Source organism: Lycium ferocissimum, chromosome 1 (assembly GCF_029784015.1).
Source record: "Lycium ferocissimum isolate CSIRO_LF1 chromosome 1, AGI_CSIRO_Lferr_CH_V1, whole genome shotgun sequence".
NCBI classification, from domain to species: domain Eukaryota; kingdom Viridiplantae; phylum Streptophyta; class Magnoliopsida; order Solanales; family Solanaceae; genus Lycium; species Lycium ferocissimum.
The window spans coordinates 11257405-11323422 of NC_081342.1; the positions used below are offsets into that span (position 1 = coordinate 11257405).

At 34.0% G+C, this 66018-nt stretch overlaps 4 protein-coding genes across 10 annotated transcripts; 2 read left to right on the forward strand and 2 right to left on the reverse strand.

The window, feature by feature from the left end:
• The first annotated feature begins 11421 nt into the window (after positions 1-11421).
• LOC132047624 (fumarate hydratase 1, mitochondrial-like) lies at positions 11422-21344 on the forward strand. 3 transcript variants are annotated; one of them, XM_059438644.1, is made up of 18 exons: positions 11422-11574; positions 11729-11879; positions 14052-14169; positions 14332-14481; positions 16973-17083; positions 17184-17267; positions 18173-18271; positions 18347-18397; positions 18472-18521; positions 18730-18811; positions 18939-19033; positions 19176-19242; positions 19346-19396; positions 19563-19658; positions 20394-20492; positions 20593-20622; positions 20774-20839; positions 20922-21344. In XM_059438644.1, the coding sequence occupies exons 2-18, from the start codon at positions 11743-11745 to the stop codon at positions 21006-21008; spliced, it is 1473 nt and encodes a 490-aa protein (XP_059294627.1). In that variant the 5' UTR covers positions 11422-11574; positions 11729-11742; the 3' UTR covers positions 21009-21344. The 3 variants fall into 3 exon arrangements, with proteins under 3 accessions (XP_059294627.1, XP_059294633.1, XP_059294639.1); XM_059438650.1 differs by having other exon boundaries at positions 11424-11574; positions 11739-11879; XM_059438656.1 differs by having other exon boundaries at positions 11440-11574; positions 11732-11879.
• A 10492-nt stretch (positions 21345-31836) lies between these two features.
• LOC132047644 (probable ethylene response sensor 1) lies at positions 31837-38814 on the forward strand. Of its 5 annotated transcripts, none has more exons than XM_059438669.1 (6): positions 31837-32056; positions 33900-34828; positions 36888-37256; positions 37367-37633; positions 38065-38192; positions 38379-38814. In XM_059438669.1, exons 2-6 carry the CDS (start codon positions 33920-33922, stop codon positions 38617-38619), a joined length of 1914 nt encoding a protein of 637 aa, XP_059294652.1. In that variant the 5' UTR covers positions 31837-32056; positions 33900-33919; the 3' UTR covers positions 38620-38814. The 5 variants fall into 5 exon arrangements, with proteins under 5 accessions (XP_059294652.1, XP_059294662.1, XP_059294667.1 ...); XM_059438679.1 differs by having other exon boundaries at positions 31837-32005; XM_059438684.1 differs by lacking the exon at positions 31837-32056 and adding an exon at positions 32132-32138.
• Positions 38815-40587: 1773 nt separating this feature from the next.
• LOC132047679 (large ribosomal subunit protein eL19y) lies at positions 40588-42761 on the reverse strand. Its single transcript, XM_059438691.1, has 5 exons — positions 42637-42761; positions 41650-41772; positions 41035-41348; positions 40856-40926; positions 40588-40778 (listed from the first exon to the last, which is right to left on the reverse strand). The coding sequence occupies exons 1-5, from the start codon at positions 42746-42748 to the stop codon at positions 40751-40753; spliced, it is 648 nt and encodes a 215-aa protein (XP_059294674.1). The 5' UTR covers positions 42749-42761; the 3' UTR covers positions 40588-40750.
• Positions 42762-63529: 20768 nt separating this feature from the next.
• On the reverse strand, positions 63530-64888 carry LOC132047689 (ethylene-responsive transcription factor ERF071-like). The gene is made up of 2 exons (XM_059438700.1): positions 64545-64888; positions 63530-64202 (listed from the first exon to the last, which is right to left on the reverse strand). The coding sequence occupies exons 1-2, from the start codon at positions 64711-64713 to the stop codon at positions 63634-63636; spliced, it is 738 nt and encodes a 245-aa protein (XP_059294683.1). The 5' UTR covers positions 64714-64888; the 3' UTR covers positions 63530-63633.
• Positions 64889-66018: the final 1130 nt, after the last annotated feature.

Below are 66018 nucleotides of genomic sequence, written 5' to 3' on the forward strand. Positions count from 1 at the left end.
TATGAATTTTAGATATTATAAACTTAAATTTTGAGTTAGCTTGATTCTAGTTAAATGGTATAACTTCATGTTCAAGATTTTTTAAGACATAAGTTTTCCATATTTTTAACAAATCTTTTTCCATATTTTAAAAAAAAATCATTTTTCGGCTTTTCATGTCTCATTTTTCTTTTTTTAATGAAAATTCAGTTTTTTATTTTTATTTAAAAAAAAATTGACACGTTAAAAAAATTTAAAAAAAGAAGAAACGTTACAACAATTAATCAGTACTAATAATAAATATTAAATTAAGACAAGCAAACTATTCTACCATAGAAAAAGAAACGGATAAACTGTTCGTCATCCTTTCAGTTAAACAATTACTGACTTGTCAATAGAATAAAACAAGATTTTATTACTGAATGCGTGAAATATTTTTTGGAAAAAAAAAAATTACCGTACCAGAAATCATTATGACTTGTTTATGATGGCTATCGGAAAAGGCTAAACAAGAGAGGCACACAACATGTTACACTTTAGTTGAGCATAGTTTCTTTTTGCACAAAAACTATATTTCGAAACCCTAAAAAGGGTTCCTCGGAGAAACTTAGGTGACCACATTGTACCATAGATGTTAAAAAGTGCTCGGGAACAAATATTAATATTGTAAAGAATGAGTTCTAAAATATATACCATATAATTTTTAGAGAGTTATATGATGAGGAAGAGGAACACAATATGACTTATTTTAAAATACAAGTTTAAAAAATTAATCATTTTTTTGTTTCATGTCCAATTATACGTCATTATATAATGGGACTCAAGAAGTATAAAAGATCAACCTTGAATCGTATATCGTTGAGTCTGCATTAAAGAAGAAGGCATTGAAGAAAAAGAGGTTAATTTCATCTATGATCACTAAACTTACTCTTTATAACATGTTAATTTCATATATGATCACTAAACTTACTCTTTATAACATGTTACAATTACATTTTGCAATAAAAAAATAACTAAATAAAACTAACTATTTGTGACACTTAACTAACTATTTGTGACACTAAAGTCACAATTTTTTTTTTATAACAGTAAACACTACACTTTGTGCTCGTAACCCATAAATTATAAATCACTGAAAAGTTAAATTTCTAGCATCGAAAAATGATATGTCATCGCCACATCATCATTTGCAGATGTGTACATGCCACGTGAGATTTTTTTTATCCAAGCAACCAACATTTTCATAACCTATATTTAAACATAAACAAATTAAAACATAAAAATTAAAAGAAACGAAAAGGAAAAACGAGTTCTTGGAAATCATATGTATAAAGGGGAACTTTTGTTTTTTCAACTTTACGTGAGAATCAAAACTGTCGAGGTCTTTGATTCGCAGGATACTATTAAATCCCCTACTAGAATCTGACGCCATTGCCGAAAAATTCTCAACGAAATATCTTTAAATACTTATGAAATTAAACTTATATATCTTAGTACAACCTTATAGATCCTTAGGCTTTGACATTTTGGAAAGGCGGTGAGACGAGGTTGGAAATCGCACATACGCCTCTGATTATGCAATGAATAGCATAAAAGAGTTGTCAAAGCTCTCGTTATCGTTGATGCATAGAAGAGTTTAGTGACTTTGTTGTTATAGAAACTAGTTTTGTAACTTTAATGTTATAATTAAATAGTTAGTTTGGTGACTTTACTGTTATAAAAAGTAGTTTTGTCATATAATTTTAATATTACAGAAAATAAGTGTAATGATCATCGATTAAATTAAACAATACTTCTTTTGCAGACTCTAAACGAGGTTGTAGTTTTTTTTTCCTTTCATCACATGTTAATTATCAGAATTCATTACATGCCTAAGTTGATCAACGTTGTCCCCTTGTCTTGGTAGAAAATATATCTTAGGGACTTAGTTGTCGAACATGATAATTAAGATAAAAGGGTTTTCTAATTGCTTCCCTATTGGCTGTCAATTCGTGAGAACAACATGAAATTTTACATGCCGAATCAAGGGACGATCTTTCTTTGTTTCTCCTAATTAAATAAGTTTAAGCACAAAATAATAATATAAAACGGGATTAAGCATTTCGTGATTTAGATGATGAAATTTAAACAACTCAACATTGCACCAGAGCAAGTAAAATCATAAGTTCGATTCTCTCCTTTACCTGTTGGGCCTCGTCTCATAAGAGTCAAATTACAGATTTGAAAATAAGTTAATGGAAACCGATATTCTAATGTATATTAGGAGTAACATTCGAATGTGTTAATTCTCAATGTATTTTCATTCTAAAAGGTAAATACACAAAGAAGTCAAAGGGGTTTAACATTTACTATATATACATAACAAAACAATTTTAACACTCGAATTTTTTTTTTTGCTGTGTTAATTACTCACCATCATACTATAACTTCTTTGTTTGTTTGTTTTTGGTTGGAAAAATCCAAATTTGTCCCTGTACTATCTGAAATTGTTAAATTTTTCCCTCTATTACACTTTTGGTCGAATCAACTCATGGCATTAGCAAATTGCCTTATATTTGTCCTAACTTCTAAACATTAACGGAGTTTTTTCGAGAAATGGGTGAACTACAATGTCCAAATGATTTCCGAATTCACTCAATTTCTTTTATTATGGTTTAAACTTACCTTTGGATTGGAATCAGTCATGAAGTCGGGAATCGGGATTTTCACTAAGGTGGTTCAAAATGATTTTTTAAAAAAAGAAAAGAAATTAAACACGAAGAATCCAATGCAACATATACTATATGTACGTAAAAATAATTTGACCTTGTATATACAATTAATTTTCCGTCAAAGGTGATTCGAATGATCCTCTTACACCCCTAGTTTCGATCATAATTGAAACTTCTTTATAAGAAGTCTACGATAAAAACTAGATCTTTTTCTAAATGTGAAGTAATAATAGATCAAAAGTGTAAAGAAATGGATCATGGGTCTAACTCAACCCTAAATGAAGGAGGATTGCCGACGTTTCCAAGCATAAGGAGACCACCCATCTCATTAACCACCGATGAGAGACTTTTTCATTCTTCAACACCCCATCTCACGCCTAGGACTGGGCTCTGGTGCGTGGGCAATTTAATTTGGGGGCCCACATCGGGTGAGATGGGTCCTGCTCGATACTCACGTAAAGAAATAGATCATGGAAGCCTAACTCAACCCCAAAAGCTACGACATGAGGAGGATTGTCCAAGTTCATATAAGGAGACTACCATCTCATTAACCACCGATGAAGGACTTTTTTCATTCTCCGACAAAAAGTCTAAATGTGTTGACCATCATCGTAGAAAGTAGAAATTTATATTTTGGTTTTTGGCTTGACAGTGTCTTTACGATTGAATTATGGCCTGCATTTGCGCCATATGCAGAGAGTATAGTAGGAGAGTTTTACCTACCACATATATTATCCACATGCATGTACCTCTCTTTTCCACATGATTTAATTCATTCCACAAATTCTATTCTCATTTTTCTTCTGTCCGTTGTGAGCTCGTGGTAGGTCACCGAAACTTGGAATGTGTGATAATGCTTGCTTTAAAATGATCATATGCCAAATTTAAGATTTTCTTTTTTAACCGAATAGTCCCATGTCATTTTTCATGCTACCATGCATGTTACTGATCAATTAAATGTTTGCTTTAATTAATGATGTGACTAAAATTGTTCGGTGATCATTTGATCATTGAAACTTAACGCTCAATAATAGTAGTTGTTGAGCCACAATCAAGCAAGGGATCCAAACAAATCTCATTCCTTGGAAATTTGCACGTATTGCGCCAATAAACTTTGAATTGATCCCTTATAGTAGTAAAATAGTGGGGGAAAAAAATTAATCGTAAGTTCAATTTTTTTAAATCTTCTTGTTAAAATTTCCGACTTTGACTGTTCAATTTTCACCAAGCTTTGAGATAGATAATAAAACCTTTCTCTAATTATAGCATTTTTTTCTTTTTTGATAAGATGAATATATTTAAAGATAGAAATTGAGAGATCAATGACATATACAATGAAGAAGATACAGATAATGGAAATAATGTGAAGGAATGATTGAACATGTACTGTACCAATGCACCAAATTCTTGTTAGGCGATCTTTTACCTAGACATGATGACATCTTATTTCTCAAAATGTACAAGTATACAGCCAAAAGCTATAGTTGCTGGAAAATGAAAGGTTAATGAATTTAAAATCGTGACAAAAATAATGAGACAAGGACGATGTTCAGAGTACTGTTATGGGAAAAAAAAATTGTATAAATTGAATGTAGAAAAAATAAAACTTCACAAATACTTAAAAAGTTAAGGAAAAAAACTCGAACAAGTACTAACGAAACAGAACTGGATGGGCAGATTGGCATGCTAGAAGATTAAAATGGAATTTTGAATGGGAGGGGAAAAAAGTAGAAACTCCATAGATAACTGAGTTAACTAAATGGCCCTGAAATGTAGTTCTTTGGTTCTTCTCATAGCCAATGGGCCTTGCAGCAGTATCCCAACTTCCAACCCAATATCCAATCCACTTTTTCTAGCATTAGTATGTAATCCTGGTCCTTTTATCAATGTCATTCTATAACTCTACAAGCATATATGATTATGAATAAAATAATAGGATTATGACGAAATTCAATAGCTAGATTTAGATTGTTGCACATATAAATGAAATTGTAATTCGATGACCACAGATCAAATCGTTGATTTGTTACAAAATTATAAAATTACACCCCTCCTCCCAAACACACATTCTCTCCGGACGGTGGAGTGCAATGATGTATGCATTTTAGACATCTTAATAGATCGATAGCTCTGAATCTTATTCCTACATGAATCAATTAGATCGTACACTCGTCATTTATGTTATTTTGCAAATTTTCTATTAACATGAAAACTCACTGTTTAACTCTATGCCCATATGAAAAATCAAAAGTTTTGTCCTCATCTCTTTATCTATCAAAGGGGATGGAATGGCAAACGCCTTTGGTATCCCTATTGGTATTTATTAAAAGTGATTCAAAATTCAAATAAATATTTTGGGCAAGACACAATATTGTATAAATAGTATTACTCATTCTTTAAATGATATTCCTACTAGCTGTGAAAATATGTCATCAATCTTTAAAGAGTACGACTATTCTTGAAAGAATATGTTAATCACTTGTGAATCTCTACAAATCCCTTTCCCATACTCAAAAAATTATCACTTGAATTCTTGCATTCTTTGTCTCTTTATCATTTCACTTTTTTCAAAAGTCTCGTTTACAACAACAACAACAACCCAGTGAAATCCCACAACGTAGGGTCTCGTTTAGTTATTCTAAATTCCGACAAAAGCAATTGAGAGTAAGAGTTCTACGGAATTTCTATCTAAGTGCACATTTTAAGATTTCTTTTAGTGGTTTGTTGTATTGTGAGAGGAGGACGTCACTTTGTGTCACACCCCAACCTTGGTAAGGCGTGACTGGTTCTCGGCACCCTACGGGAACTGAGCGAACCAACTGTAACTCACGTTTTCTGTATCTCGAAAGGCAACATAAGACCAAGGTACTATAAGCCATAGGGGCACAAGCCCAAAAGATAACATACTTACGTCTTCAAATTAATCTCGAGTGCATGTGCGTAAGGCTATCCATAATAATGATACAACATAGTACAAGTCAAGATAATTATAAGATATCTAACTCGCGCATATCCGTCTACGAGCCTCCCACAACTAAAGGAGTACATGTCATAAAGTGGTCGGTAAAGACTGCGGGCATGAAACGGCCCCGCCATACCCATGCAAATGCATATACAGAGATGATGCCGACTCATTGAACCACCGGCAACTCCGGCTTTACGAGCGCCACGACTCGCCCGCCGAGCTAGTATCCTTACTTGAAAGATTCGTCAAGTCGTATGTCAAGACACAAGGGCGTGAAACGCGCCGCCCGACTGAAAGCGGACGTTAGTACAAGAATGCATACGAGTATGCAAGGCGGAAAGTGCAACAAAATAGCCATATACTAAAGATGAGATGAATAAGAATCAACCTGGCATTTTTGAACCACCGATGGAAATATAGCATATGTATACATACCCCTTCACCTTCTTGTAATCTTTACTAGGTCTGTATACCCTACTATAGTCCTGGTTACCTTATCGTCAAACGTTATCTGAACATGTGTCAATATGCGGATCAACCCGATCCATATATGATACATGTTTCTCTATACTCTCGCATGATTAACCATATCATATCTATGTACATTATTAGGCTCACCATCGTGCCTTTATCTTACTAATCATCCTATACATAATATTTAAAAACCGCCCAACCTATAATTAACGCTGGTAACCTCGCCGAGGACGACTAAAGGAGGAGAATGTCAACTCGCAACCGTGCTACTTGTATTAAAACAAGAAAGAATGAGTTAAGAAGGTTAGAATCGAGTTACGTCCGATTATCGGTAACCGGATTTGAAATCGCGTTATGAGTATGTATATGAGGTAATGTGAGACCGATTTGAGATTATTAGGATATAGAAGATGGACGAAAAGATAGAATCGCCCGATTGGAGTTTCGTAAGCTTTGTGAGACTTATGGTTATTGTGATTCTACGGACCGCCCGACCATGTATATGAATTGTTATGGAGGTAAATGACTGTGTATATGTATGTGTAAATATATACATACATATCGGAACAATTTCGGTAAAATCTCAACCCGATTTTAGCCTATATTGTAGGAGGCATATATCGTAAAGACGGTGTTCAAAAGCCTAAAAAATTAAGTTCATCGCCCAACAGCAGCTCGTCAAAATGATATCGGGGTAATGGTAAATACATCTAAGATACGCCTTCCGAATCTGGTCGTAAACTGCTGGTAACTATGATCAACATCATAATCAAACTTCTACAAGTAATCTACTATGGGAGACACTTCTCATGGTCTTACACTTAACCCAAATTGAAAGAAAGAGGTAGCGTCTACATAATCATATAAGCCTTATAAGACATCTCTTTACGGCCATTAGTACTTCTTCCACATTAAATATTGACTAGTCTATAACCAAATCCTAATACAACATTGAAAAGAAAAGAAGAAAAAGGAGAAACGAACCTCTCTTAGAACATTAAATACCTCATAAGTGGAGCATGTGATCCTTCACTAGTACTCTATTCATGTCCCACAAAACATTCCTTAAGACACCTTCCTAAGAGAGAGCTTCGTTGGATTATTAGTATTATGGAACCCTTTAGAGGTCCTAAAACATGTCATCGCTATATCTCACAAGTTGTCAAGGAACAAGTATCAAGGGTGATGTAGAGGTCAATCACATGATGGTAGTTAATAATTCCAAAGGTCATGAATAAGCTCAATAATATCATAAGGTGATCATGAGATTCATAGTTTCTAGCATTTGTGGAAGGTTAAAGATATTATGGATATAGTACAAAGGTTTACAACAAGGAATCATGCCTCTAGAAAGAAAGGGTTTGCCTTACATACCCGGAATCTTGCTCCTATGAATGACCTTCCCACTTATCTGGTCGACTTGTAATCTACATATAAAATCGTTCATACTATTATTAGGCTCACCATCATACACTTGTCTTAAGCCTTTAATTAAAATCCCTTTAGAATTTGCCGAAATAAGTTGTTACATGCAAAGATCTCCCCCGTTTATATGCTTAACCCGAAATCTCAATTCAAAGAACCAACAACAACAACAACAATACCAACATCAACAACAATATTATCAACACCAAAATATTCCATAAACATCTCACACGATGTTTTATCCAATTTCTCAACCCATAAATTCATTATACGCTCATTTAGTAACTTTTCCTCCGTAGATAAGCTTAAATCAATACTAATAAGGAAAGATTCATACCTTTCACCCGCTAGAATTGCAATATCTTCGATTATCACCTTGAATCCAAGCCAAGTTTCGCCGCAATTCAATATTATAATCGCAACTATGTGTTGTCCGAACTTAAATTCGGGGTTTTCACTTAATTTGCGTTAAAATCTAGTGGACGGAAGTTGGGAGAATTTTCTAGAAGATTTGAAAAATATTTGGAAAATTTTTGGCTGAAAAATGAGGTTTGGGATCTGATTTGATCCTTAAATAGTGGGTCAAATTCGGGTGGGGTCACTGTAGCAAGTCGGTTCTCCCCGTGTAGCAGCCCCGGGAGTGGAGTGTGAGAATTCATTTACATAGCACGACATTTCATCTTTTCAGTCATTCTTGTAACGTTCATAATTCTCCACTTTGATGTTGTATCGACGAGCGGTTTGTTGCAAGACTTTCTTAAAACTGACATGACGAACTTTATTTTAGGCTTTTACTTTGCTTCAAAACTCCTCATCTACTAAAATATATTCTTTCTCCAAGTTGGGCGAAAATTGCCCCTCGTATTTTCTTCCAAATTCCAACAAATTTAATTTCCTTAATTCACTTGCCCTTCAATCCTTTCATAGCTTACTATATGAACTTAAATCCTTATAACCATAAGTTAAACACATATAAGCTCACATACCTCACCAAAGGTAGCTTGAATCTCAACATACGAAACTACGGGGTGTAACACTTTGATATTTATACTTGCACAGTGACGAAAATATACTTGGACGACAACGTCTTCAATAATAGCGTGGCCAACCCTATTTTTCACATCAAAACTCGGTTATAGTTAACTATTGTGTTTTTTATTGAAATATTCTTCTTAATATTACTACCTCTAACAGTTCCCACCAATCCAATCAAAATCGGACTACACAATTACTATTCAATATGTTTTTCTCATGCTTATGGGAGTGAGATGGTTCCTGGAGCGCTACACAAATGATCTCATGCCAAAAAGAGAGAGATGATGAGCGAGTCTCTGCTGTTATTTTAAGTGGGGGTATGCTTCTTCAAATATTAGTCCGCATGAAAAAATGATTAAGATTTGATTATTTTTGAAGTTGTGGCTAATTTTAAACAAGCAAAGGCGATTTGCACACAAGAAATACTTTTATGCTGATGTTTAATGTCTCCAATTTTAATGAAAAAATTTCAAAGTAAATTACCCTTGGTTGGCAACATAGATGGTAAAGTGACATTGATAATTGCGACATGTAAGTCATAACAAATCAGTATGACTTCATGATATATTCAACGCGTCCTGCTGAATTACTCACAAACCATATCAGATAATCATGATTTCAAAGCTACAATACAAATTAAAGAAAAGGAAAAAATACATTTAAAAACTGTGACATGCAAGTCATGATAAATCGGTATGACTTCATATTATATTCAACATAGTCAGCATGTTGGATTAGTCACAAACTATACTGGATCGTCACGATTTCGGAGGTAAAAACAAAAAAGTATGTGGCATGCAAGCCATGCCAAATCGGTATGACTTCATTCTATGTTCAGCATAGATGCCTGATGGATTACTCACATAATATACAGATCGTCATGATTTCGAAGCTACAAGCTAAGAAGTATGTGACATGCAAGTTACACCAAACACATGTCACACCAAACATGTATGGATTGCCCTGCTAGATTATATGCAAATTATATCGAATCGCCATGGTCTCAGAGTTACACACAAAGAAGACGAAAAAATGTATTTCCAATTATTCACGAGTGAAATAGATTTGTTTATAAAAAGTTTTTTTCTTAGATATCACGAGTGAATATATTTATTTAAATAATTATTTTATGAGGTACCAATAGTGAAATTCTAGTAAAAGAATAGGAAAAAATACATTTCAGAAATGCGTGTAAATCATGACTAACCGATATGATTTAGTGCTATATGCAACCTAGTTATCTTGTTACTCATCATAAATCATGTTAGATTATAGTGATTTCAACTACAAACGAAGAAGAGGAAAACAGTACAAGTCATGATATATGCAACCTAGCAGTCATGTTAGATCACACACAAATCATACTAGATCATCACAACAAATCTGCAGAGTCGTGCAAGCCACCACCTTATATTGCAAGGGCATATATGTCATTTGCCTTACCTACAAACTCAAACATAGAGTAATTTTTACAACATAAGCAAAAATGTAAATAAAAAATGAATAACAATCCAACGGAACTCTCAAGTAATTTCCAGTTTGAATTTTCACCAATATTATTGTAAGTGACCAAGAATTTTCACCAAATATTATTCATCCATCTATTTTCTGGAAAATCCTCGTCTAGGGCACCAACGCTCAAATATGACTAACTGTATCACTGAATTAACAAAAAAAAATAAAAAAAATCCATGTTTCATTTTATTACCAGTCCAATTTGAAACTATTCCAATCTCTTTTCTTACTGGACTTTTTTCGGAAAAAGAATCAAAAAATAATGCCCAATTTTGAATCTACTTCTTCTTGTAACTCACTGAATTAAAAAAAAATAAAAAAACATCCTATGCCTAAGTATCATTTTTATTAAACATGAATTGAATACAATCAACCTAGTATGAAACTCTGATTCCAGAGAATTTGAGATAAAGAAATACCAAGATTTACTGAAAGGTGTATCTTACATAAACTAAAGTTTGACCAAAGACTAAACTAGCAGTAAAACATAAATCTCAAAATGAAAAAACTAAACTTTCATTTTCATAGTGCAATTTTACGACATCTCTAGTTGATATATATATCCCCTGGAATCCTAAACTTTTCCGGACGGGCGATGGATAGTGTAATAACGGACGGCTTTGTTGGTTTCTCAACAAACACAATCAGAAAACTGTTCATCTTTTCAAAAAGAACAAAGAAGAAGAGGTAGAGCAAAAATTGCCAAAAATGATTTTCTTGGCGAGGTTTATGTTTTCCAGGTAGTTTAGTGTTTGGATCGGGTAAGTCAGCAAAATTGGGTGGGTGAATTTATTTAATTAGGGTCAGAGTTTAAAATTGGACCAGTCATGTGAAATTTAAATAAACTTTTTTTTATTCATTGTTTTGTGTTAGTCGTAAGGTGATAAATGAGCCAAATAGATAAATAAAGGTGTATTTTCAGTAAAATAGGTGGAATGAAGGGTATATTTAGACCTTTTCATTAGTTTCAAGGGATTTTTTGTCCCTTTTCTTCGTTTATATGCGTGAATACTCTTTTCGTATCATTTTTCATTTACACGCTCTTTAAAAAATGTGAGCTATTGCAGATTTTAAATATTTTACGCTCTTAACATATTTCATGTAATCTTTTCTTAATAAATATTTACTTCATCAATGGTGAGAATCTTTTAAATGTTGCTAATTAATACAAGAGTAATATGAAGGAAAAGTTATTTAATTTTGTTTTGATTAAATAAAATGATAAATATTATGAGATAAGTAATTTTAGTAAAGACATAAATATTTTGAGTGGGAATATTAAAACCGATATTATTGAAAGGCGTGCCGTTGCTAAAAGTAGCCCATAAAATGGTCTTTTTGACATTTGGGATTCGATTAGTTGCACTTGTATTCATTCAACTTCCCAACTTGTTGTAGGCTACAAAAAGTAATATATCAGCGCTGCAGACTCAACATCAACATTTCCATCAGGCGCCTCATTGACTGCTGGTTTGTTTTCTCTACACTTTCTTTTTTTTGCGGGTCAAATTTAATACTGTATGATAAGACTTATTTGAATCTCGAAATCTGAAAGTAGAGTAACTTAACATTTATTGGAAGTTCTGTCTATCTGTATTGATCTCATTTTTTTTTCTGTAATCAGAAGTGTATAGAGATATGGCGATGTTTATAGCGGCCCGTCGATTATCAGGTGGATCAGCTTTATCAGATTCATTGCGTTGTTGGAGATTTTTCTCAACATCTTTCAGGGAAGAAAGAGATACATTTGGTCCTATTCTCGTTCCTCAGGACAAGTTCGTGTTTTGCCTTCTCTCTTTTATTTTCCTTTATTCACTCATTTGTTTTATTGGCTTTACCCTTTTCACATGTTTAATATTTTGCCTGAACTATTTTTCCATGTACTTGTCTTGTTAAAAGTGAAACTTTGGAAAGTATGAAACTGAATATAGGAGGAGGATTATACTAGGTTGACGTCTTTTATCTTATATTACTCCATTTGTTCCGATTTATGTGATACAGTTCGGATTTCGAGAGTCAAACCAAAAAACCTTTGACCAGGATTTATTCATATGCCCTTTAAATATTTTAAATTGTTAATTATTGTAACTTATAGTACTTTTTATGCAGTTTCTGAATATGTAAATTATTTTTCAAAAAATTTAAAGATTGTATGTCCGAATTCACGGTAAAAAATTTGACTCTCGAAATTCGAACTGGATCACGTAAATTGGGACAGAGGGAGTAGTATGTTGATGTTAGCAGAGGCGGATATAGGATTTGAAGTTTATGGGTTCCTACAACAACCTAAAATTAATAGACAACTTAATAACTGGGTTCACAATCAAATATTTGACTGATATTTAATGAATTTTTTAATATATATATATAGAGAGAGGGTATGGGCAAAAGCTAATGGTTTAATGTGCACCCGTAGTTTTCATGCTTACATCCGCCCCTGAATGTTAGTATAATAGATAATCAGATCATGAAGAATCTTGTAATGAACCACAAATGATTCATATAGCCGTGCCAATTAATTTAGGATTGAGCCATTGAGGTACAAGTGATCGAATGATTGGTTGTGCTTTAAAGTCCTCCAGGATTTTATGCTATTGTAAGGTTTTGTGCGTGTTTAGAAAAAGAAAGTAGGTTGTGGAAGAGATGAGCCATAGCTATTTCTCTCTCTCTCTCTCTCTCTCTCTCTCTCTCTCTCTCTCTCTCTTGTGATAATGGTGGTGTGCGGTCAGCTTGGACACACCTTGACTAATATACTGTACTTGCTACATCCACTAGCACAGACACCGGGTAATTTTGTCTTACAAGACTTAGACAAATGGGAAAGAAATCACCTAACTTTTGTTTGTTCTGTTGGCACTTAAACTCTGGTAGGCAACAAGCCATAACTATTTCGTCTAACAAGAAGATTTATGTGCTAATGGATTTGACTGCACATTGCATTTTCTTTTGCCTTATGGACGTGTTTCGCTTTTGTTCTCTGCTTTATCTGTCTTAGACAATCAGCTGGCTTTGTCATAGATATGATCAGAAGTGTTCTGATTCTCTCCTTAACTAACTAAATGCCAGTCAAGCGAGCATCAGAATGCTTCAGTACAGAACAATGAGAGATTTCTGAACTGACAATTCAACAACTATGCTAGGGTATAAGCTAAGCATAGCTTTTCCTTTGATCAACAAGGGCGTATATGATAGCTAATCCAAAATTGTCATACTAAATTCACTATTGAAAGGTAGATCTTTAATTTTTCTTGGGTAGCTCAATATAACTCGGATTCATCCGTGGTGATTAGAGTTTGCAGCTCCCTTTCATCCATAGTGACCTTTAATCAGTTAAGTATAACATTCGTGTTCTTGCAATCCATCCATCTAACTTGTTGTCTCTAGAATTTTGTGCTACCTCACTAATCAAGAATGTTAACAGAAAGGGACATATTTAATTTGTGTATCCTCATTTTGGCATAACAATGTTTCAAGTCATTGCTTCAATGGCTTGTGCAATTATTCTTCTTGTTTTGGGGTGACAGCGGCACCCAATATCTTTATGATTTCTCTATTAGGCAAACGTGGAGTACAATGACCTATTAAAAGTTGTTGAGTTTGTTTCTTTCTTTGGAAATTTGATACTGAAGGCAGCAATTTCCTTTTTGTTGAGTAGACTTGTTTTGCAATGGATGCCATTAAATTTTGTATCTTACATAATGGAGTTCATTGTTTTTTTGGGGGGGGGGGGAGTGGGAAGTACCTAGGGTGCAGCACGTGTCTCTTTTAGTTCAAAGGGTTCTTTTCTCTGCTCAATCTGTGCATTTGACATTGATGAGCTAGAGACTTAGTAGTAGGAGTGAAATTTCACTTGGGTCTTGAAATGCTTTTCAAAGTTACCATATCTGAGTTTCCTTCTAATTGTACCTTTTTCGCCTTATTTTCTGTCTTTTTTGTATCTCCTTCAGATTATGGGGGGCACAAACTCAAAGATCATTACAGAATTTTGAAATTGGGGGTGATCGTGAAAGAATGCCTGAGCCAATCATACGTGCATTTGGTATTCTTAAAAAATGTGCTGCCAAGGTTGGTTAATCTGTAATGTTGTTCCCGTCTTAGTCTGTTGACAACTTCTTCTTTATCTTTTACATTTTATCAATTTTTTGGTATAGTTAGCTTTAAGCAGGTGGTAATGCTTGACAGCAGTTGTTTTGGTCTTATTTTAAATGTGTAGTTATGATATTGCAGGTGAACATGGACTATGGCCTTGACCAATCTATCGGAAAAGCGATAATGCAAGCTGCTGAAGAGGTTGCAGAAGGAAAATTGAATGACCATTTTCCTTTGGTGGTTTGGCAGACTGGTAGTGGTACCCAAAGTAACATGAATGCTAACGAGGTAATCAGAAGTTTATGAACTTCAGGTCCTTTGAGGGCCTGTTCTAGGCTTGAGCCTTATTAACTGCTTCAAGCAGGTCGAGGAATAATCTTAATGCTTAAAGTCCATTCAAAGGAATAGTGAATCTTTGTTTTATGAAAAAATCCTGATGCTCTCATTTAAATCCTCATGCTCTAATTTAAGTTATTGCTTTCTCTGTGATTGAGCATGTCTTCTCCTCCTCTAGAACTTCTCGTCTTGATGTTTTTTTCTTTTTTTACGGTGGTGCTCAGCGAGCTTACGCACACCTCGACCATTCCACCGGGTACCTGTTACCTCCCACCAACACAAGTACCGGTCAGTCTACCCCCAAGATTAGGCAAATGGGAAAAGATCTCCTAGTGTATTTTGCCTCTACTTGAATTTGAACCTGAGATCTAATGGTTCTAATGGTTTCCTGCCACTTCATTGACCACTAAGCGACATCCGTGGGTGCTACTTCTCATCTTGCTGTTGCTGACTTATTCTTCTTAAAGAAAAATTATTATCACTTCGATATGGCCAAACTACAAACAATCTCTTGTACTATGACTCATTTGCAAATATTTCCACGATAAACTTGTCCCCTAACTCCTATAACAAAAAACTTGTGGCCTTACACTTCTAATTGAGCATAAACAGTCATCTGGGAAAAAAAATTCACATATGTTCTTTATTGCTCTACAAGAGGCAAGAAAATCTAAACTAAATTGATATTGGCGAAAGGGTAAGGAATGTTGTAATGTTGTCTGCCCTCACTTTGATTGTTTTGTTCCATCCTCTATGGAGTTCTCTGCATTTGAAACCAATCACAATGTTCTTATTTTCGATGTTATTTGGTTTCAATAGTTCCAAATTTGACTGTGAAGCTTGAGAGATAGAGCAGATAGGAATTGGGCTTTATTAAGGGAAGGAAGGTTGCACATTGAGATGGGTACAGAGACTCGGGTGGTTTTTGCTCAGATTTTTTGTATATGCAATTTCCTTGGGTGACTTCTATATATTGCTTCTCTTATCAAAAAGGTCATTTTATTTGTGGGTATTACATTATGCCAATCTTCTTTCTTGGTTAAGTATGCTACGTAATTAAACAATGAATTGGGTAATGCCAGGGATACTATTGGTGTTGGTTACAAAACAATGTGGGTTGCATACCTAAACCTAAGATTTCAACCCGTATTTCCAAATTTAATACTGTGAATCAAATGTCTGAGCTCATTCCAAAGAATACATGATGTATTGGCATACACCAGATTATTGAATTTGAAAAGTGTTCCTGGATCTACTGGGAAGAATAGTGTTCCTCGATCTTGATTTAAATGACATGTTGTTAAGTGTTCCGTATTGGTTGAGGGAATAGATTGTTGCTTCCTTGTATGATCTCGGTCAATTCTTAAGCTAGCTTTTGGGGTTACGCTCAAAGTCCATTTTTCTTTCCATGGTATCGGTGCTAGACCCATCCCTATTCTTTTTCTTGGTTACTCAGTATAAGCTCCCATAGTCCCATATTATATTGTCCACGCACCACATGTGTAGACTTGGGCATGCGGAGTGCCGGGTGTCCCACATTAGTTGAATGGACGAACTATTATCTCCTTGTATGGTATTGCGCAATCCTCATCTCATGAATTAACTTTTGGGGTTGAGTTCCCAAGGTCCAGTTTCTTATCAGTATCAAGTGCCAGTAATTTGCATGCTAGAAACGTGAGTATTTTGTCTTCCACAATATTGGAATTATTGGTGCCTTTATCTCCAGTTAATATATTTCGATTATTTCCTACTTCCTAGTTCCTACCGTCATCAATCTGTTGGACCTTGACTGTTCTTGTTGCCTTTTTCATTTCACTAAATCCCTATCCAATGACCCAATATATGTCGATTTTGAATATTTGGGTATGTGCCATTGGGAATGGGGATCTACCTTCCTATTTTTGATGGGCTTTGTTACCTGCAACGGAGAAAGTTAATCACATTCAAGAGTGTTCTGATGCTTAATGCTTTGCGAATGGGATTTTGAGAGATATACCTACTTTGATGGTGCTCAGACAGTTATGTAATTTTACATGAACGTGCATTCTGCCTCTTAAAACTTTCAGTGCATTTACTGGTTAGCTTCTGGTGGTTTAGGGAAGATTTTAATGGTTTACTTCCTTTTTTCGGGTTTCTTTGTGGTTGCACCAGAAAGTACTGCTTTTTTTTAAAAGTTGGCTATCTGCAAGATAATACAACTACAGTGCTTCATCATTGGATTATTTGCAATATATGTTCTCTTTGTTTCTATGGTAGCTAAACTATTTTCGATTATAAATGGCTTGCAAAATTATGTCTTCTGAACATTTCGAGGAAGTTTTGCAACAATTTCATTTTCTTCTTGTCATCATCCTTTTACTGATTGGATAATGGTAAACTATTGATTTGTAATGGACTCATGTATTTTTTCCCCTTGTAATGGTATATTATCTAATATCTTTAGGTTATTGCAAACCGAGCAGCTGAAATACTTGGCCATAAGCGCGGAGACAAACATGTGCATCCAAATGACCATGTAAATAGATCGCAATCTTCAAATGATACATTTCCTACGGTAAGGCTCCTTTTAATGTTACTTTTGTTGCAAGATATGATTCTATTCGTTTTACCAAATTATGCTGACTTCTTAGTGATGGGTATTTTTTCATGTGTAGGTGATGCACATTGCTGCAGCAATGGAGCTAAATAAAAGATTAGTACCAAACTTGAAGCAGTTGCATACTTCACTAGATTCAAAGGTTGACTTTTAAGTTACCTTTCACTCAAATATAGATAATATATGTACGCTATATTTATCCACCCCCTGCCCCCAAAAACTTCTGAAGCACTTTATATAACGTGATGTGGTTTTTGCTTTATGCAATTGTGCTTTCTTGTTGATCTAGATTCTTTGTATTGACTGTATTTAAGGTGAGTGGTTAGCAGCCAATGCAACAATCTTAAGTTGCCATGTTCTCTGTGACTCTCTTGTAGAACATGGTTAATCAAATTACGCTTTACAGGATATATTGGAGTATTGATGCACAATATTGCGATTCTTGCCTATCCGGTCATTAGTGCTCGAAACATAGCAACTTGCCCTTTTCAAAATTGTAGGTGCAAATTGGTGAATTTGGTTGAGCATTATGATGAAGAAGAATAAGAAAAGTCAAAGACGCTAAAAAAAGTGCATTAGATAGGAGCATTATGCTATATCCATTGTCAGTTCCTCTGGAATATTTTATGTTTTTAATTAGATTCTGCTACAATACTATATAACCAAATCAAAAGTGCGGCTCAATCGTTTGGAATACTTTTACAGGACAACAAAGATAAAACAGCAACTTCTTTCTCTTTGTTTAGCACATTAATTATCGTCAAGTCAATGTTTTTTGCCCCAAACTTCAACAAATTCTATGCTTTAGGATCTAACTGTGTCATCGTAGCCTGTTTATCTCAGTTGGCAAACTAATTTGATCTTCAAGACTAATGCTAATATGGCTCATACATTGTTTGACGTAATTTGCTATTTTCATTCAAACCTTGCCTTGGCATCTAGTACAATATATGCTCACACAAAATCTTCTCAGTTTTCATACTTGGTAATATCACTACCAATTCCTTTAGTAACTAGGCCGCTTCACTGTCCAATTACTTTTACCAGTCGGTCGAATTCAAGGACATTATCAAGATTGGGCGAACCCACACACAAGATGCAACGCCTTTGACTCTTGGACAGGAGTTTAGTGGCTATGCAACTCAAGTAAGCTCTATTGACATTCAGCATTTAAATGCTAAAGTTGTAACTATTCCCTTAAAGGGTTCTTTGCTGTTGTAGGTGAAATATGGAATCGATAGAGTATTATGTACCCTTCCACGCATGTATCAGGTTCTTTCATAACCCTTTAATTTCCTTATTCCTCCTTTTGCGCTGTTTTAACTGATAACAGCTTCATTGAGCAGCTCGCGCAAGGAGGCACAGCAGTGGGGACAGGATTGAATACAAAGAAAGGGTAAGTGTTCCATTAAGGTTGGATTAATGGTCAATTTCAGCCATGAGCCAACCAATCCTCCACTATTGGTGTGTGAAAGTAGGGGGAACATTGTAGCTGCCCAATCCCTTGATTTTGTTTTTCTCTTGCTGTTTCACCCTTTCACATGTCCTATTTCAGCCATGCCGTATGTTTTGAATTGTGGTTATATTATGTTGAATCTCCATAGGTTTGACATAAAGATCGCTGCAGCAGTTGCAGAGGAAACAAATTTGCCATTTGTAACAGCTGAAAACAAGTTTGAAGCATTGGTAATATCCTGATTCTTGAGTGTATTGCTTGTGAATTGAAGATTGTGGTTGCTTGCTCATTGTTTTTAATAGAACGCGAGGAGAATCACAACAAGTATTTAGTTTTTGAAGATTCTGGCATTGACAGGCTGCTCATGATGCATTTGCTGAAACTAGCGGAGCCTTAAATACGGTGGCTGCTTCCCTTATGAAGATTGGGAATGATATACGCTTCTTGGGAAGGTATGCTTTTCATATGTATTATTTCCTCGGTAGGTGGCTATCTTTTGAGGATTTTCAGAGCTTCGAAGGACGTGTGTTCCACCAGTTATATGATTTTATCGACTTCTTTTCATTTGGTAAATTCACATTCTTTCTTACTCAGTGGTCCCCGCTGTGGTCTTGGCGAGCTCATTCTTCCTGAAAATGAACCTGGAAGCAGTATAATGCCTGTAACTTCATTTCCTTTAAATCTGTTTGAAAGAATATGTATGCATCCTCTGGTCATGTTTATCCCTTTCTTTCCAATATTAACATAAATGAATTCCATTGCAGGGCAAGGTAAATCCTACGCAGTGTGAGGCTCTCACCATGGTCTGTGCTCAGGTAACATTTCTGTCCAATGGATGATGTAATCAAATGTCTTGAAGCTTTAGTTTGACTTCGAGTTACAGCGTGTTGAGTTCCAACTTCCAAGACATTCATTTATATGGCTGGGTTTACTGAGTTCTTTGTTTTTAAGTTTAATGGTTGAACCTCTTTTGAACTGCAGGTTATGGGGAATCATGTGGCTGTTACTGTTGGTGCATCAAATGGCCATTTTGAGTTGAATGTCTTCAAGCCGATGATTGCTAATGCTCTCCTACATGTACGCCCTCTCTTTTATTTTCGTTTTGTGTGAACGCTAAATCAGATTATGGTGTGCATTTTCAAATATAGCTGCAGTAAGAGAGAAGCATGTGGGGTGGAGTAACAACAACAACAACAACAACATACCAAGGGTCTGGGGAGGGTAGAGTGTATGCACCTTGGAGTGAAGTCCAAAATTATTCTCTTCTTGTGACTAATTTGTGGTTTCTGAACCTTTCCTTTCTTTCTATAAATTAAGAGGCATATGTGCTCTTTATCCAAAAAAAATAAAAAATGGAGGCATGTGTGTTCTTATTATTTCAGTACCATTGATGTTTAAATGGACCATATATGCAGTGGCGGAGCCAGGAATTTGCACAAGGGGATTCGAAAGAAATTGCTAGAATGTCACTTGGATTTGAACCTATGTCCTAAAATATTTTTTGGACCCCTTTGTCACTTTACTAAAATTTTTCCTTATGTCAAGGTAACTCAACAATTTGTTATACCAAAAAAGAGCTCCGTTTCTTTCCTATTTAAACAGTATAATTTTTCAACGAAAGACATTCAATTGAACCCCCTTTCTTCAACTTAGCTTCGCCCCTGCATATGTGTGATGATGGAGTCTGAAGAACTCCTTTTTTTGGGGTGAGGGTTTGGTTGGGTCGACAAATGTAATCTGTTGATTGGTGTTACCTGCTGCTGCCTTTTTATTTCCCAAGACTGACAGACCTCTGTGTATTTGTCATGCCAGTCAGTAAGATTGCTAGGCGATGCATCTTCTTCTTTTGAAAAGAATTGTGTGAGGGGTATCCAAGCTAACAGAGAGAGAATTGCTAAATTGTTGCACGAGGTCAGTGTGTTTCTGATAAATTCAAACTTTGGCGTCTTCTACTTTACAAGTTTTAAGCTGTATCTTACTTATTGATCACACTTCTTGCATGACCTTGCAGTCGCTCATGCTCGTCACATGTTTGAACCCTGTAAGTATTTTATCAACGTATTTAGAGTTCATGCTACCTGTAGCAATTTTTACTAGTACTGCTTTTCCGCATAATTAGGTCTGAACTGACAAGAATGTTTTGAAACTGGAGAAAATTGACTGATTGCGGATATATGTGCTGTCTATTTCAGAAAATTGGTTATGATAATGCTGCTGCGGCCGCCAAGAAAGCCCACAAGGAGGGTACCAGTTTGAAGGTAACGATATCTATCAGATAGATGTCTTTATGAGATCATTTTCTTTTAATGCTAAACAATTGTCGTATACTTGAATCTGCAGGATGCTGCTCTCAGTTTAGGAGTCCTCAACAGTGAAGAGTTTGATCAACTTGTAGTTCCTGAGAAAATGATTGGTCCAACTGACTGATCAGCTTCAGTGGTTCTTTGAAATGGGAGAGACCATGGCTGTGGGTGCATCAAACTACCTTCTTCTGACCATCAAATTCGACGAAAGAAATAAATATTTGACACAATTCTTGAGGTTTTCTAGTTCCTTGCAATCTATCAGCAGTTGACTGTGGGAATGCCTCCATTTTTGTAATGAGACCCTGAGCCAAGTAAATAATGAACTGAATTATTTTGATGAGGTTGGGCCATGAATAATGACTTAATGAGGGAGAAAAATATCTTCTGGGAAATGGAAACTTTGCTCATTGTAATGCAGGTTGGAGTTTTTCAACTATAAGGATGTGAACCTATCAAACTATGCTAACCTTGTTATACAGTTAATAAGATACAAATGAGAGTTGAACTGTTTGGTTGAATCTACAAAATATTGGAGTTGAAAAAAACTCGAATAGCAGTCCAATTTGTCACTTACAATTTAGATTCCTTGTAAATGATGATTAAAAAAGTGAGTTTTGAGAACTTATGAATAAATCCTCCTTTTAAAAATCCAGTGTTTCTATCGAAATGGGCGTAAAATTTGACTACGATCAAGCCAACTTTAGAGTTGCATCTACTAAAACTAAATTTGAGTACAGGATTAATTTCACCAACAGTTATCAAGCATAGAGTCTATTATAACAAAGTCATAAAATTAAATTTGCGACCAAAAAATATACCAATTATCCCTACATTTTGTTTAAGATGAAAATAGTAGTAAATCCATTAACTCGACACGGAAAATTAGAACTGAGTTGACACATTTGTAACTTAATCACGGTACATTAGTATAGTTCAATAAAAACTGAAAGACATAAGGTTTTTACCTTATACTCCTATAAGATATAACCAAAATGAACATGTCATTTTATTCTTGATCGTGGACAAATTTTAACACACTGAAAGTCACTTGTCCTTTCTTTTTAGGGTCAAACGGTATCGGAGTTAGGCAAGCAAGGGCTTCATCCAATCTTTTTTAAATCAAACTACACTATGTAAATAAAGTTACAATTATTTTATTATATACTTATAGCAGATTTTGAATTCTCTTAATTTTTTTATTTTTTTTATTTTTATTTTTATTTTGAATTATTTAGTGAAAATTCGGACCATCAAAGTCAATTGTCTTTCATTCTCTAAAAATGTAGTCATAGCATACCTTTGACCACGTGGCTCGAGACAGTACAGTAACAAGTAAGAACTATGCGGCTGGAAAATGTATAAAGTTGGAAGTCGTAGGTTCTGTGTACTTGAGAAATCGCTTTCAGTGCATGTGATGTTGATATATGGGTGAATGAACCTCATTTATCCCATTTGTGATTGATTCCTCTGACACCCCATGGTCACTTGACCCACTTGTCTACAATGTGTTTGGTGTTTTTTTTTGTAGGCTGAAGTCTGACATTAATTTATATTATTTATATACTAATGGATTTGGTTAGGGTCTTGGAGAGATTAGAAAAAATAATGTTAGCATAAAATACTGCATATACTATTTGGCTGGAGGGATTAAAAAAATGTTAATGTAACTAATACAATCAGAGGTGGATCCAAAATTTAAAATTTATGGGCTCCTAAAACGATCTCAAATTAATATACAACAATAATTGGCTTCATATAGTCAAATTTAGTAGATTTCAGAATACATACACAAGGTCTAGACAAAACTACTAAGTTCCCGTGAACCGATATATCGTATGGTCTGTTGTTGAATACATACAATGTTCGATCGACAGTATTAGATACTACTGATCATATTGAGTTATGCTGAAATTATATGCATTATGTTATGCAAGACAAAATCATCAATATATAATAGAAAATTTAAAGCGTTGATGCGCTCACTGAACTGTCACATTTATTTTTTATTTAGGCCAACCGAGACGTTGACCATCCGAACATCTCGAACATAAGCTAAACTGTGCCATTTAAACACATCGTGCCTGCTTGGCACATGCGTGCAGTACACTGCTTTAAACAGAGCGTGAGAGACCAATTTTTTTCTTTTTTTAAATTTTTAATCATTAAAAATTAATTTTAAGAAAAACTCTATTTTAAAATCTATTTAAACAATTACAAAAAAAAAAAACTGAAAAACCCAACCCATCCTCTTCGATAGCCCACTTCGCCGCCGCCGCTGCCTCCGCCACCGCCACCTCCGCCGCTGCCTCCGCCACCGCCACCTCCGCCGCCGCTCCACTTCAAAATCTATTTAAACAAATCTCCGACAAAAAACGACACCTTTTTTTAATTATTTAAATAGATTTTGAATGGCAAGAATAGGTTTTCATCCGGAGAGGATGGGTTGGGTTTTTCAGATTTTTTTTTTAATTATTTAAATAGATTTTAAAATTAATTTTAAGAAAAATTAATTTTTTTTGGTTGACATGGCTTAATTTTATTGGTCTGTTTTTCCATGTCACAGCAAGTGTAGCTCACGCACCACACTTGATCCGATCGTGTTCAAATGGCATAGTTTAGCTTGTGTTCGAGGGTTTCGTCTCGGTTGGGTTCAATTTAAAAAAAATCGTGACAAAGGGATGGGTTGGGTTTTTTCTATTTTTTTTTTAATTATTTTAAAATGAAAAACTCTAGTTATATTTAATTATAGGATTTAATGGATTGAAATGAGAGTAATGACAAAATTGAAGATTAATTTTTGGGTATGGAGCTATTTTAAAATCATTTAAGCCGGTATATTTAAGGCCAACATATGTTTGTTACATAATACAGGTCTAAACTTTTTCCTCCTAATTAAGGTCTATTTTCCCTAAAGTCACTACAACAGTTTTCTATTCTTAATTAATAGAGCATGAGAATTCTTCTATTATTTAAGATGTAATGAAGATGGTTGCATCAATATTACCACTTTCAATTCGGTCATCAAACTAAATTCTTGCATATCATACAGTGTTATTGTATTCTTTTGTTGTTCCAATAATTTAAGAGAGTGATATTATTTATTTTCTGTTGTTTGTAAAATCGAAATTGTCACGCCCCAAATCATGTTCTGGCGAAACATCGGTGCCTTACCGCATGTGACCGAGCGAACCACATGGCTTGCCGAATCATCAGGCATAACATGAGCGGAATATAATGTGAATGCATGATGAGGCAATAAGTCATAATACTTAATCAAAATACTTGTTTAAACATGAATGAAAAATCGGCTATACGACTCCGAAAATCGCCATAACATAATCGACTTGTCTAGTCCATGAAACCTGCTAACATAAGACGAAACATACTCTCATTTTATTTACCCTATATAATATAGCTAATCATTAAATAAAGAGTTGACTAACCCCGAATGAGATGGGGTTCAGGCCGATACGAATGCTATCCTGATGCGTCGTCCCCGTAACCGCAATCGTGAAATGCAGCCCCAGGCAATCGTTTGTAAAGCCAAAAAGAATATGGGACATATAACATGATATACGAGAAGCGAAACTCTATTTATCTATAATATTTGTAAAAATTGTTAAATTTGGCCTTTTCTCTAATTTTAAAAATTTAATAATATGAAAAACTCATCCGCAATACGAGTGGATTAATCCTATCTTAATTATAGGATTTAATGGATTGAAATGAAAGTAATGACAAAAACATTGAATGGTTTCTGCATGATAATTGACGTGTTGGGTATGGAGCTATTTTAAAAATCACTCATTTAAGCCCATGGAATGAGATATATTTAAGGCCAGCATATGTTTGTTACATAATAAAGGTCTAAACTGGACTAGGGTTTCCTCCTAATTTTAGTAGAGAATCATAATTTAATTATGAGGCCGTTTTCCCACACGCTTTCTTTGCTCCAAACTTGAATTAAAGATTTTCCCTAATAAAGTCACTACATGGGTTTTCTTGAAAACCCTAGTTTAGGACAGTTTCTTGCTTAGATTATTAATTAATAGAGCATTGACTTACCTTGATGTTTTGGATTCTTCTATTATTTAAGATGTAATGAAGATGATTGCATCAATATACCACTTTCACCATATCGGTCATCAAAGTTTCATAAATTCTTGCATATCATAGAGTGTTATTGTATTGTACAAATGTCCTCTTTTTGTTACAAATGTCCCATTTACCGTTGTTTTCAATAATTTAAGAGAGTGATATTATTTATTTTCTGTTGTTTGTAAAACTGAAATAATGTGATATCACCTTTATACTAGATTCATACATTATACTAATTTTTGTTACGAAATAATGTGATTTCACTGTTATCTTTTTGAGTGACTTTAAGCTCAATATTTTAACAACATGAAGATATAATCAATTTTACTTTTTGCTTCCATTTAGATCACTCAACAACCGGGGGCGATTTTAGGCCCTATTTTTGGAGCACGTGAACACATGGTTTCGCCGTAAAATTAGATATTTTATGTATATATTTTCTAAAATTAGTATAATACTACCTACTGGAACACATACTACAAAAGACTAAATGGTGCACTTGGTTGAAAGTTGAGTTATTTACCTAGGGGACTAGGGATCAATTCCCCCTTAATATATATATATATATAGTTTAGTAGTGAACCCATGCTCTAGAAATCCTAGATTCGCCTCTTCCAACAACATTAACAACTTTCTAATGATGTTTAGTGTTTGAAGGAGAGGATGCCAACTGCATAAATCTAAAGGATTATACAACTTGGAGAGAAGATCCATCTAATATTTGTGTAGATGGTGTATATACCCTCTTCAAAAACTGTGGGGAAGAGCATATGATGCATGGAAAGAAATTTTATCGACACCAGTAAGTTCTTTATATTTAAGTTCTTTATATTGCTTATCGTCAGGGAGAGCACTTTTGGTTGTGACACACAAATCAATTTTACGAGCATTGATCTGTACATCTCTTGGACTAGGACCAAAACGGTATGTCATAGTATTTCAAAGCATACTTTATCCCCAAAATATTTTATTAGATTAACCTAAAGATATTTCAGGAACAAACTCAAAAGCCTGGGAACTTATGATACAATTAAATATGTTTCAGTTTCTTCTACCCTTTATCCAAATAAATATTATGTATCTAGTAAATGTTACGACACTGATGCACTTGAATTTTCAGGCTTATAACTTTGGGGTTCTGCATCACATATGTGATTCGTTGATTATCTGCTATTTTTTAATATTGAAAAATTATAAATCACACATGATTAACTTTTTTAATTTGTTCATTATTTATTCCTTTTTACTTCAGGTTTTGACGAACTATGAATCTAAGCATGATAATTTCGGTGAAACTTTTTTATCTTTCTTTCTTCTTTTTGTTTAAGCTTGACACAATATAAATTAAGTACATATGTTTTGGTCTTAATGTCGATTTTTGTCACATTCACATTATGAATAATATTGTCGGATCTATTGTGAAATAAACTTTATGAAGAGTGTTGAAGCTAACCAAAAATAGGTATTTATGTAGTTTACTCAATTTACGAAATTATATTTTGTATTCAAATATATGAAATTTTGTATCCTTTTATCTTGACTAAATTCATAAAAAGAAAATTGTTAAAATTCATTAAGTTACTAGTATGAAATAAGACCTGTGCAATAAGTATTCAAAGATAACAATTCCCTTAAAGTAAATAATTCCCATATACCATTCATTCACCTGTTATTATTTACCGCATAATGATTCCTACATTAATTATTGCTCATCGCATATGAATTTCTTCATTTATACTATCCATAACAGAAACAATCTATTCAATTTAATTTCTCCATAACTAGTATACATGAATCAGACGATCCCTACGAGTTATTGCTTAATTAGTTGATCTAATAATCAAACTTATTTGAGGGTTCCTTGGATTTTTTCTTTTAAACTTACATTTTCTTCTAGGATTGTGTTTTTGTTAGATGACCTACCAATGACTGATAACAATAGAAGAAGGTTCTGACTAGTTCATGCATCTCTTGCGTTACATTAATGTTATATCTAGCTAGTTGATCAACCTTTGGCAATACTCTTGTATTTTGGCTGATCTGTTGCAATCATTTGGCTTTGGCATACTTCCTATATTACTACTATTATAATAATTATGTTTGGTATGTGATGAAGTTCCTTTTTAACCCCCCTCAAAAAAAAAAAGAGGTTAATAGTATCTTTGGTCCCTCAATTATATAGGTTAATAATTATACGGCGTATTTAATTTTAGTCATTGTGATATCTGACTAAATACATTTAACTTTCAATTACTTCAAATGTGCACTTTTAATCCCTTTGCTTATGAATATTCACAATTTTTTCTTAGAATTATTAACCGTCCCACTATTTAATTACCAATGTTTCATCTTAAATTTGTATCGTTGCTCAATAGTTAAGGATAATATACTTTTAAAATAGTTTCTCAGACTGCTCTATCATGATTTGTTCGATTTCTTTAGTTTCATTTTCATTTTGCTTTTGAATCTAGCATGCTTTTTTATCTGACCTTTTCTTGTCGTGTTTTCTCTTGAGCCAAGGGTCTTCCGGAAAATGTGACCTCCATATCTTCCGAGATAGGTAGGTGCCAACGTCACTTTACCCTCCCTGCATCCACATTGTGGGATTTCACTGGGTATGTTGTTGTTGTTGTTGTTGTAAAATATAACATATTTACAATATAAAGGGACCAAAAATATACTTTTTAATTAATCGAAAGTTAAAGTATAATGTCATATATATATTACAAGGATCAAAATTAGAATTTACCAATAACTGAGGAATCAGAATTGTTATTCTCCAAAGAGCACTTGGTTGACATTTTAGTATCCACAATCTTCTTGTTTAATTTAAAATTAGAGTTGAAAATGGATTTAATTATAACTTATTATGGCCACCGGGAAATATAATGGCAAAGGCAAGCTTTGACCTCATTTTATCGACACCAAGATCAAACAAATTATCTATATGAAGTAGCAAATCCCAATGTAGAATTAAAAGAGGAAATTTGAGTTGTTCTAATTTTACCAAATATTGCCTTAAAATGGTGTTATATGCCAATCTTAAAGATCAATGAGTTTCTAGAAACGTCAAGATAACTTCGTAATTTAATATATATGAATTTCAGATTAATAAATTGCTTGAAACACGGAGAATTTTAACCTCCTAAGAAAAGGTATCGAATTCTGTAGGCATTTGGCTTGACGAAGATAGAAACTTGATAATTAAGCTGCATAAATTAAAATTTTGAAGTGATGTAATAGCATCTGTGGTCCTTAGTTATTACTCCTTCCGATCCAAAATAATTGAGGTTTTAGACTTTGGCACATGAATTAAGAAATTCATTTACTTCTAAAAGTTAAGAGTTGTATTAACTAAAATATCCTTAATTAAGAGGGGCTTTGAAACTATTACAAGTACTAAACTTGTTCATTGAATTAAGAATGTGTTAAGGGTAAACTTGAAAAAAAGAATTAAATACCTTCTTGATAGACTAAAACCTCAATTATTTTGGACCGAAGGGAGTAGTAAATTTTAAATTTAGTCCTTGTAATATTTGGCCAAGTATAATTAATTTTTAATTACTTAAAATGTGTATTTTTTATCCTATAATTAAAAAATCAGAATTATTAATTGTTTCACAGTTGATTTATCCATGTGTTATGTTAAACTTGTACATCTATGCTATATTTGAAGATAATATACTTCTAAAATAGTTCAAATATCATATTATTAATCTGTTGGTTCGCGAACTAAGTTATCTGGGGATTATAATCTCGGCACTAATTTATCACAACTGGGAGGTGGGATAAAATAATACCTAGTTTGATGGGATATTCATTATTAAGTTTGGGACATAATTTATACTCTGTTTGGTTGAGGTATAAATTTTGTCCCAAATTTAATTATGCGATATCTTACCTTATCCCGTGAACCAAGCGACCTCTATGCTGGACAAACATAAATAGTCTTAAGGATAAAAATTTAGTAATGTCTTATCCCTTGTTTGTTGCTAACCCTGGGATAAGTTATACTAGGATTATAAATAATACTAAGAAAATTTATCCCCGCCGGATGGTTGAATAATAGGATTGAAATAAGTTATATCTTTCTAAATGGTGGAATAATAATATCGGGATTAGTTATCTCTGGATAAAACAATAAAAACACCTCTGAAGTCCCTTAAACCCCTTTTTTTACTAAATAAGCTGGAGCTTATTTTTATAAATAAACAACTTCTTCTTAGATATTATTCAAAACATGTTGCTTTTAGGGCAAAGATGTAAATATACCTCTCAACTTTGCGATTTAGAGCAGTTTTACCCCTCGTTACAAAAGTGGTGTATACATACCCCTGCCGTTACAAAATGGTGCAAATATCCCTTTTGCAAATATACCCTTTTTTAGTTTTTTTAAAAAATCATTTAGGTTATTTTTTAATTAAAAAAATGCCACGTGACTTTAAGAAAAAGTCTACCCATTTTTTTTGAGTGGACAAACTTTTCTAAAGCCACATAGTATTTTTTTCTGATGGGTCGGGTCTGATTCGTTTAAAAAAATGGGTAGGTTATTTTTTTTTAAAGTCACAGCGATATTTTTTTAAACGAACCATACCCAACCCACAAGAAAAATAAACTACCATGGCTTTAGAAAAATATATCTACTTAAAAAAAAATAGGTAGATTTTTTTCAAGTCACGTGGCATTTTTTTAATTAAAACATAACCTAAATGATTTAAAAAAAAAAACTCCCATCAGCGAAAGCGTATATTTGCACCATTTTATAATTCATGATATATTTGCACCATTTTGTAACTTGATATATACACCACTTTTATAATCTATATATATCTCTTTAAATCGCAAAGTTGAGGGTTGTATTTACAACTTTGCCCTTATTTTTAATACAACAAATCAAACAGTCAATAACAAGTGATATCAGAATAACTAATTCCAACATAACACTTGTCTTCAAACCAAACGACCCCTAAATTAAAATATGTTAAATCAATATCACAAAAATTAAAATTTATATAAAAGTGCTATTCTCCGTTTCAAAGCTTACCCCACCGCGTTCGAGCAAAACTAGTGTGCATGTATGAGTAGCAAATGGTATTACGTCTAAACTTTGCCTTTTTCTAAAAGAAAAGAAAAAAAAAAATAGAAGACGCCCACTTCAACCGCCAAGAAAGAAAAGTTTAATAAAATCCCAAATCCAAGGCAAGGGGGCTGTATGATAAGACTTCTAACCCGTGGGCTAAATTGATCGGTTAACCAATTAGATGGCACACTCGTGCGACTCACTAAAACATTTTTCTTAAAACCAATTACAAGTCGGAATTTGATGTTAAACATGTTCCTAAAATATATGTCAAAATATTACTCCCTCCGAATCATAAAGAGTGTCTATTTAGCCATTTACACACTCCTTAAGAAAAAATAATGTAACTCCTAAGTAAAAATAAGTAATTTGACTAAACTATTTATAATTAAATAAGTTTTGGGATTTGATCACTTAACACTTAATAAAGATAATTTTGGAAGAGTAGACTATTCCTATTATTTTCGATTACTTTCCATATTCTTCCTACTCTTGAATTTTTTAAACATGAGCCATTTTTGTTGGACTAGTTAGTGTTTGATGTGAGTATTTGAGAGAAAGAACTTTCTCCCTCATTGCTAAGGTAGAAAATACCTAAAACATTTCTTGACGTATTTGGTTTGAATAATTGAGGGAAGTTTCGGAGGTAGCCAAAAAATTTGACCATATTATGAGTTAAAGATAAACACTTGGACCAAATTTAAGTAGCCCGAAATTAATTGGTTTTTCAATCATCTTAGGGTCATGGTTGAAGCTCCTAATAGAGTTGTAAACTGGAAATCACTTGTCGATTCAGAAATTAACTTTGTTCCTATATTGACAATCGAAAGCTTAACTGTATGTTTTCCAACCATTTAGAACACAATTCAAATTCTAGTCTTGGGTTTTTCAAGTGTTGTGCTTCATATTGCAGTGCTTTGAAATTAAGACAAAAGTTCACAGAAAATTAGGTTTCAAGTTCACAGAAAATTAGGTTTCTTAAGCATTCTCCAAACAAAGCCTGAATGGTAATAATATTCATCGTTCGCTTTTATTTGATCTAACTCTATCTTCTTCTTTTTTACTAGCAATAAAGACCACTCAATTTAAGACTAAAAAAGTTAAATACTGTTTGGAGACATGCTCTGAATTTATTATTGGCTATCAACCATATTGTTTATGTTACAAATTGACATTATTCTAGCGAAAGTAGTTCCTGCTATGTTTGCCCAAAGAATAGTAGTGGCATACACAGAGGCGGGTATTACTAAGTTTACAAAGTAAAAGAAATTTATTACTAGTGGTGATCTCGTCTTACTTACTGGGAGAGAAGAAACTTTCGTACCATCCTTTCCAACTAGATAGCAAGCGATCACTCAACAATGAACGAGAAACTTGCTATCAATATCAAGTATTTAATTCTTAAATTATAACACTTTCACATGTACTTAATTTCAAAATTACATCCGTTTAATGTATAAAATCGTCTAAATAAGCATAGAGATATTTAACTAAGAATTTTCCACTAAAACCACAATAAGAATGGTAGGAAATCGCTCTTGACTTCTTTTTTCTTAAAACAATTTAGATAAGTCAACTAATATTCCTTTTTCACAAAACATTAACCAAAATTATCGTGACCATAGATCTAATCAACAAAAAAAATGTTGCCCACGTGTGAAGTGGTTCACGCTAAGCGTGATTCCTATGAGAGGGGTATAAGTCTTTTTTTCCTCTCTTAAGTCTTAATTACTTCCCTCCACTTTACTTGCACTTTTAGTTGAGACACTCTTCTCAATAATCACCTCTCAAAAATCAAAATTCAATTTCCAAAAATAAAATCACCGAATTATCAAACAACCCAAAAAAAAATAAAAAAATATCACATAACGACATCCACAATGACAGGTCAAATTGATGTACAAACAAAGCACACAGATACATGAAGCAGTTTAGTTGAAGTGAGATACTGGGATCGCATTTTCCTGTTTTGTATTTATTATATCGAAACGGTAATTTCATTCACAGATTTGTTCGTCTTGCTATCCCATTGTTTTCTCCGTTGCTTGTAACTGATCTGATTTCATATCGCAGGTAAAAATGAAAATGCGTTGCGAGACAGTATATATGTGTCACAGCAACAAATATAGCATCTTAAAGGAGTAATTTGCTGAATTTTCAGAAAAAAAATTCGAGATTAAACTGGTTTTTCTCATGATCCTTTTTTTTTTTTTTTTTTTTTTTTGTGGTGATATATTGATGAATAACTTGCTATGCTTGAAGTATTTAAGTTATCTATTATCTATGTTTTTCTAAGGCATGATTTTAATTTTGTTAAATAGAATTCGATACTGAACTGTAAATTGTAGTTTTATTTTCAATATTTAAAGATTTTTTGGGGTGTCTTTTAGGTTTTGCATTGTAAATCTGTGGGGTTTATGTACGAGATTAGCAGAAAATAAATAAACCAAAAAAAAAATATTGATTGTGGTAATATATTGTTGAATAACTTGCTATGCTTGAAGTATTTAAGTTATCTGTCATCTATGTTTTTCTATGGCGTGATTTTAAGTTTTTGTTGTATGGAATTCGATATTGAACTGTAAATTCTAACTTTATTTTCAATATTTAAAGTTTTTTTTTTGGGCGTCTTTTAGGTTTTGCATTGTAAATCTGTGGGTTGATTAGGCAGAGATTAACACAAACTAAAACTGAACTTGATTTTATTTGTGGTGATATATTGCTGATATACTTGCTATGCTTGATGTATTTAAGTGCATAAATCCCTTCCAAGTTGCTAAAAAAAAAAAAAAATGGAATTCGATATTGAACTGTCAATTGTAGCTTTATTTTCAATGTTTAAGGTTTTTTTGGGCGTCGTTAGATTTTGCATTGTAAATTTGGGGGCTAGTTATGTCAGAGATTAGCACAAAATATAAATGAACTTGATTGTACTAGGGTTTTGCTATTAGTGAATAAATTCCTTCAAAGTTGCTAGTTTTGATTAGGGAGAAGGATAAGTGCCTCTCTATTACTGTAGAGAAAATTGAAATTGAGTGTAAATTTGTATTGACATGGATCCAAAATCTTTTAGATGTATAACCTTATAGCCTCATGGAGGTTGAAAAAGACCACATTTATCACTTAACAGATTAATATCAGAAAATAAAGTGGTATGCTTTTCGGAGAGTTCAGGGAAAAAAAGGTCTTATAGCTCTTTTTCTTTCTTTTCTTGCCTTGTTTTTTTTTCTCTTTTTGGCTTGGTAGTGTAGATGTTTAATGATGGAAATGAAGGTGAATACCATAATTATGGAGGAACATTCCCTCTGGAGAAATCCACTAAGATAGCGAACAACTAAAAATAGATTGTAGTTGGAGAAACACCACGCTCTACTCAATTTGTCGTTATTCGTTCTCCTGCAATTCCTTCTGTACTACTATGAACTCCTGGATATTGTAAAAAAAGAATTCAAATAAATTATTCCTTCCTTCAGAAGATCAAAAAATATCTTATAGTATTTCAGAATAACTGTGACGGCGTTGGAAGCTTCTAATTCTTTCCTTAAACTGCTAACCACTGGTAATATAAAAGACACAGATCAGTCTTTAGGTTGCAGTGATCAGGAATACTTGTATACCCGGAAAAGCGATAACCGACAAATGTTAGTCCGCTGCTAATTTGTTACATCTATTAATGTCTCTTTATTCATTATTTTTTCCATCGAGCTGCTATACGCAAATGGGTGCACTGCATGATAAAGATGTCGTGGACAATGACCTATGCGTTTTTTGTTTTTGTCGTTATTATGTGTTTTCCCATTTTTGAAGATACATTCCTAATTCTTTGCTTTTCAGATTCTTTGGGACGAAACGAGATGTTGGAATCATGTGATTGCATTGAGTCTCTACTGCCACACGATGACCTGCTAGTTAAATACCAATACCTCGCAGATTTCTTCATTGCAGTCGCCTACTTTTCCATTCCGATGGAGCTTATTTATTTTGTCTACAGATCTGCATGCTTCCCGTACAGATGGGTCCTCATGCAATTTGGTGCTTTTATTATTCTCTGTGGAGCAACACATTTTATTAGCTTGTGGACATTCTTTATACACTCTAAGACAGTCGCTGTAGTTATGACCATAGCAAAAATGTTAACAGCTGCTGTGTCCTGTATCACAGCTTTGATGCTTGTTCACATTATTCCTGATTTGCTAAGTGTTAGAACACGAGAATTGTTCTTGAAAGCTCGAGCTGAAGAGCTTGACAAGGAAATGGGCCTAATAAAAAGACAAGAAGAAACTGGGAGACATGTCAGGATGTTGACTCATGAGATAAGAAGCACACTCGACAGACACACAATCTTGAAGACTACTCTTGTGGAGCTAGGTAGGACCTTAGACCTGGAAGAATGTGCATTGTGGATGCCATGCCAAGGAGGCCTGAATTTGCAACTTTCCCATAATCTGAACAATATAATACCTCTGGGATCTACCGTACCCGTTAATCTTCCTATTATCAACGAGATTTTTAATAGCCCTGGAGCAATACAGATTCCACATACGAATCCGTTGGCAAGGATGAGGAATACTGGTGTTAGATATATTCCACCAGAAGTAGTTGCTGTTCGTGTACCACTTTTACACCTCTCAAACTTTCACATTAATGACTGGCCTGAACTGTCTGCCAGAAGTTACGCGGTGATGGTTCTGGTCCTCCCGATGAATGGCCTAAGAAAGTGGCGTGATCATGAGTTAGAACTTGTGCAAGTTGTCGCAGATCAGGTTCTAATTACTAACTTCCTTTATCTTATTAATCACTAGTTAAAAATGGCAAATTTCCAGGGTTATTATTAGGTCAATGATGTGTAGAGAGTTCAGTATTTTCTAAAATAGAAATGGCCTTTTCACACTACTCTGCATGCATTAGTTATTAGCAAATGGAAGTTCTCATTTTTTTCTGAATCAAGACAAATGACCACTGCAAAATGGGAAAAGATGAAGGTTTTGCATGACTACTCCATTTTGCTCCTAAAGTGTTAGTACTTTATGTACCGGAGCAGCTATTTCCACTTCAAGATACACTTATCCACATTCGCTCTAATGTATTTAACTAGCTTGGGCTATATTATTCTCGTCTAAATGGTTTGTTATAAACTTATAATGCTAGATGCACAGTGCTGGTAACTATTACTTTCCAATGAGAGCATATAGATTATGTGTAGCTTCTTGATTAGCTCCGTGATTTTCTCCTTTTGCAATTCTTTTCCCATAATCTTTTTGGTATGGTTATGTCCATTGTTGTTCGGACCGGCTGTGGGTATCTGATACGGATCTAAAGGGCAAATTCTTCTATCACATAAATTTTAGGATTCGAGGGTATGGATGCAAGTGTGGATACGGGTGTTGGGATACGGCTAATAAATGTATATTACGACAAATAAAGATATATTTTGATTAATCAAAGTTATTGAACTAAAACTAACAAAATTTATTTCCTTATAAGCACCTAACACTAATCATAAGATATCTCGTGTAATAGAATTTTTTTTTTTTTTTTTTTTTGTTGTAAAATAGGGAACTCGCAACCGCTACCCTTTGGGTGCGCTCTAGGTAATTCTTGCTCCTAGTGCAATAGCCTGCAAACCACACAGGAGATGTAACTGCACTAGGCAAGCCCAGTGCGACCAGCTTAGACTGAGAAGGTTGTCGGCGAGGGGAATCGATCAGGTCTCCCCTGTGGGAAACCACTCGCTGAACCAACTCAGCAACCCTTGCCAGTATAGCAAAGCTTTTTCATACTTTATATATATATATATATATATGACATAAACCGAAAAGGCAAACCAATTTCCTAATCAATCTATACTTTTCGGTCATAGATGTAGTCAAAGCACCCAAGGTAAGTTGACCAAATCTGGTGTGGATCCCAAAAGTCTGAGCAACATAGATATACACGACATGGATGTGGCATAGATTTTGATTAGTCCGAGCAACATAGGTATGACAATTAAATTCTAGTGTTGGAAGCCTTATGACCTGAAACTTATTGCTGAAGCATCCACATGAATAGGTAAATTTACCTTACCTTATCAAAACAAAATAAAAATAGAATGAATAGGTAAATGCACCACCTTCCAATTTATTGATATTTACCAAAAAGAAGTTTCTTCGTTAATGTACCCGAATAAACGTGTATGGTCTGAATAGTGTTGCCTGTAAATAAATCATTAAAGATAGTCACATACAATAGTCATGGTTTCTGCTACAGAGAAAGAGATGAAAGAGAGAAAGAAGACGGAAAGAAGAGATTTAGTGAGGTAAGATATGAGCTTATTATTTTACTTACCTTCTTTTAATTTATTTGGAACAGAAAGGAATAGTGGAGCGTAGAATTGCAACCTAAGAAGGATTATTTCTCTCTGTGATCATCACGGGTGATTTGTCTACACAGATAAATGCGTTAATTGCAGTGTGGATAGGGATGTTTAGGTGCAGAAATAGCCGCTGTCTTTGGTCAATTGGATTCTACTCCATTATTATATTTATACTGGTTTTCATGTCCAATCATTGCCCTTGTTTTCTGTTTTGCTTTCTGTAGTTACTTTTGTCCTAGCAACCCTAATAGAAGAAGGCTGCTTTATGTCGTCTACTCCATAACACAAATTAGAACTAGTCCAATTTAGTTTTGAATTGGAATTCTCTCATTTTAAGAGCAATCGCTTACTAGCAACCCTAATAGAAAAAGGCTGCTATATATTATTTTCTCAAGAACACAAAGTAGATCTTTTCCATTTCATTTTTGTATTAGAATTTTGTCATTTTATGTGCAATTGCTTATCAGGTCGCTGTCGCTCTTTCACATGCTGCAATTTTAGAAGAGTCCGTGCGAGCCCATGATCAGCTCATGGATCAGAATATTGCTCTGGATGTAGCTCGACAAGAAGCAGAGACGGCCATCCATGCACGTAACGATTTCCTTGCTGTGATGAACCATGAAATGAGAACACCTATGCATGCAGTTATTGCTCTGTGCTCTCTGCTTTTAGAAACAGACTTAACTCCAGAGCAGAGGGTTATGATCGAGACCATATTGAAGAGTAGCAATCTTCTGGCAACACTGATTAATGATGTGCTAGATCTTTCCAGACTTGAAGATGGTATTCTTGAATTAGAAGATGGAACATTCAATCTTCATGGACTCTTAAGAGAGGTAAATGACCATAAACCTATGCATACCTAGCATACAGCCACACACCAGTAGCATGTTGATTTGCTTTTAGTAAACAGGTACATGAATTCGTTCTTTACATTGATATGCAGGCCGTTAATTTGATAAAGCCAATTGCATCTTTGAAGAAATTATCTATAACTCTTGCTTTGGCTCTGGATTTACCTATTCTTGCTGTGGGGGATGCAAAACGCCTTATTCAAACTCTCTTAAACGTGGCGGGAAATGCTGTGAAGTTCACTAAAGAAGGTCATATTTCAATTGAGGCTTCAGTTGCAAAACCAGAGTACGCGAGAGATTCTCATCCTTCTGAAATGTTCCCTATGCCAAGTGACGGCCAGTTTTATTTGCGCGTCCAGGTTGAGCACTTCTATCCTCTATCATGGCTTAATTGTTGTACCATGTTTCTTGAGGAAACGAGTATGCATACAAATGCATGCAGTTCCAAGAGGTTGTTTGTTGGCTCGTATGGGGAAAAATGTGTTCTCTTTTCCAAAGCCAGCAAAGAATTAGGAATCGAGTTGAAACCTTCTTTGATGGCTAAATCTTTCTATTAAATGTGAAGATATATGCACTTCCTTTTTCCTTCGGATAGTTCCTGTCCTGCAGGACAGATTCTCCTTTTGGTTTCAGTTACTTTTACGGTTGTGGGAGGTTTGGTGGAAGGTCTTCTTTCCATATTACTTTGCAGTTCTAGATTGTTTATTTCATCTTGTGTGGAATTTTAATTAGAAATAGAGATTTATATCATTCGCATGAAATTAATCTTGTTGAGATTATGTTCTTGCAGGTTAGAGATTCTGGGTGTGGCATTAGCCCACAAGATATCCCGCTAGTATTCACCAAATTCGCAGAGGCACGAACTACATCAAGTCAAAGTACTGGAGGGGAAGGTCTAGGGCTCGCCATTTGCAGACGGTATGTTTCAAGTTTTAAATTTGGAAGCATAATTTTTTCAGTGTCCATATTATAAAGGCTTCTACAAGACATCCTCATTTATCTCTGTGGTACAGTGCCTTATTTATATCTTGTTCTGTGTGCTCTCGTGTGCCTTGGGTCGCATTATTCATGCACTCATTTGACATTTGAAACGGATGGATGCAGATTTATTCAACTTATGAAAGGTAACATTTGGGTTGAAAGTGAGGGCCTAGGAAAAGGAACCACTGTCACGTTCGTAGTTAAACTTGGAGTCTGCAACCATCCAAATGCATTGCCAATGCTACCTATGGTCCCTAGAGGCAGGCTGAACAAAGGTAGTGATGATCTCTTCAGGTATAGACAGTTCCGTGGAGAGGAAGGTGGGATGGCTGTGACCGCTCAACGCTATCAAAGAAGTTTGTAAATGACAACAAACATTCGGGACATGATAGTACAGAAGACCAGGACTTGTGAATTTGAGATTTCTTCACTGTTTTGTATGCTCCAATGGCAGTGTCTTGTAACTAACTTAATTCAGTGACTTAAAAAGTGAGGACTAAACATTGCACCATCTTGAAAGTGTCACTATTTAACTTTTATAGCGAGCTTTAGACAAAAATATGATAGGCCTGCAATGCTCGTAGGAGTATTTACTTCTGGACAAAAACTGCAATAGCTCGCGGGATTGTGATGCAGTGCTGGTTAACAGTTGGTAGGCCAGTCCCTTTTGTGAAGGAACATGTCTCTTGCGAAGTCGAAAACGAAATTGTCAAATGTAAAATTTCTTTGGGACAATATACGAGGAATAATCATATGTTGGCACTCGTTCGGAGTCAAATATTATACATCATAGGAGACATTTTTCTTTCCTTGAATCAATTCTGAACTGACCTTAATGACAATCTTAAATCGCTGAAGAAGATCATGATGGAAAAGTTTTATCGACAAAATTTATAGCAAGTCTACATGTCCCAAAAAAAAAAAAGGAAGAAAGAAGAAAACTTACTAAGAATAATTTCAAGTGTTCACAAAAAACTTCGGCAAATTCTATTCCGTTCTCAATCGTGTCGAGAAGTTATTTGACGAGACACCAAACGGATTGCTTCAAACTATATCCTTGTGAATACTAATTCGAACTGAGATTACAAGGTCATATGAGCACTAAGTTCGACTATGTTCTTTGAGTACCAAGGGGCCAGATGAACTTGCATCAATTTTTCCACTACTTAAAATAACTGTACAATAAAGTTATTTGAGAAACAATTATGGATAATTCTCTATTTAAGCGCAAGTCGGTAACCTGAAATAAAGCTGAGCTACTTGTTAAATAGTTTAAATTACATTTATAGGGTGGAAATCTAAACACTAAGGGGTTGTTTGGTAGCTAATTAGGATTATGCAGGTGTTAGTTATGCACAAATTATTTCTTTGGATGTTGATTTGTTATATTAAAAATTAATAAATATTATATACTTCTTAAAATTAATTTGCTTACAATTAAATTAAAATATTATTTATTTGAAAAATATTATATTAAAAAACTATATAAAAATGTGGTTTAGAAAATGAAAGTATTTAAGCAGGAATGATAAGGGTAATATTGTCATTTCAACTTTTTATTCATGTATTAGTTACCCATCTTCAACCCTTCATAAAATAATACATAAAATCCCTCATAGCTTATACATGCATCAGTTATGAGGGCTTCTAAAATTGCAAATCAAACATTATACTAATTTTATACATGAATAACTTATTCCTAACTAGCTACCAAACGCGGTATAAGTACTCAGAAATTAATACATGAATAAATGTTTCTTTACTAGCTACCAAACATTGTATAAGTTAATACAGAAATTAATACATACCTAACCCGTCTCTTATCAAGCTACCAAATGGATTTGAAGTGACACCAAAGTGAATGTACCATGCATGATAATGGTAATTAGCAGTCCTCTAATTAGTTCAGGGGATTAAAGATCAGCTAACGTAGAACAAAACTTTACGATCCAGAAATGCTTCCTAGTTCTTACAAACTTCGTTTTACTGTTTTCCTTTGAAGTAAGCACAATGTACAGTTCATCAGCTAACGTAGAATAAAACTTTACGATCCAGAAATGCTTCCTAGTTCTTACAAACTTCGTTTTACTGTTTTCCTTTGAAGTAAGCACAATGTACAGTTCATAGCTTCATGTTCAATCAGACGTTCTAAGCAACATTCATAATGAGAGAACGACATTTTAATTCCAAAAACTCGGAACACATATGTAAGCAATAGAGCAGCATAAATTTGTTGAGAATTATCCGAGTCACCTAGTGCATTCCATCTGATGCAGAGAATGACATGCGGGCCAATGCATAACTGAATATGAAATAGAGAGTGCACCGAGAATAAAGTATCAAAACTCCATAGCATCTATTCAACTTCATGTACGTAAAACATCGTTTCTTAAAGTACATGAACCAAAAACCGAACATATCAAAGATACTAAACTGGCATACTAACAAGAACAAAAAGTAAATATAGAGCCAAGACTCCTTACAGTCCGCCATCCTCACTTCTTTGACTTCTTAGATCCTCCCCTGCAGCAAGGACAATATTCATCAGATTTTGTTTTAATGCCCTTGACAAACTTACAGCAAGTTAGTGATAAACTTACTGGGCAGTCTGGGCTGGGGGTGCTGCAGCTGCTGGTGCTGCTGCAGGTTGTACTGGCCTCTCTCCTGGTCCCTGTGAATTAGAAAAAACGAGTTCAATATCATTTAGTGCTATTGTGAATAGTCAAAAGTTCTGCTGACAGCTAGGAACATGAATTGCGTATGAAATCCCAGTTGTTACCTGAGCCAATCGTTCCTCCCTCCTGGCGAACTTTCTTTCCCTGCTTGCCTTGTTCTTTGCCCTCCTGGCCTCAAATTGGTCAGACAAGGTCTTCTCCCTAGCCTTCTCAGCCTTTGTTTTGTGAATGTTTTCCATGAGCACACGCTTGTTCTTGAAAACATTACCCTTCACCTTCATGTACATGTCATGGTACATGTGCTTGTCAATCTTCTTGGACTCCCTGTACTTGCGAAGCAAACGCCTGAGGACTCTCATCCTCCTCATCCACAGCACCTTTGTGGGCAACCTAGCCTCCCTGGTACCCTTACGCTTACCTGAAAAAAGATTTCATATTGAGTATCGAGTAGTGCCTCCAAACAATTTTTTTTTTTTTTGGGAGAAACTGGTAGTGTATTTCTTTTTTTAATTTTATGAATGCCTACAAAACAAATCTCAGCCATTTTTCCCAACCAAACCTACACTAGTAGGTTGATTTCATAAATCAATTTTCAGTTTGAAGTATCATGGAACACACAAATTAAATTTCAAACAGCACTTGCACGATAATATTCAGAGAAGCATTTCTACCAGAAAACATTACTTAATCAAGTAACCAATGTCAAGATTAGGAGGTACCGTATCCAGAGTGACGGCCCTTCCTTTTAGCTTCCTTCATTCTGCGGGCACGAGATCGTGAGTGAATTTTGGTTGGTTTCCTGATGATGAAACCATCCTTCACCAACTTTCTGATGTTTTGTCCTGCACTCATTGCAAACGACGAGGATTAGAGGCAACCAATTTGTGTAGAGACCGAGATAGAAAGCAAGTAAAAAGCTTCCTTTGGTAGAGCCATCTCAGGTCTATCAATGTAAATGCTAGGAAATACCGAGAAGTGGATAAAAGAGCTCAAACACCAGCTAAGCTCAAGCTATATATTCAATCTTTTTCTTGTTTTAAGACCGTTAGTTCATGTCTGCTAGACCATGAAGAAGAAGCAAATAATTTCAATTCCCACACATTGGAAAACTTAACCCTGTTAAGTACTCATATGACCATAATTCTAACTTATCAATTAATCTTTCAATTACCCTAAATCCAATTTCTATTTACAATAGCTATACAAATCCTCTATACTCTTAACACTCTATTTCAGGTCTATTTCATTAAACTGTTATATAATTCACCATCAAGGGAATTAACAATTCTTTAAATCTATCTGTAGTTCAATAGCTAATTTGGTCTCAACTAGTTCAGATTGCCTCTATGGATCCTTTCTTCCATTGTACTATAACTTTTAAAACACAGTTCACAATAAAAAATCTCCAAGTTATAAAAACAAAATTAGTATATAAGAATGGCAACTATTCTATTAACTACAGCTTGAAAAAAAAAAATCATTTCTTACATAACCTATCCATATCTAACAATCACAAGCTCTTAATGTTATGAAGAAAACAGCTATAGTAAACAAGTAATACAAAATCCAAGAAAACATAAAGGGTATAGTGAAAATAACCTAAAACAAACAAAACCCACAACAGATCTTAAATAAACATAATAAAAAGGAACCCCAAGTAAATATATATATCTATATATAGATAGAGAAAAAAAGATTAAACATACTGGAGTTGGCCATGGAGATTTCATTGCCTTCATTGGGGTCAAGCCATACTTTTCCTCTACCACACTTGAGTACACTGGCGGCTAGCCGCTTCTGTAATTTTAGTGACACCATTTTTGTCTCTCTCCCTCACAACCTCCCTCTCTCTTTGTGTAGCTGATGAAAACAAAAGTGCTGCTTTAGATAAGACTTTTATATTTAGCCACCAGATGAATGACCTAGGGTTTTGGATAGGGCTTAGTTTTTTTCTTAATAATAAAACTTTGTTACTCATGGCCCATGTTGATTAGTGTCTTGGGCTACAAACTCGAGTCAAATGGGCCTACAAGCTAGATTGGGCCAAGCCCATACTTCTTTACGACAAACTGAGGCCAATTCGCAGGATTCCCTTATTTTGGGGTGGTCTTTAATTTTTATCCATTAAATTGGTGCTCTTTAATTTTTGTCTTTCGTTAGAATTTTTTGATTTTGGGTTTGAATCTCCGCTCAGTTAAAATTTATAAAAAAAAAATCGCAAGGTAGAGTTTGGATTCACAAGACAGAGATGTGCCTGCAAACTCTCAAGCGGAGTTTGAAACTCTATCTTAGCAGTCAAACTCTGCTGATCGGGTAGATTTTTGCCTTCAAGCAGAGTTAACTCTCCCTTAAGGCAGAGTTTTGCATGTGAAACTCTGCATGCAGGTAGAGTTTTGCATTCAAAATTCTGCCTGAGGTAGAGGGGTATTAGGCGAAAGACAAAAATTAAAAACCACCAATTTGAGGAACCAAAATTAAAGACTAGTGCTTTTGAAAGGCAATCCGCACAAAAAAACAAAAAAAAACAAAAAAAGACAAATTGAAGGATCATTTTTAAGGGAAAAGAACACTGCCTAGCCATTAGGAATTTGTTTAGCCCAAGTTTGGGCTTAATATCACGATTTGTCATTTCGGCACAAACTATTCTCAGGCGCTAACCCAACAACCCATTCAAACATTTTGAACCTATAAAAGTTATCCCAAAATATGTATAATTATGGAAAAAGGACATTGTGTGTCTAATGGCCCAAAGTAATGCCACATTTGGCCAATATGTGGGCCTAATACCCCCAGGAGTCCGGTTGGCCCAAAATAATGCCAAAAAAGTAAGTAGGCAAAATAATGCCAAGCGGCGGCCGGCCCAACCGCCTGACTTTTTTTAAAAAAGTCAGACTTTTAGTGGCGCCGCTAAAGGCCTACTAAAGAAAAATCAAGCTTTTTAGTGGTAATTAAAAAAGTCGCCACTAATGGTTAAATATCCCAAAACATGCATAATATGGGTATATTTAGTAAGAAATATCCCAAAATATGTATAATATGTGCATATTTAGTAGTATATACTCGAATGATATAGTTTATATACATATGCTGGAATTATATATAAACTTTATATACAAGAATGATACAGTTTATACACATATACACTTTATATACAAGAATGATACAGTTTATGTACATATGCTGGACTTAATTATATATTTATTGTACATAAATTATACGTTAATTATACATTTATTACACACATATTATACAATAATGATATGATGTTTTTAATACACATATTATACAATAATGATATGATGTTTTTTTTTATATACATAGTGATATATTATATACCACAATGATACGGTTTCTATGATACATTTTTTATACTTATAATACACTTTTTATACAAGACTAATACAATTTATATACACATACTAGAATTATATATACACTTTCTATACAAAAATGATACATATATATATATATATATATATATATATATATATATATTATATATATATATATATATATATACACATTATATACACAAATGATACATATTATATACAAAAATGATACATACCTAAGTGATTCATATTTTATACAGTTTCTATACATTACAGATAGGTACTGATACATATTTTTATACACAAATGATATATATTATATACAAAAATCGCCTCAGAGATTTTTGGAATATTTCTTACTGAATATACACATATTATACATGTTTTGGGATATTTAACCTTTAGTGGTGACTTTTTTAGTGGCCATTAAAAAGCCTGATTTTTCTGTAGAAAAAGTCTGACCATTTTTTTTAAAAAGTTGTTGGGCCGGTCAGCCTTTAGTGGCGACTTTTTAAATCTTTTGTGGCGGCTTGTAAAAAGACTTTCTTCTGATTTTGGCTACTGGATGGGAATTGTTTAGGGGCTACTTTTTGGGTTTGAGAAAACTTAGGCCAGGGTGTGGGTTTATTTTGGGCCCAGCGGTCATTTGTGTCCCTTTCCCTATAATTATAGGTATGTGTTGATTGAGCTTTCAAAAATATCACAAAACATATATAATATATGTATAATTAGTAAGTATATGTTGATTATACATTTATAAACACAAATTATACAATAATGATACATTTTCTCAACACATACTGTAGGGCTACATATTCTATACAATAATGATACATTTTTATATGCATATGATACATTTTTTATACAACAATGATATAATTTCTATATACATACGATACATTTCCTATACATCAATGATACAGTTTCTATACATATGCTGAAATTAGTTGAAAAAGGCTAAAAATGAAATTATTTTAAAAAGACTAAAAAATATCTTTTAAGCTTCTTGGATCATCATGTTGTCAATAGTTTGGGCCGGATGGCTATTTGTGTCCTTTTCCCGTTGTACTTTTGTCCTATTTTGTGTTGGTCTTTAATTTTTGTTCTCCAAATGGGCTGATCTTTAAGTTCTGCGCAAAAACACACAACTGTGCAATATTTAAGAAATATTACAGAAGTGTAGCATCATTAATTGATTATCATTCCATAGCAACTAATATTAACAACACCGTAACTAATTTCTAAATCAAAGGAATCCAGTGGGACACAATCATGCATACCAACCCCAAGCTTTCCTTTTATATTTTTTAGCTAAAAAATATTTTATCTTCCGAATTGTTTCTCAAACATAACAATACAACTAAAAAAAAGGATAACTCTATTCTAAAAAAGTTTGATGTATAATTTATCTAGCCCATAGAGGCAGGTCATCTGAAAAAATTCAACAAACTAGAGAAGAAAGTAAAAATTTATATTGAATATATATAAAATTAATACCAAGTATAATAAATTTACAACAGAAATATACCATGAATATGTATGTATAAAAGTTATATACAATAAATATAATATTTATACAAAAATATGCTACACATATATAATACATATATATCAGATTTATGATAAATTTATACTAAAAATATAACATGAATCTTTATTTATTCTGGAAATATACCATGAATATGCAAGTATTATATTCAATTGTAATAAAATATAAACTGTTACATAAAAAGCATGTGGTTATACCGTACATGTTTAGCAAATATTCACTGAATAAAACCTTTAAGTTAAAATGCATGTAATGCTCACAGATCCAAATGTTCAAACAATTATAAGAGAATAAATGTGAGATAACGTATAGGAGAAACGTGAATCTCTGATTAGTGGGGTTAAATTTAACAAGTGAATCCCTAGTTTAGTGGTTTAGTTGACCGAATTTAAATCTATATATTATTAAAAAGAGGATAGTTTGCCCTAGGATCTTGACAAGTGGCAGCATAGGATTATGACACATGGTAGTTTTAGGACTTAAAATAGTTAATTAGTTATAATTAGGTATTAGTTATTGTTTAGAATTTAAAAATAATAAATAAATTGTATTTGTATCTTTTAAAGAAAAACTGCACAGTAACTACCCATTGTCTCAACCCCACGTCTACTTACTAAAATTTTAAAATTAAAATTAAAATTAAATGCGAAAAAAATGCAAAAAAGGAGGCAGTTTGTCCTTCATACTTACAAGGAAATTACATGGTTTGAATTTAAATTTGATAGATAAATAAATTGTGGACCCTCCAATAACACACGTTGTTGGACTCTAAAACTGAATTAATACGCAATGATGGTTATCTATTTTAAATCGTTTATCAGAAAATTGGGGACTAAATGTTAAATAACAAGTTTTTGTGTCGGATTTATAATTGATCAATTTTAAAAAATTTGGACTCTTCAAATAACACGCTTCTCGGACTCTTGGCGAGATAGAACCACGACATTACCCACGTTCTAAGCGGTTATGCTTCACAGAACTCATTAGGCCAGGATAACCAATCATCAGTTTACAGAAAACATCTTTCTAAATTTTTACTCAAAGTTCAGGAGTTTTTTCTTTCCATTTCTTTCGTATACAGAAGATGGCTCATATGTTCAGACTCTGCGCTTTCAAGCTTGACAATGTCTGTGAATTCAGAATTCAAGTTTGAGAATAGGGGCTTCAGATTCTTTGTCACAAGTCTTGGTAAGAAACCTGATGTTTAGTGTAAAAATAGTGAATAAGAAGGCAGTTGCGGGATCATGCAATGGTCTATGCTGAAAGTTCAAACACAGTAGATGAAGAGGTATGATTTTTACCATCTTTACAATGAAAATTCATAAACTCAAAGTACCAAGGCCTGAGCATGTGGTCTATTTCATATTTGCTAACTATAGTGCAATCTTTTTTACGGTTCATTCGTTGAAATGAATTTCCATCAACTGACACCTAAAATAGCTAGAATTCCTTACTATCAGAGAGCTTATATGCCTAAGAACTCCATCTATACAAGTAGTTAATATGTGAATCAATTTCTTATGACATGAATTGAGGCACTACGGTGTTACGTAAAGTGGAAGTTGATCAAATTGTATCTAGCGGTAGTGACAATAATGTGGCCTTCTTGAAAATTTCGGTCCTACATAAAGTGTAAGCAATTCTTATTGAAGCTATAATGTTAGTGTCGAAGTATTATTTCATGATGACTTTGTTAAATGGCTCGTCATGAGCCATAGATAAACTTTCTGAGAGAAAGTTGTGTCATGATTTCACTTTATTTACTCGCGAAGAAATAGGTTTAACCGCCGTTTCGAGCCGATAAACACTTATCTGCGCACCCGTTGTTTACACCAAATTATATTAACTATAACCTTTTTCTTAATACTAATCTTCCGGATCCGGTGAAGGATGTTTCATATGAAAGAATTATTTTCTGAAAGCATAGTATGTTTTGGTATAAAGCGTTCTTCACCGACTATATGTCTTCTTTGTTTGTTCAAAAGCTCATCGGTTGGTGCCAAGAAGAGAAATTATGAATATTCTTGGAGTATATTGCTTCTATCAAAGGGAAGAGAGAGGGATGTGTGGTTCTTTGAGGAGTCGGTTAGAAGACAAGTTCCAATAGCCTTTTTAAAGCATGTAAAGGATGATTTTGTGTCAAAATATGGGGATGGAAGGCTACAGCTCCTCCAAATAGGATCGAACAAGAAATTCGGGTAATTTAATATATAGATTATTACTTTAGTGGCATGTGAAGGCGAACTTTACGTTGAGCCATCTAATTGCGGCTCTCTTAAGTGCGGCCCAAGTTGAAGGAGCATATGTAGTATTGTCTTTTGAATATCACGAGGAAAATAGCAATCTTGCCAAGGTGAAAATCCCTCGAAGTTAAGGTGTCATGATGGAAAACATTGACAAGGTAAAATGTCTCTAATAATAGCTTACCTTTGTATATGGTAGATGGTTTAACAGTTTACATGAAAGGTTGACATTCTCTTCTCTTTCTGTGTAATAATGACATGAAATAATACAAGACAAAACCATCCATGTTGGAGCTTAAGACTCATTTGGATCTTGGAAAGATTCCTTATATTATAGAGCCATCAAGAAAAATAGTTATAATACGATTAAGGACCATAATATCTTTTAACTAGCAGCTTTCTGAATGTATATATTCTAAAGCTGACTGCTCACCAGAGTAGAGGCTGAACCTTTTAGAGTATTTGAAGCATGTATCCTTCGTTGTTTTTGTTTGAATTGTGTAACCTAGACGAAACAAGATGGTAAGGTTATGATTAAGGGGCGATAAAATGGACTTTTGTTGAATAAATGAAGAGGGTAACTGTCCTATGTTATCCCCTCATCTTGATTTTGGAATTTTCATTTTTGTTTTGTTTATAGTGACAACTCAAATAACAACGCATAATATAATGAGATTAACTACGATGTGCGCTCTTGACGCTATCGTTGGTTCATCTATGCTTGAGGTAATAAATTCTTTGGCTTTTTGTTTTAGTAATTTTCTAGGAAACATATTTGAATAAGACACCTACTCAACGTCAATAGAGATAATCTTGATAGATTGTTGAGATATGCATCTTTTCATGTATAGTATAAGACACAGTTATCCGAAAATAATTTGAAGTACATTTGGTGAAGTAGTACTAATATGCGGAAGCAATGGGTGATGATCTCCAAAGGCTATAACTTGATGGCAACAGATTGCAGGGCAGATTCATATGGAGTTATAACAACAAATATGGACAGTGATGTTTTAGAAGTGAGTTAATAATACTCTTTTGAAAAGTAGATGGCGCTTTTGGTGGCAACGACCAACGGAGGATCAAAAAAGCAAGAGATGGTTAGTGTTCTCTTGGACTTTTCTTGCACTTACTCTACATCAAATTGGAATTTCTTTGGACATATTCATGTTACATTTTCATTAGCGGGATTGCGTTAGTTTCTGTCTTTGACAATTTTTAGGAAGCTTTCTTGAAAGCAAATCTTAAAGTTGACAAGAAAGTTAAGCTCATTTACTTTGGAAATTAGCGTGCCCTCCTTCCTTTAGACACGATAATGTAGCCTTTACTTGAATTCATAGATGGAGATTCGTTCAAATTTCAATTTAGGGATACATATCAGTATCTCTAGCTATAGACTATATTATATACGTTCCAGTGGTATTGTTTCCTGGTCATTCTTCACTTGGCAATTGTTTAGTGCAACTAATTCAATATATTCATCTCTGTTTGAAAAGGTTATAGTACTTTTAGGTCCAGTAAAAACTTACATGTTTTTAGAACAGCCTATTACAATGGAGTGAGTAGTCTTTTAGGTTTCCTTCTTTCTTTCAATAAACTCTTAACTCTTCAGTTGTTGTATTTGTATTATGTTTTTGTTCTATTTGTATTTCACTAAGAATTTGTGCGCTTCGATTGTCAAGACAAGATACTAATGTTTATTCGAAAGCTTACATTTTTTTTTTTTGTTAGCCCAAATTTCGCAATTTTTTACATATTACATCGAGTGAGTATTCTTTTATTAGTTTTATCGTATTTCTTATTTATGGTATTGGAGCTCAATTTTGTATTTATATTAGTGCTAAATTTATGTTTTCGTGGCATGGTAACCATGCTAAATAAGCAGGTAAAAGTGCTAAATTTGATATTTTAACCTACATTGCCAAATGCTTGGCAAAAAATCTCATGACTGACTTTCTTCTTCTAAATAATATATAGAAAATATGTCGTTCTACCGTACTTTTGATCTATATTTCCGGATAGACATTCTATGGAGCATCAAAGCATAAAGCCAATGCAAAGATTGTTCATTTATATTTGTTTATATCTTTCACTTTTTACTGGTTCAACTAACTTTTGAGGAGCATCGTGACAGCTAATTGACTTGGCAGGTCTCACCTACGTGTAAAATCTTTACTATAGATATCCGTAGAGAGGCCATAATAAAGGGTTATGTAGCTATAATTGCTACAAGAGATGGTGGAATCATCACGTATTTGCAATATATTTTTCGATTTCTAGAATTGCTTGACTTTATTTGAGTAAATATTTTTGCTATTCTTGTTATGATTTTTTAATCTTTGTGTCATTGTTTGAACATCACTTAGTTGTTCAAAATTTCAAGTACCAAATACTTTGTAAAGTTTATAGTTATTTCACCACTTAATTTTTATTGTAGCTTAGATGATTTTCCATACGTATCTCGAATATGACTTGTGTTTCTCGATGACTTGAAGAAGCTATATTAAGTCAAATATCGGCTCCCATTTCATTTCATTTCAAGCAATTTATTTATTTCAAACGAGATGTTTTCGTATAGACCAGTTACATAGGTTCCAGTGCTTATCTTTTAAGGACTATTGGAAAATATTAAGGCTTCTTATATTTGGAGGTTATTCTAAAATGCTCACTATTGCATATCAAAAATTTAACACGGTAAATCGTTTTCACGGACTATTTATGTTGGAACGTAGTTGCCGTTAGAATCTACTGATTGAGTCCACCGAAAAATATGGCGAGGGTTTGGAATGCGGATGCCTATTTATTTTCTTGCTAATTGCATATGGTTATTTTATCATGTTCCACCACTCGGAAGAATTGTGAAATCTTCGATTCTAACTATAAATGAATTCGGCACAGAGTATGGACAAGTCAGTCGTGCTAGCATGCAACTTTTGTTCCAAAATATATTATTCCTTTAATTTTTATTAGTCTTATTTTATTGATTTGTACCAGAGAAAGTGCTTATGAAATTCTAATACTGACTCATTGTTTGTGCCCTTGCGACTTAATCCTCGAAGCCAATTGTCCATAGTGATTTTAAAAAGGTTGGTTCTTGGCATATTAGTCATTCATGCACGAGAGAATTGAACGGTGTTAACCAATGCCCAAATAGCATCCGCATAAAGAAGTACTTATAGTTGTGCATACCGTATTTAAGAAGTACTCATACATACTTTTGCTCTTGGGGTAAAAGAGATTCTTTATTTCCAATTCAAGAATATCTTCTGTCTTTTGAAGGACATCTTATTATAAAGCTGTGAAATATTTCAAAGATTGTGCAGAGCATTGACATAAAAACTGCAAAGGCGGTCTTGAACGACACTTTGCTTTAAGAAAATGGCTCTTAAGAATGTAAATATTCTTTCGCAAAAAAATACCTAGAGTATTTCTTGGTTCGAGAAGATATCCAACTAAATAAAACATGACTTTAGATTTTTAAAAATGAGTTAATGTGTAGCTTAAGCTATTCGGGATCATTCATTGATACTATGTATTGCGAACGATTTTTAAAGACGGTTCCTTAATCATTGTAGATTATAAGCCACCATATCAATAATAAACCAGTATGGTCTTTACATGATATAGTGGCTAAAATATTGGTTTGTTTTTTTATAAGTATTAACTATTATAACCTGTCAAGGTGCTGAATATGCTAACATTCTCTCATGTAAACTTTACAATATCATTTTACAACAAACTAAATCTTGAATTGTTCAATAAACCTATATTTTTATGATTACGTTTATCAACTGACCGCGCATCGCGCTGGTACGTATACTAGTATGCATAAAAGTGATAAATGTTATACCCTATTTTAACCTAAGTCAAAATAGTTTATAACATCCGGGTAATTCCGGGGTTATTTAAAGTACGGGAGTCGCCACCTAATTATTTATGGTGAATTAGGGCACCTAAGGTAATTAAAGTAATTATCTAAAGTTAATTTGTTTTTAAAGTCTACGAAACCAAAATTCTAGATAAGGGTTCAACTAACCTAGAGGGAAGGTATTAGGCATCCTCTAAGATCCATTAACAATGGTTAACCGACCGGACTTAAATTTAATTAGACTAAGTGTTAATATAATATTCTAAATGTTTAGGGAAATAATTGTTAAATATTGCTAAAAAATTTAAAGGAAAACGTAATAATGTTATTAAGATAAGATTTGTAAAAAAGTAATAATTTGTATAAAAGAGTTAGTTATAAATTGAAGAAACGTGGGATATGTAACGTTTAAATAAATATTTGACATAATTCGAGTGGCGAGGTATTAATTGTTTTTTGCATTTCTAGTAGCATAAACAAAATAGCTGATGAGAGTTTTCATTATTTTTATTAACTATTCTTCAAGAATATGCATAATTGATTCAAAACTTAGAGAGTTATTTCTAAAATATATTTGATTTTATGTTTGCATATTAGTGATGTTTCGAAATTTCTAAGATAGTAATAAATAGGACATAACTCCTTTAATTCAAAATATGCTATTTAAAGATCAATTATTTTGAAAATAAATATTAAGATGCTATTAATAACTCTAATATAAAAGGAATGAAACTTATGGAATTAATTGTTAGTTCTTCCTACCCATTTACTAAAGACTAAAAATACTAATTCATCTAAGGTTCATCTAAATTAAGAAAATGAAATATAATAAAGAGTTAGTCATGCAATACAAATTAAATGCACAAAAATAAGATAGAAGGGCAAATAAGCTAAATGGGCTCAGCCCATTTAGGAACCACTGTGACCAGACCGCAGTTGGGCCTTGGCCCAGTCGTTTTTGGAGACTGCTGTGTGGTGTTTGGGCTTCAGCCCAGATTCTTCTTTTCATTTTTTTTCTTTGCTGCGGACAGGCTAGTATGTAGGAGGATTTTCTTGGGCTTTGGCCCAACGTCGGATGCGGAAAATGACGAGTCCCTCAGACTCGTGTGCGAGATGGTCATGCAAAGAAAATGAAGAGGAAAAGGATTAGTATCCATACAAGCATCAATTGACAGAGACTATAATTTCAAAGTTAAGCCATCAAGTCAACTAAACAAATGCATACACGAGTACTTAAAAAAAAACGGGGCAGAGGTCAACCCCATTCCGCACATAGAATTCTACCAGACCATACACATGTTATGCTATAATAGCAATGTTCGACCATTCTTAGTGCACACGATCCAAAGGAAAGAACAAGTGGAGTGATTTATACCCAACATCGGACACGTAAAAAAAATATGATGATCATCTTAGGCAAATTATCCTTATCTTAGCAGTACGGCATGTCAAGAAGAAGAGAGGGAAGGAAGGGTTATGCTAGCAACATAACAATTAGCACACACACTTTCTTAATTATTTGCGGAAAAAAGAAACTTATGACACAATCTATGGCTCAGTCAGATAAAGGACAGGGCAAAATAGGTATAAGAAACTACATACTCTCAATCTTATTAGGATGTGATGGGCACCGATTCTTACTTGGGGCGAGCGAACCCTCGCACCCTTACCGCATACAAAGTCACGCCAAACTTTTTTAAATCAAATAAGATAAAATACATAGCAAAATTTTCAAGAATCTCCTTTCTCGTAGCCTTTAAATCGAACAAATCTATAATTATGCAAAGTTTCATTACATAACACGTACCGACATATCAAACGTGAGCCGCGTATGATCGACAATCAATACCCACGACGCCGTTCGCAAAGTCTCTAATATAAATCCGTAAATCATAACAAACAAACTCGTATTGGGCGACCTCTCGAGAACGGAGCTTGCTATCTTCGGCGGGACATCTTCTATAATAACTTCGAAATTACGGGAGTACCGCGCATGAAACGCGACTTCGAAGACGAGAGGGTCGGTACGGAAAATGTGCGAGCATGTAAGGCATGCAATACGTAAAATAACCATAAGCCGAGACAGACAAGACTAAAAGATAAGTACATTACTCGAAAATACCGTACGCTTCTTTTTCGTACATAAATCGTACGTACGTCTCATATATATCGAAGGAGTACGAGAAAGTAAACGAGTCGTCCAAAGTACCGAAATGCTTGTTTTACAATCACAAATCGCATGTCCGAAGAGGTGCGAGAATATACGGGAATGCATCGGGGGTCTCACACGTCGGACGGAGCACATAACATATCGTATGCTTCGGCGAGGGCACATATCCAAACCGGTTTACGGATCGTACGAAGGTTCGAGATAATGTCTCGCATGCCCGACGGAATTCGTAATCGGTGCGGACGTACGGAGCTATATCGAACGGATCCGTAATCGAGTCGGATGTACGTGTGTGTACGGACAAATTCATAATCGGAGTCGGACGTACGAGAGAGATACGACGGTTCGTGGTCGAACCGAAAATACGAGGCATAGTGACGTAGGCCTATCAAAGTCGAAATGCGAGAGGTAAGACATACGGAATCATGATCGAATCGGAGGTACGGAAAATGCATAGCTTATCCGAGAATATCAAAATGCATACCTTCGGATCGCAAATTATGCGTATACGGACCATATATTATCATATACATATGCGATATCGGATCCCGGCCCTCGGGTGAGGGACGCGGTAACGAACCGACCCTACAGTACGGACGCGGTGAACGTACGGATCATATGCCATCACGGCCACCGTTCCCATATCATCATATCATGAACATAAACGAACCCGACCGCGCGGGGACGCGGTGAACAATGCGGGGGAACTCGCGCGATAACGAACCCGGCCGGGACACGGTGAACGGACACGGAGGCGTGCGCGCGATAACGGATCCGGGCCGGGACGCGGTGAGCGGATATATTGAGCCTTGAACGAGCGAGTAGTGAGAAACCATATGCCATAAATCCGGACTCGAATGGATAGGTATCTTGGCCGACATCGGAGGATTCGAACAAGTTTCGGGTTCTTTCGAGTTAGTATCGGAAAGTTATGAGCATTTTAAAATACGAAACCTCTTCGGGACTCTTTAAGCGATCCGAGATCGTACATGAAGAACATTAAGGCTTACAGGGAATACTCATATCAGAATACTCGGGTCAGAAGACTCATATCCAGATACTCGTAGCCGAATACTTATACCGGAATACTTATGTCAGAATACCCATGTCAGAATACTTATATCAGACGCTCGTACCAGAATACTCATACCAGAGTTATCATGTCGGAATGCTTATACCAGAATACTTAGATCAGAATACTTATGTCAGAACATATATATATCAGAATAGGATGCTTATATCAGAATACTTATATCGGAATATTTACATCGGAATGCTTATATCAAAATATTCAAATCGGATCATTCGTACCGAAGCGTTTATATCAGAATAGTCAAACCAGAATACTTATATCTGAGTTACCAGATACTTATATCAAATTCGGAACAATAGCCAAAGATTTCCTTAATTATCGTACGGTAATAGAACAAATAGAACAATACAAATAGGTATCGGGAACTGTGGGCCCACCTCGGGTTAAGTCGAGGTGGCTTACGTAAATTATGAACATTTGGCCTTATAATGTCATCTACGAAAGTTTTAGGGTAATCCAATTCCATTGGTGGAAGTTACATATGTTCAAACTCACTTTTCTTAACTAAACATAATATACCTAATTCAATTATACTTTTGAATGAAAAAGGGTCAAACATAGGCTCGGATTTCTAAGAGTAGAATCGTCCCCGAGGCTCGTATTCAAACCTATTACAACTAAGACATGCCAAAAAAAGAAAGGGTAAGCCTTACATACCTTTTCCGTCGCTTACGCTTCTCCAAATTCAAGTTCCAAGTTCGCTAAAATCTACAATTTGGTCACATTTACCAAATATTAATCATAAAGCCTTAAGGATTCAATCTTAACCAATTCTTGCCTTAACCTTTCAAATAAATTCACTTATATTCTCAAAATTTCGGCGATTTCCGTAAATGCACCATCCCCGAGATTTAACTCGGCTCCAAATATCAACAACAATCCGAGAATGGAACTCGGCCACATTATTAACAACAATTCCAACAATTATTCCAACAATACTTACAATATTCATAATGATCCCATACCACCCGAATCCTCCAATTTCCAACAAGAATATCATCAACACATTTTTATCTTTCAAATTCATGAATTACATCAACAATCCACATACTAACGCCATTATTTTCCATCAATGCAAGAAGTCTACATTCGATTCACACTAATTTCTACAACAACTTTCCAATAATTACAACTTCACTAGAATCGTCATATTCTCATTTGCATCATAAAATACATATCAACAACAATTAAATTATTACATAAAACTTGGTTCATATTTCATACCACACACACACACACACTCGGCCACCTTCCAACACCCACCAATTCAACCAAAATCACCAAACTTCCATTTCCAATATAAATTCCATAACAACAACTAAAATGCTACATAAAAATTAACTAATCTTGCCTCCACAACACATGCATACACACGGCTATACCATGCAAACCTCCCATTTTTTTCATGAATTCTATCCATTCCTTCATACTACAATATAAACAAGCTTTCATAACATCATAAAAAGGGATTAAATCTTACCTCTTTTCTTCCACTTCTTCACTTAACTAAAATGCGGAAATGATGAAACGGACGACCTATCTTCCGAAACAACTATACCCCGTTGTAGAGGACCATTGAATTAGTAGGAATACATGAAGAAAATAATTTTTTTGGGACAAGATTTCATGGGGGTGGTTTTTCTCCTCTTGGCCGAATGGCCATTTTCTTGTTCTTCTTCTTTCTTTGTTTTCTCTCTCCAAATTCCTTCAATTAAAATGATGACTCCCCATATATATATATATATATATATATATATATGTGTGTGTGTGTGTCTTCCACCACTTTTCCATATTTATTTTTAAGTCCCTCAATTAAAGAAATGTGGGCACTTGACCCTTCTTTCATTTTCTAGAAATTTCTTAAATTCATGGGAAAGATGACTTATTTTTTGTCATCATTTTCCATTCTTTTTCTTTTTCTCTTTTTTTTTTTTTTTTTTTTTGTCACGTAGCCAATATGGCCTTTTAGAACTTTCATGATCCTTTTGTGAAATTCCCGTTTTGCCTCTTGACTTTCCTCAATATTACCATTTTGCCCCTAGCCTTCCGCATTATTTCCACGGCGCATTTTGCGAATTTCTCTTTTTTCCCTTAGCCTCTCACAATATTTCCATACTAAGAATAGTCATAAATAATATTCATGACAACTCGTACATTCAAATAATTTTTGAAAAATAGTCTCGCCCTTAACTTCTCGCAAGTGTCTCGAATTATTCGAACGTATGAAGTACGGGCTATAACACTTAGGCTCATTCAAAATGTCATGTTGGCTTCATACATTTTTGCACATAAGGGTAAAACACACAAATACAATAAATCTCTGCTCATTTACAGAGGTACAAAGGGCGGAGAAAGAGAAATGAGAGCTTTGGTTCAGCCTACACCTAAACATATACTAGCACAAAGGTATAAAGGCCAACTTTGGAGGAATATGGAGATCTTACTGTTAAGGCCATTACATTAATCTTATAGCAAAATCAATCCTTAACTAATCCTTACTCTGGTTATTCAGACACAACCATATCCAAAACAAGTAATCATAACAGTTTAAAGGCAGAAAACTTGAAACAACTCATCATGCCACTCATAGTGTTCAAACTAGGCTAAACTAAATCAGATATTAGGCTAACCACTCAATCTTGATTATGTTGAGATTTAAAAATTAATTGAACCTCAATCTAACATACAAACACAATAAAAAGGGAACCCATGGTCTCATAATCCAGCTATCACACTTAAACAGAATAGACAACTTAGAAGATAGTATACAACTATGAAAATTGATTCAACAGGTCGTCACTTGGCGAGGCAAACAAGCCAGAGCTCGCATAATGCCGAGAGATGAATCCAAGACGGACAAGAAAAGGAAAACACAAAATTAACCAATTGATTGAACTAACCACAATAATATCTTTAGATAGTCCATTTAAAGTGATGATTCCTATGAATATGGCATTTGAACTCAGATCGCAAATGTGACTTATGTTCTCGAGATCTAAACAACTCTAATAGGCAGCGAAGACAAATGCACTCCTCAAATATTCAACAAAATATAACCATTAATCGCAAGGACAAACTTTCCTTTTTTTTTTTGACTAGACACAACCAATCTATACAGCCATGTTTTCCAGAATATAAGCTTAGACATTAAAAGCGTGATTTTCTAAACACCGAAACACCAGTCGACACCAAATAAATAAGAAAAATTCAGATTGTACCTCTTGTGGGCGCAATGAACTGAGGCGAAGAGGTCTCAAATCTACACTCGACTGCGACGAATAATTCGAACCTCGGATTAAAACGAACCAGAAAGTTTTCTTTGTCGGAAGTGTTCAAGAGTAAGCTAAAGTGACTTATCGTATGAAATTTTGAGTGAACTATCCCCCTTTTTGCTGGAGATATCAGTAATATATATAGCAGGAAAAGACTAGGGTTTGGCCATTTTGTAGAACGGACCCGAAATCCGGATTTCAACTCAATTTTTTGATACGAATTTGAAATCTGAGTTGTGACAAAACTCATTAATGGTCTCTGCCTATCAATTGTACCCGAAAATCAGAAAGAATTCAGAAAAAAAATGGGAAAAGAAATGTTACCATTTGAAAGGTCAATTGGTCGAGAAAACAGCAAAGCGTGCTAAAGCTTTGCCTTAAGTGGGCGAGCAAGATCTGGGGGAGACGAAAGCATGCTGCGCTTTGCCATAAATGGCCGGAGACAGCTCATCCGGAGCTGGGTTCCGTTTGAATTCGATGTGAAGGTTTTTTTTTTGTTCTATTCGCTGAAAATGAAAGGGAAAGAAGAAAAGAAGAGTTTTGGTGTGTAAAAGAGAAATGGGCTGGGTTTTTTAAATTCGGATTGGGCCGATCTGTTTTAGAAAAAGGACTGGTCACGAATTGGGCTAGTGATTTGGCTGAAATTTATTGACCCTTCCTTCTTTGTTTATAAAGGAGGGACAAAATTGGGTGTCAACAATAAAAACTGCTATTTTTTATGAACTTTAGAAGGTGTGCTAATTATGTGCCTAAATCTAATACGTTGACACACAATGTAATTTTTCCTACACTACAAAACTGAAAGGGAGATCTTACCACAACTTCACAAGAGACGGGTATTAAAGGCCCATTTGGAGATACAATTATGGTAAAATTACTCAAATGACTACTTGATTGTAGCTTCTTACCATTTGTAACTATCCTTTTAAATATTACCATTTGTAGCTATATTTTGGCAAAATAGTGTATGTTTTCGCGTGTATTTGTTGGCAACAAATACATGAGAACACGGTAAACAAAAACAGGATACTTGATTTTAGCCTTTAACGGTGGAGCTATTAAATTAGATATTAATATTTTTTTTTGATGTATTTCAGTGGCTTTTTGATGTATTTCAAATACATTTGTACATTCCAACTACATATGAAGCCAAATACATTCAAATTTTCGTGTATTTGAATGGATTTCAACATATACATTCAGATACAAGACAAAAAAATTCAAATACATGACAAATACATTCAAAAATAGTGTGTTTGGCTATTAACAAAATACACTAAGAAATACACTCAAAAAATACAAAGACAAATACATTCAAAAACAGTGTATTTGTATTTGGCTTTTAACAAATACACACAAAAATACAAAAAATACACACGGCCAGATCTAAGACACCACCACCACCAAAACCCTAATCTAAGATACCACCTCCATCAAAAACCCTAATCTGGGACACCACCACCACCAAAACCCTAATCTCTCCACCTCCACGTCATCTTCTCCGCCGCCATCTCAAAATTAGTGCCATCGCCAAAAATACACACGGCCAGATCTGTTCCATCGTCGTCTGCATCTTCTTCTTCCTCGCCGGGTCTTCATCGCCGATGTCTGCATCGTGTGCCATCTCAGGCCACTCAAACACTCGCCGATCACCGGATAGAGTGAAAAGAGAGAGAGAAAGGGGTGAGCACAGAGGGAGAGGGAGAAGAGAGAAAGGGCGAGAGAGCGGCCGTGATGGTGGTGGTTGAGAAGAAGGGAGAGATTTTTTTTTACGGTTTTGAGAAATGAAAAATGCGGTTGGTAGTGATTGGGAAAAAAAGAAAGGTATATGTATTTGGGGTATGTATTTTTGATATAGCTACCAATTATAATTTAGAAAAGTTAATTAGCTACTAAATATAATTAAATAAAAGGATAGTTAATATTAATAATTAGGTCTTACAAGAGGCTACAATGAGTAAAAATTCATACAATTATTTTGGTTTTTTCAACTTTTTTTTTATAATTAATCTTTGAATATACATTGTAGTAAATTTTCACTCGTTTAACCATTTTTTAATTAAAAAAATCCCACACAAAAAATTAATATTTTTTCAAGTGAAATGTACCTTCAAACACAATATCAATTTACAATATTCTTTTTCAACTTAACTTCAAATATTACCGGTTTTCAAATATAACCAAATTCATAACCAAATATATTCACGAAGGGGTCGTTTGGTAAGGTGTATAGGGTAGAATAATGCTGGTACTAAATTTTACTAGTAGAATAATTGGTTGCAAATCTAAGTCTGATACAACTAATATCAATATTAATGATCATATTCAATACTATTCTTATACCTACATATATAATAAAACATGACATTAACAATACCGATTATATTTTCTATTCTAAGCTCTTCATTATTAGTTAGAAATTATGCAATGCATATTATTTAATATAGCAAATCAAACAATCATTAAGAATTAATTCCAACATTAATACTCACAATGACATTATTACTAATACGATATACATAATTTTTTTTTTTTGTATTTTAATCCTTGTATACTGAATCCCTTGGCAGGGACAAATGGAGTAGGAAAAATGAAAATAAAACTATGTCGGTGAAATTAAGAGCACTTTTGGAAAGCCACACTCGGTAATTGGAATTGGTGTAATTACTATCCTATAGTAATTACACAGCCTAATAATTACACAGTATTGTAATTACAACAACATGTTTGTTTGTCATAATGTAATTACAGTGTAATTACAAGCGTGTTGTTTGGTTGCACAAGTGTAACTACACAACTAGTTTAATTTAAAAATAAAATTTAATTATAAAAAATTTAACATTAATATTTAAAAAATATGTGCCTTTATAAATGATATTAAATTAATTATTTAATAATACATTGTTTCTTGAAAATATGTTAATTAATAATCATATATTTATAAATAATATTATAAAAAATAATTGATATATAATTTCAAATTAATAATATTTTAATTTGAATTGATTATAAAACTTAAAAGCATACCTTTTTATTGAGAACATCATGTGATTGGATGTTTGACAAAAAAAGAATATTTATAAATATAATGTCATAACACTATTCAAATGTTTGACAATAATTCTATCAACTGTAAGTGAAAAATAAACAAAATGTAATGTGAAATAACAAGTCAATAGTACTAAAGCAAATATTTTTAAAATCCAAAATATAACCTAAATTCAAAATCCAAAAGAATATTTTTAATATAATACTCTAATGTCAAATTCTAATGTTACATAAGTAAGTTTCAACGTAACATAAGTAAATACTCCTATAATTCAAAAGAAAGGGAAACTATAAGTCAATAACCTCATTCACAATAAAATTCTAACTTAATAACTTCACTTTTTATATGTCAAGTTTGTTAATGACTCATTCTTTCTAATATTAAGAGATGTAGTTTCAAAAATTAGAATATTAACACGGTTATGCTAAATGAATAAAATAAAAAACTAAAAAAAATACGAGCAATTACATCGAACTACAAGAAGCAAAGGTTAGGAATGAGAAGAAAGGAAATGAAATATAAATTCTATAAAAGAAAAAATATATTTTAAAAAATACAAATAATTAAAAAGTAAAAATAAAAAAAGAAATTAAATAATAGAAATAAAAAATAATTTATAAAAGAAAAGAAATTAAATTAAAATAAAATAAAAAAAGAAATTAAATAATAGAAATAAAAATAATTTAAAAAAGAAAAGAAAAGAAATTAAAATAAAATAAAATTAAAAAGAAAAGAAATTAAAATAAAATAAAATTAAAAAGTAACCCTGTAATTATAGAGTGTAATTACACCCAATTCTCAGCCCCCCTTGAGAATTGAAGAGTGTAATTACACCCTCTCAATTACACCTAATTCTCACCTCATTTGTGTAATTACACAATCGAAACAAGCGGTTATCTTTGTGTAATTATCTCCATTCTAATTACCTGGGTGGCTTTCCAAACAGGCCCTAAATGAAGTTAGTTAAGCACTAGGCAAGTACAAGCAATACATACGTAGGAATCAGAATTTCACAAAGGTACTGCAACTTGCAAGTAGTGCCACTATTCTCTTACCAAACTCCAAAGCGAGGTGCGCCTTTAGTTTTACAACAAACCGGCAGCGCCCAAGTTTTCACTCTGCCTATCTCTCACATGTGTTAAAGGACAATTTGAGTTTTGCATCAACATGACATGCATGCTTCCAAATTTTTCGTTTTGCATTCCACGTGTCCAATAGTTGCTGACAAATAACAGTTTTTCCAACTCTAAACACCTTTTTATTTACTTGGCTCGGTTGAACTGTTGATTTTTATTCACCAAAATTGTGTAATTAAATATTTAAATTAATTGTAATTCATTATTCATCCTCTTCATATTTCGGCTAGAATATGCATTTGCAACTGTTAATTGGTCCTCTTATCTAATAAATAAATGACTACTAAAGAAAAATAAAACTTGAGATTAGAGGAAATATCAACAAATGATTAACAATTGCAACGAGGAGTTTCCATGATTGCTACAATTATACGATGTTTCAATTGACATTTCGATAAAAAAGGTTCTAGAAATTTTTTGATTGTCAAAGGGATGCAAGCAGTTGAATAAATCTTTGACTATCCCGCGTTGTCTGGTCCTCGCAAGATTATTATTAACTTTGAGCCAAATTTACCAATAATCTCTTTGACAAAGACAAATGAAGTGATTATAAATCCTTTCAAAATTACAAGGAAATAATTATTTCCTTATTACAAAATTAAATAAAATAGATAAGATTCTCTCTTAAGTCATTTCTTCCTGTAAAGTAACTTTTATGACCAACTTAAACAACTTATAAATTTGTTTTTCCAAATACTAAAATAGAAAGCTTGAAATCTTTACCAAAACGTTTTATGAACCTTTTTTTTTCTGCAGTTAAGAGATTCCAAGGTACATTCTGCTCAAGTACACCATGAAAAGAACCAGTCTACATAACATGAAAGAAGCAAAAACTTATGGACAAAAATACAAGTAATTAGAAACAAAAATTGATTAGTAATGAACCACAAACATAGTTTTACACAATTGATTAAAATTACACTCCTAAATCGAAAAATGAAAGATGCAACAATTTTAACAAAATTAATCAAACTTCAATATTATAACTAGGTTATGGACACTGTTGAACTGCATCATCGAAACTCCAAAGATCCATCGAGCCACCACCCACCACGGCCTCCCCCGCCTGAGCTGTCACTGATTGCCCGTCAACATAAGGTATCTCATAAAACTTCATCAATGACTCATAAGCCATAAGCTCTTCAGACAATTTCAACACTTCGTTATTCTCTGCTTTTTGCTCCTCACATGAAGTACTTTTGTTAGCTATAATTGGATATTCCATAACAGGTTCATTGTTTTCGACCGAGTAGAAGCCATAACAGTTAGTATTTGACAGATCATATGATTCGTAAACAATGTTATGACGAGGTTGTTGATGACTGGACTGATCTTCCTCGATAGGGAAATTAACTTTGGCTTTTTTGCCCCTGATTTTACGAGCTTCTTTGTCATAAGCTCTAGCAGCCTCTTCAGCAGTGTTGAAAGTACCTAACCAAACCCGGACACCTTTTCTCGGGTCACGGATTTCAGCTGCCCATTTACCCCATGGCCTTTGTCGGATTCCCCGGTAAAGATTCTTCCTTTGCCTCTTCTTTGTTTTCTGGATCTGCTCACTACCTGTTTCGTAGAAATGCATCAGTGAGCTTAAAAAACTGTCGCTTAAAAAACTGTCACATTTTCGCAAGTTTCACACTTTATATCAACTGTTCTCTCTGAAGTATCACCATCTATATATTAAAAACACCTAGTTAACTAAATGGTGGTAATTCAGGTAGAAAAAGGGAAAGGGCGATAGTTAGTCTGGTCAAGGCTTTAAGGTGTGTTTTGATATCTAGTTGGGTTTAGTTTAAATAGAAAAAAGATCGAAATGCACGAAAAAGTAATAGTTGACGTGTGTTTTTACTAATTAGCTCAAAAAAAAAAAAAAACAAATGCATAAGCTCAAGTGTAATTCATTACCTGTAGAGGGTTGAGCTCGTTTGTTCTTGGAAGGAACATTTTCGGTGGAGAGTGGCTTTGAAAATGAAGAATTTAGCCAGAAATCTGCAGAGCTTGGCCATAAATCGGTGGATGATACACGGCGGTCACGGCGAGGAATGATATCAGCAAGAATTGCACCACCACACATTTTAGTGTAGTTAAAACCTTCTTCTTCTTTTTTTCGCTTCTTAAAATGGCAGAAACAAAAGATTGATTTAGAAATGAAAAGGGATTTTGATTATTTTTACGAAGGTCGAGTTGATTTTTGTATAACAATAGACATGTGTAGAGAAGTTTGGTTTTGGGTGTGTAGATAAAATAGGAGGGCTGACATGTATTTGTAGTGTTGTGGGAGGAGCTATAACTTGTGGTTGGTGACAGCTCCTAGTGCTGAAGTTTCGTGCCGTGTACCTTTTCTTTGGGTTCTTCGTATCCTTACTGTTAATTTGGATTTACTTGGTGAACAAGTTGGTAAAGATATCCAAGGATATAAAAAATAAAAAATAAAAAATAAAATACAAAGTTCACAAAATAATCTAGATAAAAAAATAATCTCAATACCTGCAAGAGGTGGTCGTGTTGATTGAGCAAGTGATATTCCAATTAGGATGGGATCTCAAATTCGAAACACACTGCGTGCTTTCTCGTCAAGCTCGTCGCACGGGGTTTTGCTTAGTGCAGTTTATCTCTCTTATATGATTTGTGAGCTATATAATGGAGTGCAGTTTATCTTTTCCGTACCCGAAGAATAGCAGCTGCATATTCCCTTATCAATAAAGAATTAAAAAAATGACAATTTTGATATAAACGTCATTTGGTCATCGAAATTAGTAAACATAATTTCGGTAAATATTTTATCTTGCGTTTTGTTAGAATTTTTATTTTAAAATATGCAATAATATGAATATTTTATATGATCATATATATGACCATACGTTTGATATTATTTTTATATATTAGCTTCAACATGAGATATTAAAATCTTACTCTTAAGTATCACGAATCTCAAGTTAAAATCTGATAGGTACAATGATTGCGTCCTAGTGGAAAAGTAAAGCAGACGAAAATTTGAACTAAGAAAATTGTTAAACTGTGTTATTATAGAAAAATGGTGACTAAGAGCTTTGTTTCGTCCGTAAATCTTTTATAAGACGTTTGTTAAATCGTGATGTGTCAAAAACATTTAAGACGTGACTTGATCTACGGTATGACCAGTCAATTTGGAGTCCGGCTTAAGTAAGACAAAAATAAAAAGTTGAGCCAAAAATGAATGCAAAAAAAAAAAAATACATTAGTAGTATTCACGCACGAAATTCGTGCGTGAAAGAACCTTCTGAAAAATACGATTTTAGCCTTTCGCGCACGAATTTAGTGCGTGAAAATGCTTGCAAGAGTGCAGTTAGGCTTTTCAGCGCCACGAAGAGGACCATAAGCCGGCCCCTCCATCTTCCCC

What these genes read in the sequence shown, in the direction of transcription:
- LOC132047624 (XM_059438644.1), top strand. Translation starts at nt 11,743, where the DNA reads ATGGCGATGTTTATAGCGGCCCGTCGATTATCAGGTGGATCAGCTTTA. An exon ending in CAAATGATACATTTCCTACG is followed by an intron (nt 17,084 to 17,183) that starts GTAAGGCTCCTT and finishes TTTCATGTGTAG; the next exon opens with GTGATGCACATTGCTGCAGC. An exon ending in GGATTGAATACAAAGAAAGG is followed by an intron (nt 18,522 to 18,729) that starts GTAAGTGTTCCA and finishes GAATCTCCATAG; the next exon opens with GTTTGACATAAAGATCGCTG.
- LOC132047644 (XM_059438664.1), top strand. Translation starts at nt 33,797, where the DNA reads ATGATAAAGATGTCGTGGACAATGACCTATGCGTTTTTTGTTTTTGTC. An exon ending in TGCAAGTTGTCGCAGATCAG is followed by an intron (nt 34,829 to 36,887) that starts GTTCTAATTACT and finishes ATTGCTTATCAG; the next exon opens with GTCGCTGTCGCTCTTTCACA. An exon ending in TTCATGGACTCTTAAGAGAG is followed by an intron (nt 37,257 to 37,366) that starts GTAAATGACCAT and finishes ATTGATATGCAG; the next exon opens with GCCGTTAATTTGATAAAGCC.
- LOC132047679 (XM_059438691.1), bottom strand. Translation starts at nt 42,748, where the DNA reads ATGGTGTCACTAAAATTACAGAAGCGGCTAGCCGCCAGTGTACTCAAG. An exon ending in GGGCCGTCACTCTGGATACG is followed by an intron (nt 41,349 to 41,649) that starts GTACCTCCTAAT and finishes ATCTTTTTTCAG; the next exon opens with GTAAGCGTAAGGGTACCAGG. An exon ending in CCCCCAGCCCAGACTGCCCA is followed by an intron (nt 40,779 to 40,855) that starts GTAAGTTTATCA and finishes TCCTTGCTGCAG; the next exon opens with GGGAGGATCTAAGAAGTCAA.
- LOC132047689 (XM_059438700.1), bottom strand. Translation starts at nt 64,713, where the DNA reads ATGTGTGGTGGTGCAATTCTTGCTGATATCATTCCTCGCCGTGACCGC. An exon ending in ACGAGCTCAACCCTCTACAG is followed by an intron (nt 64,203 to 64,544) that starts GTAATGAATTAC and finishes TCTACGAAACAG; the next exon opens with GTAGTGAGCAGATCCAGAAA.